General features: G+C 41.1%; 2 protein-coding genes across 5 annotated transcripts; one reads left to right on the top strand and one right to left on the bottom strand.

Annotated features, from left to right (window-relative positions):
• Positions 1–2,759: 2,759 nt before the first annotated feature.
• On the top strand, positions 2,760–41,082 carry LOC101469296 (RNA binding protein, mRNA processing factor). 4 transcript variants are annotated; one of them, XR_013096917.1, is made up of 8 exons: positions 2,760–3,307; positions 16,608–16,685; positions 17,401–17,439; positions 20,491–20,553; positions 23,686–23,836; positions 30,623–30,686; positions 38,101–38,220; positions 38,716–41,082. XR_013096917.1 is itself a non-coding variant. In XM_076881836.1 (8 exons), exons 1-7 carry the CDS (start codon positions 3,245–3,247, stop codon positions 30,683–30,685), a joined length of 585 nt encoding a protein of 194 aa, XP_076737951.1. In that variant the 5' UTR covers positions 2,766–3,244; the 3' UTR covers position 30,686; positions 38,101–38,221. The 4 variants fall into 4 exon arrangements, 2 of the variants coding, with proteins under 2 accessions (XP_076737951.1, XP_076737950.1); XR_013096916.1 differs by having other exon boundaries at positions 2,762–3,307; positions 30,623–30,692; XM_076881836.1 differs by lacking the exon at positions 38,716–41,082 and adding an exon at positions 26,904–27,031 and having other exon boundaries at positions 2,766–3,307; positions 38,101–38,221.
• A 6,276-nt stretch (positions 41,083–47,358) lies between these two features.
• Positions 47,359–49,165, bottom strand: LOC101468989 (fatty acid-binding protein, intestinal). The gene is made up of 4 exons (XM_004554477.4): positions 48,900–49,165; positions 48,398–48,570; positions 48,000–48,107; positions 47,359–47,913 (listed from the first exon to the last, which is right to left on the bottom strand). The coding sequence occupies exons 1-4, from the start codon at positions 48,964–48,966 to the stop codon at positions 47,863–47,865; spliced, it is 399 nt and encodes a 132-aa protein (XP_004554534.1). The 5' UTR covers positions 48,967–49,165; the 3' UTR covers positions 47,359–47,862.
• Positions 49,166–72,089: the final 22,924 nt, after the last annotated feature.

Here is a 72,089-nt window from a genome sequence, read left to right on the forward strand (position 1 = left end):
AGTGTCACGCAACATATAGTCAAAGTCCCCACGACGGAGCTGCTGTCAGCTCCTGAACTTTTCACGGCGGAATACAAAGTGAGGCAGTTGCTCAAAATAAATGTTTTGAAACGGTAAAAACAATTCGAGGCTGCCTTGTCACCTGATCGCCGCTTTTAAGGCTGTTCTGCAGCCCTCACCGTAGACAACAGCAGGCAACACCAGTGACATTTTTAATATTTTAACTTTTAGTATTTCTCCATTATTCCCACACCTCCAGGGTTTAGCTGTTTTGTTGTTGTTGTTTTTTACCCCTGCACCCTGAGGTTATAAGTGAGCTCACCGTGAAGTGACGCAACTAATCACGCTCCAATCTTGAGCACTTTACAGGTGTTATCTCCAGTTCCTCTTTTGTTTTCAACCTGCTCACTGTAAATCCACACGGAGACGGGCTCTAACTCTGAGAAGAACCGTTCGGGTGAAACGGCAGAAGCCCTCCGAGGCCTTGAACTGATGAACTGAGAGCCACGTGAAATTTATTAAGCAGTCAGGTTGATAATTGTCTGTAACTCCTGCTTTGCAGACAATGAATTTTGCTGACTTCTGCGTTTCAAGAGGGGAGAAATACTCCTGAGTGGGCATGCCTTTATGCTCACCATGTTTGCAGTGCAACTTGGTTAATAAGTCAACAGGTTATAGACATACAGTAAAATCAGTGACTTTGAAACTATGGTGCATAAAACTATATGGCAACATGAAGACGCATTTGAAAAATATACTACGAGTAATAGCTGCTTACTGATCAGGGTTTAACGGTTATACAAGGCTGCTCATGTGTCGAGTACCAATATATAAAGACTCAGTATAAAAGACTGTCTCACAATCTCACACGCCTCGTGTATACTTTCAGTGGCACAGCAGTGTGCTGATTTGTGCTGTTTCCCCACTGCAATAAAGTTTTGGCTTTGAGCCTTGGTGATTCATTTTTATATGAGTTTTCATCTTGCAGTCCTAAAAGCACCTGTAGGTGCGAATGTGAGTGAGACTTAAAAGTGTTGGTCACCGTGAGTGACTAGAACATCTCACATGTATAGATGTGTGTGGGGGGGAGAAAAACAATAAACATGCATGTAGTAGTACTGCTGAGTGCTGAATCATTTCAGCTGAATTTAATCCCCAACAGCAACCTTGAAGTCAAATTTTAAAGTCATAAATTGCAGTTCCTCAAATGTCCACTTGAGGCTGATTTCAAACGTGAGTCAGTCCCTGTAGACTTCTAGTCAAATGGCCCAAGTTTACTACAAAACTAAACACATAGTTTAAAAAACATATTTTCCCTACATAACAACTGTACAGATACTGAATTTTTAAATACATTTGATCAGTTTACATCGTTTTAAAGTTAAGTGTGTGGTTGACTAGGCTGCTAGGTGTCAGCCAGGCTCCATGAACTCCTTTTGACCTTTTGTCCATGTTTGTAGTGTTTAGAGCCTTTGGAGCATTTTTTATACATTTATCCAGTGATAGTGTGGATTATCTTAATTGTACAGCCTTTTGTATGTTATTTTTGGACTAATTAACAAGTACCTGTGTCCATGTGATTAATCCCTTACAACCCGTGGCTGCACCCATAAACATGAATGTAGCTTCTGTCTCTGACAAATGAAGCCAGTGCAGAAAGTTAAATCTGCTTTCTATTGAAAGAAGCCAGGTGGTGATAGCTGTAGTTGCAAAAAGACTTCCTGTCATACACACGTTTATCAGAAAACAGCTTTCTGCTCTGACCTCTGAGTTTATAGGCTAAGTCACCCGTTTCACTTCATATTGAATAATAAATTAAGACTATTTTGTAAACCTTGTTCATGTTTTGCAGTGGAGGATTATGCTTCATAACCAAAGTGTGATGTCACAGTGTTTGATGCCATCTTTTATATACAGTCTGTGATTTCCCCAGATACTTTGACTGTGTTTTTAACTGTGTCCATACTTTGTTTATGAATGTTCTCAAGAGGTCTAATAAAGGTCTGGACATTACCAAACGAAAGACTTTTGAAAAAAATATTCTTTATACACAATGTGAGGAAAATCAGTTTTTCAATTTAGATTCATTTGAAGGGAATAGTTCTACTTTTTCCTGGCTTTATGCTTAATTGGTTTCATATAAAATATCACAACTTAAACATACAGCAGATGTGTCAAACATAAAGCCCAGGGGCCAGAACAGATCCACCAAAGACTCCAATCTGGTTCAAGTTCCTATGTTTTTTCACAGTAAAAACAAACAAACAAACAAACAAATAAATACAAACATAACCACATTTCTTACGTAGCTAACAGAACCTTTTGTGTAATTTTTATTTTTTCACATATTTCTTTTTCTTTTATTAAAACAAAAGTGGGGTTAAATGTGTGGTTAAACTTCTATAGGCTGACAGGAAGAGGAGCTTTAGATCAAAGTTAGCTGTACGTGGTCCACAATGTAAAATGAGTTTGACACCTCTGACATTGAGTAAATATATAAGAAACACACACTATAAGAACATGCACGTGTAATAAAGGCCCAGAGCAGCTGATGAAAAACAAAACAAAGGATAAAACCAGGACATATAAGAATATGTGCTGTGGTGACAGATATAACATTCATGTGGTCCAAAGGGTGATTGGTACAGATTTTCCACTGAAGCTCCTGCAGCACTTGATAAATCTTGATAAAGCCGAGCAGAGGGTGCATCCCACCCAACCAACACCAAACCCCTCCCTCCCCTCCGCTCTCCGCCTCCCTTTCTTCCTCCCCTCCCCTGCCGCACGCAGGAGATGGGTAGAGAAGTTTGCTCGCGGCGCGGTCCGGTGAACATTACTGTATTTCATTTGGGGAACAGCAACAGCAAGAGGCTCTGGAAAAATAATACTAATTAAAAAAAGACGAAAAGTAAGGCTTTCCAGAGAATGCCGAGGAATATTCAACTCAACAGCAACATCAGCCGCAGCGAATTATTGTAATTATATATATGTACATATATATATATATAAAATTAATGAGGTTTATCCGTCATCATTGATGTGGCCAAATTAGTGGGAAGTTCGGGTCAGTAGGGGGACAGCGGGCTCGCGCGCGGACTGTTGGAGGGTGCTTTGAATTTGTGGGTCCTGGAGAAGAAGCGCAGCGCGAAGCAGATTCAGAGAGAGCGAGAGAAGAGGAGGAGGGGGAAACAAGGAAAGAAAAGAAGAGCCGTCCGAGTGAAAGTGAGAAAGAGTCCCGCTCAGAATGAATAACAACAAACCCGAGAAAGAAAACGAGCCGAGTGAATTCACCAACCACGAGGAGGAGGTACGTATGCGAGCCCGAGGTGCTCGAGCGTCTGTCTGTGATACTGTGGGTGGCTCCTTGACCCGTAATGACATCCTTAATAAAAACCGAGTCATGCTAACAGCGACTGCTTCTTTTCCTCCACTCCTGTATTCATTAAGGTGTAGCTCGTATGCTGGTTTGTTTGTTTTCTGTGCCGTAATCTGGTTTTACCTCATAAAAGTTTCCAGTGTTGCTGTTTACATTATTAGACCGACTGTATGGTTCGCTCATAACAGCATCTATCACCGGTTTCCTGCAGGTAATGCGCTGTTATTGCACTGAATTCTTCACCTGTCTTCACTTTTACGTCTCTCCTCTACTTTTCTTTAAATTGTATTGTAGCCTTGTTGAAGTTAGCCGTCATTTTTTTTTTTTAATTTAAAAACAGCAGCAAGAACAGGGAAGGGCACGAAGCACTGATGAATCACTAACTAGCAAGTCTCGAATAACTTTGAAGTCAGGATTGTGTTTTTCCTGGCTGTGCTACGGCATTGCTAGCTGTGTCTTACTGTACAATAAAGCCAGACTTCACACAGCACTGGAAAGCAGTAGTAAAGGGAATTCAGAGCCAGGGCGAATTAGTTTTCACTGAAGCTGAGGGAGCAATTGAAGTTGAAACAACTGCCGCTGCAACATGTAGGTAATAGCAGGCTGTAACAGAGAGCCCACTGCATTACAGTGGAGCAAGAATAGCCTCTTCTAATTACATCTAAACACAAACAGAATGGCTTTGTTTACCCCCCCCCCAAAAAAAAGAAAGAAAGAAAAACATTTGGTGGAAATCCATTTAACGTGTTCTCAAAGTATGTTTTCCTCTCTATCTCTATAATAGCCTCATTTCTTCCCTTTCTCCTCTGTAAACATTGCACAATCCGGCCCAACAATATCTCCTCTTTGGTAAATAAGCCTGTAACGGCTCTCCTTGCATGAGGCGATTTTCTTTGGCTCAGATGAATCTCTCTTCAAATGACAGACTTGTTATTTCAGAGCTCTGCACATCCGCAGTCGAGTGATGTAAGGAAGGTGTATCAGATTATATCAGATATTTCTCTTGGAGCAATTTGATTAGGTCTCAGTGTAGCGTTAGACACTTTGTAACTGAATAGTGAGATGTAGCCAGCCTGCTGTAATACCATATTTGGTCCACTGTTGAGGTTGCTATGGATGCGGGGGAACTGCTGTAGCACCACACAGATGAGGTAAAGACCAAAGAGCTGATTTCTTGAGGTTAGGGAGTTTGAGTTTAAAGCTTGTGTCACCTTCTCCTTTTACTAACAACACGTCAGTCAAGTAGGGCTCTGTAACCAGTACACGGCCCTGAGGGTATTCTTGTTATTGAATCTAATAAAAAACAACTACTCCGTGTAAAATGAACATATTCAACAAAAGAAAGATGACTACTCAGCACCAAAAGATGTCTGTGTATGACCATCTAACTGTACAAACTGCAAATATGTCCAATTAAAAGTCTCATAAGTGGCAAATACTCACATTTCAGAAGCTGACGCCAGAGAAATACTTGAGTTTTTTGTCTAAAGCACCTTCTTAAGCACCTGCCTGTTTTGAATTAAGTTGAGCACAACACAGCTATAATTAAACCAAAATAGGGCAAAACACAAGAAAAGCACTTGATCTGTTACTATCGACACAAGCTTTTTGTAGCTGAAATGTTTAGTTGCTCATTCTCATGAGCGACTGATCATATTAAAGCACGAAAGCTTTCAAAATGTGAGGATTTGCTTCTTTTCTTTTTGCTTTCGTGACACTCGGTTACAGTCACGCCGCTTACGGATCATTTTTGTAAGACCAAACAGTTAAATGAGGACGTCAGATTATTCAAAGATCTCAACTGCAGGATAGGTCTACGAGGAAATAAGCTGTGTTAGCTGCAGCTGTAGTTCGCCAAAGACACAAGGCTTCAAACTTCTACCCAGCTATTAAAAATTCTGTGATGTCCATAAGCTCAGAGATGAGGTGCAGGTTGTGTAAAAGGCAGGCAGACAGAGACCTTAAAAGGAGACTAATAGCCAGAGAGATCTAATGGTTTTGGAAATGTTTGGAAGCCATCCAGACCGGCAGGGACTTACATTTACTTGGGTGAATTAACGTTAAGGTCAGACAGCACCACTTTATCTTTTGTGGAACGGTGTGTGTTGCATGCAGAGGAGCAGGGAGTTTGTCACAAGCGCAGATACATATTCAAGCTTTTTGCAGGCCCGTGCGGATGTACTCAGACTAATTCACGCTTTGACTTAGTTTCACTTGTCTTGGGGGGGTTTGCGTGAAAGTCTGGTCTGCACAAATGTCCCTTCACTTGATGCAGAAAGCATAAAAATGCCAGCAACAGCACCACAGAGGTAACCATAAACTATAACCTCAAGAGAGCCAAAGTTTAACAGCCTTGCTGGTATGACTCTCACATGCTGAGCAGCAGCAGCTCTCCGCCCCTCCTCTTGGGCAGTGTAGTATGTGACTCAATGGATCACTGATTCGCACCGGTAAAGCACCGCAGCGAGCTCGGCTCCTCGTGCCCGCTTCATTGCTCAACCCCGCATGCCGTCGTCTGTGTACACGAAAGCTCGACGATGCTTAATGTTTGTCTTCTGCGGACCGCCGCTCACCAAACATGGTCTTGTTGCAGGCAAGGTATGCAGGTTTCGGGGGCCTGGCAGCATCTAATCTCATGAGCCGCTCTGATAAGCGACATTATCAGGTGTTCTGGATGCTTTCGCGTACTGTGGCACTTCACTTCGCCGATGCTGCCGAGGCGACACGCCGTCGCCTTATTGGTGAATGTCAAAAGATAAGAGTTTGAACGAGGTCCGGTTTCCAGACCTTGTATGGACAAGACACCTGGAGCGGGTTTTCCAAAGCTTGACTCGAAGATGCTTTTAATAGATCGGCCTAGCGTGTTTTTTCTGTAGTCTTGACCGCGGCGGCGGCAGCGATGTGGAGTGTACTCAGAAAACCCCGAGTTCAAGTGATTAATTCCAGATGTGTTATCAGGAAGGAGACGGTCCATGACAACGGGGGCACACTGAAGAAACAACCCAGTTCACCTCAAATTAATCCCATCAGTTTATAAACGATTAGCTGATTTATTGATCAGTCGGATACCTGATTGCTGGGAAAATAAATAGAAGTTGGAATCCAGTGACTGTGAAATTTTCTGGAGACGTTACTAAATCTTTATTAATTGCTGTTTTTGAGCATTTAGGCAATGCAAAAAATCTTTATACTGACAAATGGCATGTTATTTACTGAAGTGAGGCAGTTATTTGTGTGCAACCCTATTTGAAAACCACATGTAAGCACAATGAGCACATTTTAGTGATTTGCAACACTGATTATCTGTTAGTAATTAAGGCTATTAACTGAATAAAGTCTTCTGGTCTTCTGTTACTGAGAAAGGACCATGTTTGGACTTATAGACAGTTTATGAGACAAAATCCTCTCTTTGTTACACGTAACCTTTGGCTCTGGGGTCTGATGGGGATCTTTCGCCTGGATTTTCTAGCACTTGGTAGGCAGTTCACTACAGAGAGAAAAGGTGTATGTATGACTACATGGAATGCTTTGTAGCTGACCGATTCACCCAATGAAGATTGACCTTTCACCTCTTTGATGTCAGTTGCCCTCCAGCTAAAGTGTATTTACTTAAATTGAATCTCCCCACACCAAACTTGGAGGTCCACCAGCCAACCTCTTGCCTTTTGACAAATGACTGAGCACAGAACATCCCTCTTTTTATTTGTTCCTCCACAAGGTGAAACAGTCTCTTACTCGAAATCGTAGTTTACATGAAAGCGGAGCTGTCTCTCCCCCGGATGTAACACTCCAAAGGGAGCAGAAGTATGAAACTTGTCAGACATCTGTTGATTCTTGTTCCCAGCTGATCATAAACATTTAAGTGGATCTTTACAAGTGCCCGAAGAGAAACCGAATATCACTCAAGCAGAGTTCAGCAAATGTGGCGTATCTCCCTGGGGTGTAATTGGATTGTGCTTGGCCTGCTTTGGGTATCTAGCAGGTCCTCTTCAAATAGCAGGTCATGTGGCCACCGTGACCTTTTCCATGAAGAGATGTAGGTGGGGAGCTACGCTGCTGGAGAAGCACGGTGAAGCGGATGAAGGCCGGTGCCAGTCTGTAAGCGCGGTGGCGTGGGCATGTGTGTGGTCTGTACATGTGCATGTATCTATGAAAAGGGCACAAGGATATATTAACTCTCTATGACAAGAAGCATGACCAGAGGGGAGTATAGAGGGTAAAGTGGCCATGATAGGGAAAAAACATCCAAAGGATTGTCTGTGAAGTAGCCTATGTCAGACAGATATATAGACATATACACGATAAAAAATCCCTATACAGGCTCAGGCAAGCAGTAAAACCCTGCTCTATCTACCCGTCTGATAGTTTGGCGTTTATTTATAAAAGCGCCAAGGGAATTGTCATCTTATCTTAGCCGTTTGTCAGCTGCGCGACAAGAGGTATTTGAAAAGACAACAACAAGGCTCAGCGTCAGGAGCAGGCTGGCAAAAGAGCCTGAAAAACAGATGTGAGGGGAAAAGACAAAAGTCAGAGATAATAACTGTATCCAGGTGGATAATTATACATACCTCTATATGTATATTACTCCTCTTTAAAAACCTTACCTGTCACTTGCTTTGAAATAAATCACATGCTGCACAGCGGAAGGAAGCGTGCGCTTTTTTCCTAGACAGCGCCAGCCATTTTGTTCTGCTTGGTAATACTGTGTTTATGCACTTCATCTGTCACCTCTGATTAATATTGCTTACTCATGAGCTATAATTATCTGCCTTATTGTATACAGTATCCCATCTTTGTCTCTTTGCACCTGCCTTCGCTCTCCTTTTATGGTCTCCACATTGTCTCAGCTCAGGTGTTCGATAAATTAAAGGGAAACAAAAGTAATTAGGGCCGTACGATGAGGCCGTCCAGTGCTTTTTCTGCAGTAGGCTGCATTTTGCTGGAATGGTTTTGATCCAGTTTAAAAGGAAGGGTCGTTCCCAATCGATGCAAAGTTGTTCTGAGTGATCACCTTTATGCTGGGATGAAACCTTTCTATCCTGAAGGCAGTGGTCTGTTTCCTTCACAGGCCGCGAGGGGTTGCCGATGATGAAAATTAAGTCAAGAATGGCATTTGATACCCTCACTAGAGTTCCAGAGACTGGTACAACCAATGCCAAGGCTGGCAGCACATGGTGGCCCAGCGCATTACATTTTTTCTTTATTTTGTGCCCAGCCACCAGCCCCCCCACCTCCTCTCCTGCTCCCTCTCTACAGTTTTATCTCCCTTCCCCTCTGTTTCCTTCCCTCCGTCCTTTTCTGTGTCCCACCCTTTTTCTTCCCTTGCTACCTCCTTATCGTACTCTTTTCATTTCCTCCCACATTCCCTCCCTCCACCCCAGTAACTGTTTATAATTTCTCTCTTCTTCTGCACTTTCATAGCTCTCCGTTCTTTTTACCCCCCCTCCCGTGCACCCAATTTAGTCCCACCAGACAAACTCCTTATCCCTTCTCAGGGCCATGGACTCTTGACGCAGAGATCTCTGAACATAGGGACCATTTATGGACATGGAAGAGCCTTAAAGACACAATCTAGCCAGGGAGAAACGTGCCAGTCTGACTATGCAGCTGCGTGCCAGCCGCCCTTTGGCTGACCAGCAAGAATTAGCAATCCAAGGTCAGACCTGAAAAAACTAGAGAAAATGTTACCCATAGCAAACTAGCTTTTTCTCTTGTCACAGTAAAGCTGCTGACTGTAGGACTTCAGAATTTACTGTAATATAATATAATATAATATAATGTAATATAATATAATATAATATAATATAATATAATATAATGTAATATAATACATAATGACTTATCTAATAATTAATAATGGTATTTTTCTAGTTCTAGATTCTAAAATGTATTATTTGTTTTGTTGTGTATGCTAGCAAACTAATTATGTTTGGGATTTTGTGTGTTTTTACTAGATATCCCCAAGATATCAGCTAAATATCTGCATTGGCTGATAACACCGTGGCCCTGTTGGTTTGACCATCTTGGAAAATAAGATGCCATGTACAACAGCCTGACTGATTATTGGCAGGCCAATATTATTGGCCAATAGTAGTTATTTGCCAGTAATATTAGCACTGACATTTATAATAGTGATGAAAAAAGAAAAAGTAGAAACACAGTTCAACCATGTTATGAGTGCTGATGTTGCATAGTTTGTCCTTTACAGGGCGCTCTGCAACTGCCCTACTTGTGAGTAATTAGTAAATACTCATAAATAACTACACATAATATGGAAATCTGTTTGTTTAATGTACCTGAAAGAAAAAAAATCATCTATTATATTATAATTTTAAATCACTGGTATCAGTCTTAGAAAGCCTATATGAGTCTTTAACATTCTCTGTTGGTTGGTTAAAACCATTTACCGGTGTTAGTGGCCAATATCTGACACGTCCAAACCCTTTGTGTTGTCCAAATGCTTAAAAAATTGTAAAGAGTTGCTGAAAGATTTAAGAAAAGCTGCTGTGGTTTTTATTATAGGGTAATATTCTGCAATCATGCCTTCCTTTTTTGACCTTTGATTCTCAAAACAATGAATTGCACCAAAAATGCTGAAGCTGTATGGATGGACGGATGGATAAAAAGCAGTCATTATTTGCAGATGAAAATATGGGATCACTTAGTGCCATCAATGACAAACCAAAAGAAACAGCTGCAACGCATAAAGGAAACGACTTGTTAGCAGCAGGCTAGGATTTCTTCATGGTGACGCCGAGGATGACTGAGTATCCTCCTGTTGTTTTTTGTTCCTCCGCTTGCGCAAGACGCTTTAACCCTCTGCCCACCCAACCAACCACAACACTAAACAGTCTAAGGTATCCTTGTTGGGTAGGCGACAACAAAGGAAGTCCGGGAAAGGCTGATGCGGAGATTAGTTCACGTTAATGAGCACTTAGGAATTTAAAGTCCATTCAGCGAGTGTCATCAGATAACAAAGGGAAAGACGAGAATGGCGTTTGTATGAAAGACTTTTGATGAACTCTTTGAATGGGTCGTTTGTTGGGTTGATGAGAAATAAAAGACATCTGTGCATGATCAAGAGAAGAGGTTATTTTCTAAGTTAGATTAAAAGCTAGTGGAAGTGTTATGGTGGGAGGAAGAAAAGAGCAAAAGAAGGAAAAACTGAAGCGGGCGCCTGCTCGCTTTTCCTAGGCCGTTTGTTTTAAATGTCTTTTAAAGGTTAACCTGTTGGAACATTTACAGACCCTTACTGAGCAGGAACTGCTCGTCCAAAGCACTTGTGGGAGTAAGAGAGAGAGACAGAGGAAAAACAAAGCCGTTAGGAGTGTGCTCAGTCTCACAGTTGACCCCAGACGTGCACAGTAACCCCGGGCTAATCTGCGACCTCCGACCCCAAATGTGAAACTTGACCCGTTGAACCCTGGCGATTAAGAGGCAAAACCGAGTCATCCATTAATGGTTGTTTGACACCTCCCGGGCCTGCGGTCGCTCACTCCTCACATTCCCTGATAGAAGATGAAGAGGAAAAACTTGTGAGGATGATGGAGAGTGATGTCAAGCCGGAGCAGTGACAGTTCAGGGGGTGTGGGAGTCTGTCAGTCGGGCTGGGTTTTAATCACGCCGTGCTCATCTGATGCAAGAAAACTCAACCTGCCCTGTGCTCACGTGGGCTTACGGGTTCACTTTGATTTTTTTTTTAGCTCGGTCACAGAGAACAAGGACTCGGGTGGATTTGAAAGCAAGCCGCGTGGTGGACGGGCAATGAAACATTTCCTCTGAGCTTTTTTTTTTCTCTTCTTCTCCTTCTTCTTTTATTATTTCATGTGCAGGTACTCGCCTCACTGTTGCATGCACACTTGCTACGTTATGCTATTGTACCCTCTCCTCAAGGTTAGAGCCGTGTCCTGCCACTTCTGGCTCGAAGGACCTCCGTTTATTAACTTGGCTGTCGAGCGCGCACACGCGCAGGGAGGGAGAATGAAACACATAGTAATCTTCTCACATTGCACCAAGGTCGCGTCCCTCATTTCAGCCAGAACGAGCGGTCAAAAAAGCACTCAATTAAAGTCAGGGCAAATATGTGAGAGAGCCACATAGTGCAGCCGGATATAATGAGGCATTTCAGGCAATTGCTGTAACAAATTTAACAGTCTACAACGTAAGCTGAATAGAAATGACACATTAATACGTTACGGGGTTGTCCACTTAGACAAATCGGGCCTCTTCGTAACGGCTGCTGAATTGCAGCGTCTTCACTGGAGAAAATTCGACGTTCATTTGTACACATTTCGACTGGTGTTGCCTTCAGTCATGGTTATGGCTGTGAAACAGCTGTGGTGTCAGATGTGGCTTTGGTGATTAAATCTGCATAAAATTGTGGCTGTTTGGTGGAAGTACGTCTGAGGCCTTTTGTTGGTTCAGTCATACGAAAACATTCTTATTATTACTATTGATTCAAAAAACTTGTGTGCAAAGGTTTGATTATTTTTATGATTTCCTAATATTTGAAAACTCCATAAATCATCAAAAAGAACCTAGTTCATGTCTTAAAGTGTGTATTTCCATTGTTTTCCAACAGCAGTTTAACTATTAACTACTTAGTAGAGTAAAACTGTGTGTGAGATTAGACTAACAGTAGAAAAAATGCAAATGCTCCCCGAGTTTGTTACAGAGTTCTGCGTGGATCGCCACCAGAAAATAAACAAAAATGAAGTCCAGTGCAAGATCTGCCAAATGCAAGCTAGGATGCCACAAGTCTCCAATAAATTGTTATTTCAGAGTAATTTGGGGTCGGGTGAGCAGTGATCTTTTCTTGAGATGCCCATCTTTATTTTATGGAATATAAGCAAAGTGAAAATTCTTTGAGAGTAGCAAAATATAAAGTATTTATTTGGGGCTTAACCCAATGCATGGCACTGTTAACAGAAATAATAAATCTGAATAACCTGACTCGACCATCCAGATCTCCCAGTTTCATATACAAAGACACAGATACAGTATATCTTTGTTGTTTCAATAAGGGACATGCACATGTTGACGTATGATCTAGGAAATCGTGATTTCATTGTGTTACTGTTTTCTGACATCTCACAGAGATCCAGCTAGCCTTGATACTTGTCATAGATTGATGCTGAAATACTAGTGCCAGCTGAAAGACTTTCAAATCATAGTGAAATAATGATTGAACCCACAACAACAACAAAACAGATTTCCTCTTCAACACAGCACTTGAGTCTTATTATGAGCACAGGCTCCTCCCTCCATCCATAGGATGCAACAACGGCAATGATAGCATATCAATAGGGTGATGACCTCACCCGGTGCTTGTTGAGTCAAAGATCTCTGATTAGAGGTGCACAGATCCCCTAGGACTTGCTGCAGAAGTGGCCTTAATAGAATCTGATGTTTTTGGCCTGGGGCTCTGCACTCTGCTGTGCACCGCTAAGGCGTTGCCAGGGAACTGCACTGGCACGCCGGCTGGGAAGTACTCAGCTGGCTTGTGGTAGGTAGGGACTGCTGTTTTTGATCGAAACCTGCCTGCGTGATAGTGTTTGAGCACGCCATAAATGGTCAGCGATTCAAAGGCTTAAACCAGGCCACTCAGCACTATGGAAATATAGGTATGTGACTCACGGGGAACCAATAAAAACAGACCCAATAAAACAGCGGCCGAAGGTTTGTCTTTGCTTTTTTTTACAAATCTGCACAATCTGCTCAACCTCCGGCTTGACCTTCGCTTTAGTTTACTGCATCATGAAAGTTTGATGTCTCACTTTACCTGGTGGGAGCATCTTTACAGCTCCCTCCCTTTATTTATTTATTTCTTTTAAGCCAACCTGATAGAGGCATAAATATAGACTGATATTATAATCAGCAGCAGATGTCTGAAGAAGAGAGCAGCTGATAGATTTACCTGTGAATCATCCTGTATCCAGCGTGTGTGCAGCCAGCTCCACGCTGGACACACACACACCGGAAAAAATGATCATATATCATAACAGCTGACGTCAGGAAGTCTCAGGAATGAGGTTCAAGACAGCCAAGACTGTCCTTTTGTTCCGAGTGTGCACAGGAGTCATTGTGTTTGTCTTACTCGTGCATCACATCCAGCTCCTAAGTGGCTATTATCAAGGCTGAAGACAGGACTTAAATCACAGATAAGATCTTAGGAAGCTTGGCAAGGAAGGGTTAGACGACTAAGATTTTCTTAACGTGTGCAATTCTGACGTTCACTCTTGGCTTTTTTCCACCTAGAGTAAAATTACAACTCCTAAAAAGAGCGTCGTATAAATCTGTCGTCTTAACCGCGTCGGTGCGAAAGCCCGACGTCGTTCACTTGGGATGAATTTGGCATCTATTTTTGCGGTCGTGTGCAGAGTAATGCTCACTGTAACGGCAAAGCTGACAGAGAAAACAAACACCGTCCCTGATAGAGATTTCAAATCTGAAAGCTTTGGTGTCTTTCTTTTGACTTATCTGTCTTCATCTCAAAGAGTTTTTCTTATTCTTTTTAGATTTTTAGAGCTTGAGCACCGTTTCTATTTTTACAGCACTTTTTTTTTTACTACGGCATTATTAGTTTTATCAGCCTCAACAGCTGTCAGAGACTGACCTTGCTTGTGTCTGATTGATACCATCCTTTTCTGACTCTTTGTTCCCATGTAACTCCATATAAGGAGACCTTCAATTGAGTTTACTTAAACAGAACTGCCAGAGACAGAGCGCAGTGACGGCCCTGCAGGGTTCAGCTCAGCTCAGATAAGATAAGAGCAAAGGTGAGAAAGTCGCTGAGGTGAGATTTTTCTCTTTTTTTTCTTCTTCCGGATGGATGGGTGGTTTGGCACTCGCCAGCTCTCGCTCTCCTAGTTGCTAAGCTCCTTTGTTTGTGTGTTGCTCTGCCTTTGGCTTCACTGTTGCGTATCAGGTTACATGTGGGAATGAGGTGCCATGTGAGTTCAGCAGTTCCTTTGTCCCCTGAGTTGTGAATCCACTATCTAATGAATCTGGGAGCTTTGAATATACTCTGTGTAATTGCATAGCTACGGTTTTATTCTAAACTGGGCCCTGTACAGAATCAGATTACAGTATCATGCTGTGGGATGTTGTGACGTTTGCAGGGGTGTGTGTTTGCATTGTTTGATTGTATTGTCTTCTGTGCGCTGAAGCATTTGTCTTCCTGAACCAAGATCTTTGATTTGGTGAAAGTTCCAGGTATGAGTCAGGATTGATTTGTTTTCTTAGATTGCATGCTGGCACACCTATATATATATATATATATATATATATATATATATATATATATATATATATATATATATATATATATATATATATATATATATATATATATATATTAGAAAAATAACCTATACCAATACATTCACAACAGGCCAGTATTGGCCGATGATGTCATTCAATCAATTAAACAGTTTTAAAAGTACCCATTATTCCCCGTATGAGCCAGTTAATTTTGTAACATTTTATTATAATAGGGAGTTCTTTCTCTTGTTTGCTTGTTGTTTTGTAAAGCTTGATGGAGGTTAAAAGCAAAAGTACAGCTGTTGCATTAATAGGAGACAGATGTGTAACATCTCCTGGACTGACCCTTCATTAAGGGCAGATGTGTCTACAATTACATGCAACTAACAGAACTTTCACTGTTTTGCTGCTTCCAGAGTGTAACGGGATCTGCGTTCACGGGCTGTGGTGGGGCATCCCAGCATCTGCATCCTATAGTGTTGCTCTGCGTTTCATAAATGTTGCGGCTGGGGCTAATGTGTGTTACAGGGCTACTGCTGTATTCATCTGTTTTTTAGATCTGGTAGCCAGGTTGCCGATTGCATAACTGAAGGATTTGTGCTTTTACACCCCTTCTGCGTCACTAGAAATATTATTTTGAACAATAATGTGGAACAAATGCATCTGTCACCCAACCATTCGATCAATACTGTTTCCATGTCAGGGATAATTGATATGTATAGCGAGCCTGACTAATTAACTTAAGGTAACTCCTGTTATTGTTTTGCCAAACCAGGATGGTATTAATTATTCATGAATCTTGAAAGGAAGGAAATCTCTACGAAGTATTGTTTAGTTAAATGTTCTGTCAGCGAGCAAAGGCCTGTGTGACTGAGGCCTTGGTGAGGTGCTCACCTTATCATACTAAACATTTAACTTGTGAAAGGAATGCAAGGAAATCAATATTGGACTCGTTGGTATGTTTTAGCATGCTTACAAACTGAACAAGAGTCAAGCCATGCAAAGCATTTAGAAGAAACGAGATCAATATAGCGGCTTCAGAAGTATTAATAACCTAATCTGCAGACAAACACATAGTAGGTTGTACTCTGTGTTTCTAGTCTTAATGCTAAGCTAAGCTAACTTGCTGCTTAGGTTTGCTTTACATATATTATACAGATCTGACAGCAGTACCAAACTTCTTGTGTAACTTCCAGATTTATTGCTAGTCTCTGTGCAGGTGAGTTAACCCCCACTCAAGCATGTCTGGTATCTCTTTCTTTGACGTCACCTAACTATTTTTTATCATCTAAGGTTTGACACTTAGGGGGTTTATGCACTTTGTATCCTCTAAAAAAACCCTAAAAAACACTAGAGATTCCACACTTGAAATGAAAAGCTTTAAAAAGTTTTACCTTCAGCACACCTCCAGCGATCACGCTGCGTGCATTTCCTCCTCATCATCATCGCATGTAATAACATAAGAACCCCGTCCTTCCCTGAAAGCACTTTTGTAGTTATTCTTATTTTGCACCCTGGGGGTTTTGCACCTTCTCTGACTATGGGCTGTGGACCACAACAATTACATTTCCATTTAGTCTGTTGTAGCTAACATTTACATTATAATTCCCCAGCAATGTCAGCTCAAGTTTCAAGTTGAAAAGTTCAAATGTAAAACAGAGGCTAGAGCTGCGAGGGAGGGTTACCATAAAACACAGCAGGTTGTAGATTACACAGGAGAACACAATGCTCTTACTGTAGAACGCACTGTGTGTCTTAGTGTGTTTGCAGAGCTGAAAGATACCCGTATCTGGATTTAAAAAGTTTATCTTTCAGTGTAAAGCCAGCCTCGGTAGCTGTTTAACTGATGCTCATTGTTCTTTTTCCTCCTAACCTCATCTGTTATTGTCAGAAAGGCAATGTAGCTATTTATAACTGGTGGAGGTTAATGAAAAATACATGATCTTTGTCTCTCTCGTGTCTTCCTCAGGTCCGAACACTATTTGTCAGTGGGCTACCACTGGATATTAAACCGCGGGAGCTCTATCTCCTCTTCAGACCATTTAAGGTATGTTTGTATGTTTTAAATGGATGGCCTGCTGCTATTCTTAGCAGCTTACTTTCCAGCAGTCAATGGGACCTCCATTAATGGTGATGAAATAAACGGCAATGGAAACTCTCCCGCGAGGTTCAAGTGTCTGTGTTCTTAAAGCCGACGTTCAATCACATCTTGATCCATGAGAAGCTTATGTCTCATGGAAAAATGGCTCAATGCCTGCGAAACAAAAACAAAGCTGTTTGCTTCACCTCAGAAGCTCCAACTTTGTTGCAAGAACACAGACCCCCAGAGTTTAGTTCAGGTGAATACATGTAGATGTTGCAAGCTTTTTGAACTATCGACCAAGACTAACGCGCCTTAATGGTGCAGCAGCAGCAGCAGCGCTGTTTAAGTGATTAATGCATCTAATCGCTCACTTAAGCAATGTTCATGGTATGTGCTCTGAGTAAATGGTTTGCATCACGAGTGTTGAAAGCAGTAAATCTTGCTTAATCAGGTAAGACACAACAATCTAGTCCATATGGTCTTCATAAGAGCGCCGTGACCTGTGAAACTGCCAAGCTTAGTCCTCCGTGACCCCAACATGCCAACATTTTTGAGTAATTTAGCAAAAAAGCTTTTGTAAGTGTAAGCAGCCTGCGTGTTTTGCAGCTTTTTAGCCACTAAAGTTGAATTTTTGCTTTGTTATGTGTATTTCTGACATTTTGTTTTCTGTTTTTTTCAGGGCTATGAAGGCTCCTTGATAAAGCTCACTTCTAAACAGGTATGCTAACAAGTCTTGGATCTGTGTTGTGTTCAAAGAAACTCCTGAATGAAGCCGGTCAGTCTCTGGTCACACTGTTACTGTCCACATTACTTCTGTTAGGTGAGGCTGTGTGCAAGCAGGAATAGGACCCAAGGTGCAGACTCCGGAGACAGACGTGAACTCAAAAAGGCTTTAATTTAAGACTCAAAATATAACATGACTGAAAAAACTCAAAACAAACTTAAACTAGAAAAATGACAAAACACACAGCAAAGTAAACAGTAGATCGCAACACAGACACTAAGAAACACAGGGCTAAAATACACAGAGGGAGCAATCAGGGAATGGGTAACAGGAGGGAAACACAGCTGGGGCAAATCAGGCCTAACGAGACAAGAGGAAGCAAAACCAGACATATTAACATCACATATGGACTTTCAAAGTAAAACAGGAAACATAACAGACTCACGGGCAGGCACTATAACAAAGGGAACAGAGACACTGACTGGATGTGGGGATACAGCAGAAAGGGGAGACAGCAACATGGAACACAGACAGAAAACCAGAACACTAAAACTAACCAAACCCCACCCAGAGAACCTAAACTAAGAATAATCCTAAAACCCATAAAGCAAAGCTAGAATATAATGAAATAACAAAATCAAAGAACCAAAAACACAAAAACACTGGGTCAACGACCCAGGGACCCTAACAACTTCTTGCTCATCGACACCTTTGCATCTTTTTCTTCTCTCTTTGTGTGTTTAGCTTGTTGAGAAAGAAGGATTAGCAGGAAGTGCCTTTAATAGAAAAGAAAATAACAAATAACAAAGGTTTCCGGGGGGAGGGAGAACGATAGGAGGGGAAAAGTGTTGCACCAACTTGCCTTTGGCAGTCGGATGTAGTGCTTGTAGTTACAGCGAGTCGACTGGTGGGCTGTGTGAGGACGAGGAAGAGAGACGGGGAAAGAGTTTCGAGGTGTCAAAGTGAGCGTTTTGACAAGAGCAGCACTGATGGTTGAGTTTTGCCTCCAGGGTTGCGGGACTGAAAATGAGCCCAGCTGGCAGGTGTCCACGTCCAGAGTGGAGCAATTTAGCTTCATGTCAGCTTACTTGTTGCCACTTTACACTGTTTCTCATAAAGACATGACATGCTCATTAGAAGGGTTTAAAGCGATTTGGGTTGAACTTGCTGAGTGTAATACCTTAAAACTATTCCTGAAACCAAGTACAAAGGAAAGCTTTAGGCTCTCTCTTTTTGTTTCACTGCTATTGCGTGCATTCAGAAAAACTCATTCTAATGTATGTATCTATGATTGAAGTCTAATTTAGCATTAACGGTTCTTCTCACTTGTTTGGTGATTTTGTTGCCAGTTATTTTCTTACAGTCAAGGTTTATACACGTGTGGCAGTGGGCCTGAAAGTGGCCGAATTCAAAGATTAAAAGGTGTGGCTCGATACTTTTGTTGTTTTGGTGTTGTTCACAGCAGACTGTGTTGTTTGTCAGATAGTTCCACCTAAGTTAGCCAAGCTGCAGCTACCTGTTTTGGGACACCTGCCAGTCGAAGCAGCCTCTCCCCTGAGTTTCAGCCTTACCCTATCGAGACGGATCAATTATTAAAAACATCATGTATGATATAGTTGTTATGAAGGAAGAAACTATGAACCGAGACTTGAACAGCTTGCTGTAAGATGCTATTTAATGCTGTTTAGTAGGACATTTTAACATGAGAGTCTATGGGGATTGACTCGCTTTTGTTGGCAGCCTCAAGTGGTCACTAGAGAAACTGCACTAGCTTAATTTTCAGCCCCTGGAGAATATTTGGCTTTTAGACTATGATGGAATTCACAACCTGTTTTACCTTTGTGATTAAACTGTGACTCGGAGCGATGTTTCTCCAGCCTAAGTGGCATCTTCAGCGAGAGAACTGCTGTGAACTGATGCTTATGTTAAGACAAAGTGCTGCCCCCCATTTCCTCAGGGTTTGTTTGGAGCAGCTCTCCTCCTTGTTAATGTTAATGACAATGGCCACGCAAATCAATCGATCTCCGTCTCTCTCTTCCAGTCCAAGAACTCCCAGCCATGTCCATATATAGCAAAAGCCTGATCTCAGAGCCTTTCTATTTATATTCCTGTTATGCTTCCTCCTCCTGACGTCTTCACTTAGTCTTTCTTTTCTTTTTGTGTTACTTTTCGGGGGTTTTCTTTTCCTCCACATCCTCCTCCTCCTCCTCCACTGCACTTCTTCAGAATTCCCATAACCCTAGACTGCTTTTCCAGATCACACGCAGCAGTGTGACCCCATGGGAATAACATGTTTAGAGTTTTCTGCAATCTCTCCCCCACCACCACCTCCACCACCACCACCTTCTCCCAACGTCCCCATCCACATACAAGACAAAAATATGTATTTTCTGTTCATATCTGCAGTCAGAAATCCTGCAGCCGCACCTACACCCCTGTGAGTGTGTGTTTTTTTTCCTGTTTTATTTCTCCTCACCTTTACTACTGGCTTTGAAGCGATGTCGCTGGAATATAAAACAAGTGTGGGTGAAACAGATGCGAATGAGAAAATGCTGCACTGACAGGCCTGTTTGAGGAGGTCTTTAAGAAAAAAAACCCCAACTTTTTCTACCCGTTGCCCCACTTGCTTTCATTTTCACCTTTAACCCTTGAAATCCCCCCCCCCCCTCCCTTTCTATCTTCTTCTCCTTTTTCAGCTTTTACTCCCTTCTCTGCCTGTCTCACACTAAACTCTTACATGCTTGTTCTCACTCCTGCATTGCCCGTATTTGGGCAAAGGGGAGCCGAATGATGAACTCTACAATGAAAGTGCGTCCAGCCTCCAATCGCCCTCCGCCTCCCCCTCCCCGCTCTGTCGCAATGGTTTTATAAACAGGAGAGAGGGAGAGGGAGGCAGAGAGGTAGGGGGTGGGGTATGCTAAGATGTTAAAATATATATATATATATATATAAAAACATGTCTTTGTCACTCAGACAGAAATGCCGACTCAGTTTTCTGCCTTAAACCATGTTTCTTTCTTTTGTTCTGTCTCCTTGTCTCCCCAGCCAGTGGGGTTTGTCAGTTTTGACAGTCGATCAGAGGCGGAGGCTGCTAAGAATGCCTTGAACGTAAGTGTCATGCCCTCGTTGTGCTCCAGCTCAGCTCTAGTGTTTCTCATGAAATCTCATCTTTTTTTTTTTTTACTGCCTTTAGTGCAAATGTATTTGAAAGCGGGGGAAAAGCGTTTTCTATCACATGAGGAAAAAGCTGAAAAGTGAAGCAGCGAAGGCAAATATATCACAGCTGCTCTAAAATAGCGTGTGTCTGAATGTTTCTGTTTGAGTAAATAAAGTCTTTTTTTTTTTTACTTTAAGCTCTGCGAGAGATCCTGCAAGGTCAGAAGAAAATTAGCTGTTCTTCCACATAAAAATAGAAGATATTGATCTAGGGTTTAATTTTAATCTCTCGTATTTCAGAATGTGGCTCAGTAGAAAGCCTTGATGAGGCAGACTCTAACACAAAACAGAGCTCATCTTCTCACGCGGTTTTTATTCGACTCTCTTGAAACAAAGTGTAGACGGACGGTAATGAACGCCGCCTGTCTCCTACACCTTTGTTTTTCCATTGTTGTTTTTGTCTTCACCATGCACCGCCCTCCTCCGATTGCCTCTTAAGTTTTTGTTGATGTCTTTATCAAGGCAGCGGATCACTTTAACAGCCCTCCTCTTAAGTGGGACCGTGACAGCGCGAGCGGTGTGTCAGCTTTCTCAGATGTCGAGATATCGGTGCTCGTCAAAGGTAGAGCAGAGAGTTGAACAAAGGATAAAAATTATCATCTTATTATGAGCCAACAACAGCGAGACTGTTTCCGTAGAAGGGCTCAGTGGGGCTGAGAATTCAACGCTGCTCTTGTTTTTCAGGGAAAGCTACGTCCCGGGGGGTCATATGGAGATAAGCCAGATTCTGCAAACATCCATCTGCATATTGAAATATGGGCAAGACGCAGAAAACTGTGGGAGAATTTGGGGATTTGTTTCCTATCATAGTAGCTCTCTTATATTCCCTCCAAGCTGTGAGCCTCGAAAACAAAAAACTGAATTACCTCCAACAGTCAGAATCAAAGCTCTACATGGAGAAGGTGCTATAAAAAGACATTTCGAGGTAGATATTCCAACACATTTCAAGCAGAGGTGTGCTCGGGCCTCATTATTGCCATGTAGCTTATTACACCTCTGCAGCCTCTACTGGCAGAAGCCGCGAGTGCGCTGAGCCGAGGCAATCCCAGTTAATTCCCTCCCCTTCATGAGAAGAGTCATCCCTCGCTTGTTTCAGCCTTGCTTCGCCCGAGCCTGCAGGGATGAGTGCAAGTTCTCGTTTGCTGCCGAGAACTTGCACTCCTGGCTGCTTTTCTCCTCCGCTGATCTGACCTTCGTGCTTTTCTGTATCGTTTACAGGCAATCAAATGAGGTTAATTTCAGGGCGTTTATAGTTCCTGGTAAAAATGTGTCCAAGCAGAGTAAATGAATAGCAACTTTGACGATGCCACATTCCTGTTGTTTTTTTAATCCCCATATGTGGAGATGTTTGATGAAGATCTGATGGCAGGGCAGCTTTTTCCTTTGGCCTGTCGTGAGCAGTGGCATCTCAAGAATTCGCCAAAATGTTTGGCTCACTCTAAGCGGTGATGCCTGACGTATGTCAGGGTATTTGATGTCATGGTATTAAATTACACTGCATTCAGTGGGGAACAGAGTGAGGGCCTTGTGGCTTGTCTGCTTGTGTTGTAAATGACATCATGCGCCAGCCAGGTTTGTGTCATCAAGTTCTGATTTCCCATTGCATGTGTCGCTCAGAATAAGCAGCTTCAAAGGCTAAACAAATGAAAACGCTCTCGTCACGCCAAGATTTCAGCAGTAAATTGTACTGTACAAAGTGACAATTCCAGATCAAGCTAAACAACAGATAACAAGACAGGAAGTGCAGCAATGGAAACTGTACGCGTTATCTAATAAGTTCTGTGGGCTAAATTAGTCTGCTTCGTCACTACTTAAAGGCACAAGGTCAGTCGCTCCCTATTATTTATAACATCATCGCTTCACTGATGAGCAGACTTATTTATTTGGTCAGCCTCTTTAATGCACGGTTGCCAAACCAAGGTATTAGCTGTTGCATTTTTAACATCATAAAGCGTCATCATATGCTGATCATGCGCTAATTTCACTTCACTAAACCTTCCAGGAAAGCAAAAGACAGATAAGAACGTTATAAACAGCTTGTCTGTGCTTATATTTCGACTGGGAGCAGTATGTGAGGAAAAAAACATTTTAAATATGTAAACGGTCGAAATTTAAGATAAGTTGAAACCAAATGCAAGAACTGAAATATCCATGGTTCCAGTATTCTGTCTGTGCCACAACAACCTGTCTACTATTCAACAACATGCATGTAGACGTTATAGTAGCTGTGAAAATGAACTTGATTTAATCACAACAATAAATCTGATTATATGCAGTTGTGTTGAGGAAATATTATTCCTCAACACAACTGCATATAATAATGAAAACATAATTCAAGCACCCCTGAATATCAGATATGGCAGAACTCAGATTTTGATTAATGCAGCAGTCCCCGATCTTTTCTGCGCCACGGACCAGTTTAATGTCAGACAGTAGTCAGACAGTATTTTCACGGAGCGGCCTTTGAGGTGTCGTGAATAAATACAACAGAATAAAATTATACTGCCAAGACAAAAACTTTGGTATTTTATAAATATAATAATAAACGCGAATTCACTGTGTAATTGTGTAACTTTATTAGCAGCGTCCTCCTGAAATACGCCAAAAACATTGAGAGTAACATCCTCCTCTCTGCCCCTTAATGCGCTCTGGTCGCTTTGATAACGTGTAAATATTTCTTTCAAAATAAGACACACAACTACAACACCCAGGGAAACAGAGTTAACGATAAAAACCCTGAAAACCATAAATTTCACACCGGAGACTCAACTTTTGCGACGCGGTACCAAACGACTCATGGACCGGTCCGTGGCCCGGGGGTTGGGGATGAATGACTCATGACACCTGCTTTCAGTGCTAAGACATGGATACAATCTCACGGCTAAAATGCTTCATATTTCCTTTTTAAAGACTTGTCCATATGCATTACCCCTGTCAGTGTGCTCCCTCAGTTCTGACTCACCTGTCCTAAAAGCTTTCCACTAAACAATATTTGCGCTAACATATCTGTCTCATTAATCTCAGGGGGTACGATTTGACCCAGAGATTCCCCAGACTCTGCGGCTGGAGTTCGCCAAGGCCAACACCAAGATGGCCAAAAACAAGCTGGTTGGCACTCCCAACCCCCCTCCTTCCCAGCAGAGCCCCGGGCCACAGTTCATAAGCAGAGACCCATGTGAGTACGCCGACTGTTTACCCGCCTGTCGCTGAGTTTGTCTTACTCCTACATATTGTCCGTCTGCATTGCTACTTCCTCTGGCTGTACTGGACTGGACAGCTGTTTCCTTTTAGGATATTATTTTGTAATCGAGGTGCTTTTCTGTGCTGTTGTTGTAAATGTGCATGAAAAGGAGACTGTTGAGTCTGCTGCAGGTCTCTTTCATTGAATGCTGTTTTGTTTGCCCCTAAATTAAACATTTACGTATTTGTCCCTCTGTGAAACGTTAATTTTGTGCGGGCGTGTAATGCTGTTTGTCGTTGTGATGTGTTAACTGATGATGTTAGACTAGTGATTCATTAACAGAGCATGTTTCAGCTTTAACCGTTTACTCTAATAACTTGGACTCAAGGTCTTCAAGTACAATGTGTGTATAATAATTTGCTAATGCGACTTTCCACCTTTTTTTTTTTCTTTTTTCTTGTGGTTAAATATTTTTCCAAGAGTTAAGGATTTTGAAAGAATCAGCTATTGATAGTTTAAACATAGGCCAGCTGTGGTAGTACATTCTTCCTGTATGACCAAGCTGCTTTTATCTTAGATCGTTTTATTTTTTTATAGCCGGGGAAAGGGTGTGTGCATGAGGCCCCGGAGGAAAATGGAAGGAAACGATTAATGAAACCGTGACGTAATCACTAGGAGAGAAATTGCTGTCATTTCCTGATAAGAGATGTTTAAACCAGCCATCTTTGTGATCATGCTTGGATAAATGGTTACCAGGAGACATGGAGAGCACAGGGAATGCTCCTCGAGATTATCTGCTAATTATCCAATGAGCTGCTGTGTTTTTTTCCCTGCATTTTTAAATGCTCACCCGCTCTGTACGACTCAGCACCGTCTCCTAACTCATGCACCGATGCTCGTTTTTCACAGTCACTTTGCACTTGATTTAGCAAGTAAATCGTGATGTCTGACATTGTTTCCTCTCAACCTCTCCTAAAGTATGAAATCTAATCATGTAGTGTCAATGACCGTTCTCAGATACTGTCAAGGTTTTTGCATAATACATGTGCATTTTGAATTAATAAAATTTCCCCTTGAAATTTTTAATTTGTGAAACTAAAGGTCCTGCATTTCAGAAGCGACTAGATAATAACATTAGTGGCTGATGGACATCAGTTTTCCTGGCTAAAGCGATGGCAGGTCCAACTATCTATATATGAAGCTAATGAAGCTAATATTAGTTCACTGCATTGGTTAAAAGAAACATCTTTAGACCATACTGGTTCTGTAAAAGGCATTTTAAATATTTACATGATGATTTATAGTAAAGACATTTTTCTAAATACTAAGGCTAAAAATCTCTGGGTTAAAATTTCATAATCAAACAGTGTAACCCATATGGAAAAGATATATATAAATCTTATAACGTTTGTATCTGTCTTGTGTGAAACTTGTATAAAAAGCATACAAGAGTGAAAACAGATATAAGATCCCCAGAAAAATTATATAAATGAAACTTGTATTTTTTGGATACTTACCGGTACTAAAAAATATATGAAAGTGGCCACTTTTCATTAGTAAATCATATAAGCCTTATATGATTCAAGTAGGTAGGCCACATCTGATGCAAGTCTTTTATAAGTTTTTTCTGTTTCTTTTCCATATGGGAAGCTAAGGCTACGTTCACAATAATGTTGTAAGCTAAGCAAGGCTTTCATAGGTACTGTTGGCTTGGGATGATAAAGCAGAAACTTCATCAAGTTCAGCAACAAGTTCAGCAACAAGCTAATACAAATAAATACTGTATTTATTATGAACAGCTAATATTAGCTGTAGCAATTAGCTATAGCTAATAAATGCAGTATTTATTAGCTGTTAGCTTTTCTAGCTAATTGCTTGTTCACGATGCTTGAGTTAAGAGGATCATCATAGTTCTGTCTAAAACATAACTATATTTCAGAGATGAGCAGCCTCTTAACTCATGTAAATTATCCTTTTGCCTCAAGCGTCTTAACGATGTGTTTTACAATCACTGGAACCAGACTCGTTGCTATAATATGGAAACACTCGTATGTAGGAACATGTAAATGAAGTTTAGTGGTGGCTGATAGTATTGGGTTTTCTAGCTGCCTCTGATAGCCTTGAGCATTTTAAGCAATGCTGGGTTAGACATGTAGGTAGTAAAGCTAACAGCTAATTGCTGTTAGCTTTTAGCTTTCCTCAAAGCTAACGTTAGCTTTGACGAGAGAAACATTTTTTCTATTACGGAAAAATGAATGGATCATTCTTACTCCAGCCTGAAGCAAACCACAAAAACACTCAAAGTTATGTAGACAGTCTCTGTCTCGTGACAGTAGTTAAGCTGCAAGTTTAGAAAATAAATCTTTCTCGGCTGTATTGACATGAAATAAACACAGATGTTACTAATGTCAGTAATGAGGGCATTGTTCTGTTTATGTACGCAGCCTTAATTACAGTGAGTAGTAACACCTGTGTTTCTTCAGGAGGTATTAATCAAAAAGAGAAAATAAAATCATTTTGTGAAAAGCCTGACCACCTCATCATAATTAGATCATGAACAAAAAAGTAAACTATTATTCTCATGTATTTTGAGGTTATTCGATGCCTGAATGATGCTTAAACACAAAAGCTTTATGTAGCCTTTAACAGCAGCCTTTAACATACAATATTGTAGATATATGTAATGTGATTGCAGTTACGATTATTGTAACAGTATTTACCAACCATATTACATCAAAGTACCCACTGTGAAGAAGGTCTGTTGTGTAGAACGGCATTTGGGCTAGTTTTATTTGGGTAGTTATTTTAAAACTTATCTAAATGAACTCAAATTTCAGAAGTTTTACTCCTACCTCTAAAAAAACCCTTTTTTTGAGTATCTCTGTCTGTCTCCCAGTCTCTGGTTTAAACAAGAGGAAGCGACTTCAGACAACTGACATTCCCCCAGCACCCACCTTCACAATCACCACCATCACCGCCACCTCCACCCTGTCTCTCTAGCCACCCCACCCATCCACTTGCCACTCTCCTCACTCCACTCCTCCTCTTCTTCTTTCCACAGATGAGCTCACAGTGCCTGCTCTCTATCCCAGCAGCCCAGACGTGTGGGCCTCATACCCGCTGTACCCGGCGGAGCTGTCGCCGGCCCTTCCACCCGCTTTCACCTACCCCTCCTCGCTCCACGCTCAGGTAAACCCACCTCCCCTCCCCCACCGCCACCGCCGCCTCAGTCACCTAGCCCACCTCACAAAGACCTGCTGCCGTCAGCCCTGTTATCACTCTCTGCTTCATCCCACAGGTGCACCTCAGAGCACACATGACCCATTGTCACTGTTAAACACAGTCATGTTTAAATCAAATGTCTATCTATTTTTGGGGCTGGGTAGTTATTTTCCTTACAGACAAGGAAATGTATACCCAGCATCACTCAGTTTCATCAGTGTAAACAAGCTGCTTCTCTATAAAAGCATCTAAATACACATTTTCTTTGGCTGCAGGTTTTCATGTTGACTTTTATTGAAACACTTTCAAGTGCAAACATATATATAACTATTGCCGCTGATACTGATCAGTCATGTTCATCTGCTGCACCAGTAGCACAGTGAAGGCAGAATTTTGGTATAATTTAATTGTTACATTGGTGCTGAAATTAGTGAGTTTATAAATAATTGAATTGTCAGTCCATTTTCACCAACCCTTCTCAGCGGAGCTGTTACCCGATCCCAGCACCTTCCAGAAATCGAAGTAAACTTAGCTGTTCACCTCACTCTCAAACTGCATGTCACATAATGGAGCCTGTGGTTTGGGCTGAGTTTTAGGAGGTCCAAGCAGGAAAAATAACTCTTCCACAAATTCCAAATGATACTTTTTTAAATCAGTAAAAAATAAATTCCTCAAACTGAAACTGATTTGTCCTGTTTTGCTTTTTATTTTAGACTAAAATCCTGAATGTATCCATGCATGGATACATTTACATCCACATATAATTTAGAATCACCACTTAACCCACTGTGTAAGTCTTTGGACTGTGTGACAACCTCCACACAGAAAGTACATGCAAACTCCACACAGAGAGGTCACAGCTGGCTTCAAATTAGACACCTTCTTGCAATGAGATGACAGTGATACCATTGCACCACCAGGTAGTATGAAATAAAGAATTCAACACCAAGATAATGTTAAAAATGGCATCACAGGACACAGTTTTCAGATCTTGTAGCTGCTTAATCTGCACAGCTAAAATCTGCAGCTGTACAAAGGGTTTGGATCATTTTACCTCCATCTACCTCATTAATTATAGCAAATCCTTCTTTTCCAACCAGCCATGATCCAGTTTATTGAGGTCTTCTAATCTGCGCAGCTCTGCTGTGAGTTCATGTTAAAGTTCATTATCGATCTCTTGAAATTCTTCTCATGAAGAGCGTTTGATGCAGGCAGGCCCTCATGCAGTCTTAATGCCACGCATACAGTATGTACGGTTTTGAATGCAAGCTCTCACTGCTCACTTTGCAGTGTTTCAAACTCAATGTGTTATACAGTCATGTGGTGTTGCTTTTCTCTGCTCGAGGGAAAATTGAGCATTTCCACTTATAATATAGATACTAAGGTTATTTAAGTATAAAGGCCTCTGGGCGAAAACACTAGCTGAAGCTCAGATGATGTCAGCATTTGAAATGAATGCAAGAATCTGCCTAGCTGGCATTTTCCCACATGCATCGAGTATATTCACACCAGTGGCAGCTGATAACTGAAAAAACGAGGACGGACGAGAAAATCAATTCATGTTATGTTATAATAGTTAGTATATTTCCATTTTCTCGTGGTGAAGCAGTAAAACAGTGCCTGTGCTCTGGATGGGAATGATGTATGTATTCTTTGAAGCCTGCCAGCTTTGGTCATTTTGAAGAAACTGGCCCTTTAAATGGACCAGAGGGACAGACAGCAGTGCGCATTTCTGTGAAGCCCACAATAATAATACACCAAAATAATTAGTTAACTAATTACCAGCCTACATATTGCCATGTTTTCATAGTTACTGATGTTTAGAGCGGTCAAACTTGTGCACATTAGTGATACCGTGATCACTACCGCAGATACCGACCTTGAGCTAAACGGGAAAACTGGAAAAATAATAAGTACGACAAGAAAGATGTTTTTGATTTTAGTGAGTCAGTTTATTCCAAACCATTTAAGCAATGAGGGCTAAAGCTGTGCCATCACTGCAGAGCTCTCTACCCTTTGCCCAACGGGATCCAGTCACTCCAGTCCAAATCTATTTCCTATGCTAGTCCTTCATGGTTGCCTTAATGTTACCACTGGCTAGTGCAAGTAGCTAGCTACTGCTTGATTTTTAAAAAGAGAAATGAAATGGGGAAAATTCTATATGTCCTGCACTTTTTTCAAAAGACCCAAATCAAATGTCACGAAGTTAATCACGTTTGTACAATATAGTGGAAGAGATCTGACGAGTGGAAGAACACAGTGTCAGTGTTTTACTGTGGATGTTCTGGCTGAGGTTGTCCTCCTTTAGAGCATCATGCTACGTGTTCTGCTCACTAACAGAGTAGTAGGAACGAAGCCAAAGTGTATTAAATTAATGGAAGAGGACCCGCCCTGAGGACGTCAGACTCAGTGGCGAACTGAGGCTATAATTCAGGCTGGGACATCATCTCTCAGACTACTCTGTACATGCAAACCATCAGACTGCTAATTCTGCTGCCTTACCCTGGCTGCTGTTTAAGGAAAAACAATATGTGGCTATCAGAAATCACATCTAGCCAAAAGAATTCTCTTTAATCTTATTATTGTGATGTTTAATGAGATTTCGAAAATAAATAAATAAAACTACTTATGTCAATTAATTAAATGTTTTAATTGCAAGTAAATTACAGCTGAAATATGAGTGTAATGAGTGGAGATAATCAATAACCACAACAGTAAAGACGCTAGACGAAAATAACAATGAGTAGGATATTATGAGTAAGAACGAGCCATTGTAATACTTTTTAAACACAGAGGGAGATACTCTATTCAAACAATTTTAAAACTGAGGCATCAAACAAAAGTACAAAAAAACTTCACACACATTCACTGAGACTGATCTTGAGCTACAGCAGTGTAGCTTCTGCTCCCAGCTGGCAGCATTAGCCACTTTTAGCTGCATCACTTTTTTTTTATTCAATTCAATTCAGTATTATTTATATAGTGCCAAATCACAACAACAGTCACTCCAAGGCACTTTATATTGTAAACACAATAAAACAGAGAAAACCACAACAATCGGCTGACTCCCTTTGAGCAAGCACTTGGCAACAGTGGGAAGGAAAAACTCCCTTTTAACAGGAAGAAACCTTTGGCAGAACCAGCTTGCAGAGAGCGACAGAAACTGCGAATACTCATTTAAATGCATCTTTTTTGTGTGCATCTGCTTACCTGAGATGGCACACATCGAGTCGTATATTCATGTCAGGCCAGTTGACTGACCCCAACGACCCCACACTGACTGACCCTCTGCCTCTTCCCTGCAGATCTCACTTTTGAGACAATCTGTATTTGTATAATTTTAAATACTATGATCTCCCTCTTGTCTCTCAAAAGAAACAGAGGGCGAGCAGTCTCCTCTGCGGCCACGACTGAGCCGCCCTTCACGCACACATTCTGACACGTGCAAAGTGATCGTTGCCGTGTGATGTTGCGAGATGGTCAATCTACTTTCTGTTAACATGAGCTCACCTTTTAGGCTCCACAGTTTTATGTTAATATGTGATTATGTGTGTTTAGATTCGTTGGCTCCCGCCTGCAGATGGAACTCCTCAGGGATGGAAGTCCAGGCAGTTCTGCTGAAGTATGTGTGAGTAACAGCACACACATGCACACACACAAACACACACTCACACACTCGTACGCACACATAGCTCCCTGCCCTGCTGCGTCAAAGAAGTGTACATACTCTGGTGTGAAACCTCTTTTGTAAATGTTATGACACTTTGCATAAACAGGAGTAGAGTTATCTTAAACACATTCCAGGAATATCACGGGGTGTTACTTCACGCGTGTTTACCTCTTTTGGCCCTCAAACCTCACAAAACGTCCATCCTGCTAACTGCCAAACTAACCGGCTAATTAGTCACGTTTCCTCTAGTAGACGTCAAAAACATATATACTAATTGCTAACAAAAGTACAGCCTGTGGTTCGATGAAACCACACACGCTCCTCACACATGATCATAGGAGATGAAAGGTGCGATCTAAAGGGGAACTCCATTATTTTCCCCACTCTGGTCACAAGGTACAGAGGGTCGACTTTTCCCATTGATGTTATGGTTGATCTCAGGCATCAAAAGCAGCAAGTCAAACAGAATATACAATGAGTGCCAATGCCAACGTTTAATAAATCAGACCGAGAAGAGGTTTGCAAATATGACTAAAATGCTAATGCTAGCTGCTTTGAAAGGCAACACAGCTGCAGGGAAAGTCACTCAGTTCTTTCACTACTCGCACTACAGTTTTGAGACATTTAACCTGGCTATTTCTGTTCTGTGCTGCTTTTTACATCAGCTCTACTCCAGCCAAAGTTCAGAAGAAAATTTACAAGATTTAAACCGTTAATTTGAAAAGTAAAGTCAAGTGCTCAAATTGTCTCGACCAAAGCTGCTAAGCTATTTTTTCTAAGCTATTTCAAAGTTGTCCATTCACAGTGGGAATAAAGCTCTGAAAACCTTAAAATGCATTGACAGACGAATCCTTTAAAACTTTAAAGTAAAGCCCCTACAATAATATAAAGGAAATCCCAAAAATCAGACAACCCCTACGAGGAAGCGCTTTGGTGACAGTGGAGATGAAAAACTCTTTTTTTTAGCAGGAAGAAATCTTTTTTTTCTTCCCCTGGTCACTGCAGATGGCTGCACCTCCCTGAGCCAGGTTCTGCTGGAGACTTCTTCCTGTTATAAAGGAGTTTATCCTTCCCACTGTTGCCAAAGTGCTTGTTCATAGGTGGTCATATGATTGTTGGAGTTCTCTGTTTTCTCTGCATCAGTAGTATCTTTACCTTAAAATATAAAGCGCCTTGATTTGGGACTACATAAATAACACTGAATTGAGTTGAACTGGTCTCTGTCTTTGAAGCAGCCACACAGTTGGATTTTGTTTGTGTTTCATCCTTAGTTAATGAGGATCAATTTTTTTACAATTTCAGGACAAGCATCAGGTTTCTGCAGTGAAATAGTTCTAAGATATGATTACATGTGCTCAGTCGTTTTTCTATGGAGGATCAGAGGAAATTAGACCTGCCTAGCGGAAAGACGGCTGATATTTATTATACTTGTGTGTGAGGGAAAGTTTATTATTATGCACCCGCTCTTGCATTGCTATAATAAACACGGAATATTGTTGTGTAATGTTGTTAGTTATATAGCACAGATATTAGGTGCTGTTTGTCATTTTGTCAAACCCTGGCAGGATGAAATACATTTTTTAATTTAAAACCCTGTTTTTGGCATTTCTGCATTCTGACAAAGTGCACAGTGGAGAAGCATAAAAAAGATGGGGCCGAGGGAGACGGAGGACGTGATCCAAAAGGTCGTAAATGGGAAATATTCACCCAGAACCACTGAGGTACCTGGGTACTGCTGGAAGGGCCGTTTTTATGAATCTTTATTAGAAACTGATCAGCGTGGGATCTTTATTTCAAATAAATTACAGATGACTTAATTTTAGTGGAGCGGCAGACGGTACACAGGGCCGATGGCTTCTAATAAGTGCTTTGATAAGTACATGAGTCAGCTATAACCACGCATGAGCAATGCAGCACGTGCGCTTTGCTTGGGGGTTCAGACAAACTGAACGCTGTTGTGCTTGCAGAAAAACAAAACCACAAAGCAAAACAAATCCCCTGCTAGTCTGTGTATCTCTGTTGGCTCTGACTCTGTGTGTGTGCATGTGGCGCCAGTCGCACTGTCACCAGTACCCTCCCTTCAGTCTCAGGACAGGAAGAAACATGTTGCCCCAACCCCACAGGGAGTCAGCAGGGAGTGGGTGGGTGGTGGTGGAGGTGCTAGTGTGGAGCCTAACATTCATCAAGCTGTTGATTGGTGCTACTCCTCCATCACCTCCTTCGAAGCCTACATCATAGCTTACATGTCCGTTTCTTGACATGTAAACATGCTGTGTGAGGAAAACGAGCCATTTGAGTAATTTGGATGTTTCTATGACTCCTTCTCTGCCTGCGGTGGGTGGGGGGTGGGTGGGGTGTACAAAAGAGGAAGGAGGGAGGGGCTTGGAGGAAATAATTACTTCTCTATCAAACCAGAAGGAAGTCGTTTGGCTGGTCAGGCTGCCCCAGTGGATATTAGGCCCTGAGTGAAACAACAACGACCCCACATCCGGCTCACGGTGGAGGGCAAAGTGCAGCCGAGACATCCAGTCAGAATATTGTTATAATTACAGGTGACTGGTGCAGGAGCACACAAATTATGCAGTGTGCAGCATTACTACATGTTCAAACATAAAGCTTCAGACAGACGAGCACACACGGTATGCAAACAAAAGAAAAGCTTCGGTTCATCAACATTACAGAAGACAGCTCACGCTTACTTGCATCTATTCACGCCGATACTTTTTTGATTTACTTGCCTCGGCTTTAAGGGGATTTGTTTTTGTTTCTTTCACTCCAATTATATTGCTTCCAATATTGCCTGAATGCTTCTAAATAAACACTTTAACATCCTCCTAGAATCACTAAACACAAATTTTTACGTGGGACCTCTAAAGGTTTCTTTCCCTCGATCCTCAATCTGGTTTCTAGAAAGACAAGCTTTCCTAAACACAATCCTAAACCATAGGTGGGGAAGCAAGAATATATATTATATACAGGTGTATTGCAGCATAATGCAAGCTACAGTATTAATTAAAATGATAGAAGAGATGATTTTACAGTGGACAAAAGCAGTCTCATAAATAAATCTATTAAGAGTAGCTTATGTTACACATGTGCTACTTGTGTTCAAAGTAGAGCTGCAGGGATATTACTGATGCTCTAAAACACATCTCCCCAGTAACCATGTTGCCATAGTAAAACTGAATGACACTTATGTAGCTCAGTGTCTGCCTTGTTGAGTTAACCTTACTACTGAAGGCTGCCCCTGACATTTTGCATCTTAGCAAACAAACAGTTAATCCATACAAGTGTCTTTAGGCCTTCGTCGCATTTCAAATAAATGCAGTCGACTTGCACTCGATGTCTCGAAGCTGGCTGTGATGAGGGTATAACTGATTTGTGCAATGTAATCTGCTGGGCAGAATACTTGTGAAATATTTTTAGCTGCATGACTACAAGAATAAACTTGAACAGAGGTTAGGGAAAGAAGGCGTCTGTGTTGCACCACTGTTGTGCAATCTGTCTGATATTGTCTTTACAAAAACAGCAGAAAGGACAAGATTTGTGAATTTGTTGCTAAAGCTAACTGGGTAAACTTGAGAGATGCACGCTCACAAAAGCCCGCAGCTCTGCGGTTCAGAGAGGCCTGTGGTCGGTCGCTACTTGTCGACGAACGGAGACCACTCACTGTCTGAGTATGCGACTTAGGAAGCGTAACTGCAGGCCTGAATGTGCATGTGTGAACAGCTGGAAGTGAGGTAGCATTCAGGCGTGACTGGTAATGAGTTGTCCCAATCACCTGGCTTCCTGCCTCTTTAGGAAAGTGCTGTTTAACAAAACAACAACTTTATTTACAGCACCTCATGCAAGTTTAAGCAGCTACTGGTTTTTATTAGAGGCTTTAAGTTTTTGTTCTTGTGATCCCCCCAGGAGGCTTTGTCTGGTCAGTCGTCTGGCTGTTTGAGAACCTGAACTATATTTGACATTCGTGCTCTGGTCTTAGGTTCCAAAGACAACCTAATAGTGGACATTAATGCCCAGTGAACTGGAGGGAAAGGTAATCCGGATTTTCCATCTGACAAGACATGGTGAGGAAGTGTAGGGGGGTGTAAAACCCCTATCATGCATGCCTGTGTGTGACCCTGAAAGAGACAAATGTGCGTGTGTATGCAGCCTGGCTGCCTGCCTTCAGGAGCTTTTTTGGCCAATAGCCTGACAAAACCCATGGTTCCTGCACAATGTTGCACTAACTCCCACTGGAGGAGAGCTGAGGGCCAGCTGGGGCCCTTTCTAATAAGGAAGTGGGACTTTATTCTTCCACCCCCTGCTGACAGATGCACACACGCACACACACAAACACACACAGTGTATAGTACAGTGTAGCTGCACTGTGGCACCAGCTTGTAGGAGCTGGATACATGTCAGCAGCTGCATTCATCACCACCCAGCTCCAGCAGTTATTGCTGGTATGTGAGAAACACAGCCAGGGCCTAAAGGCTTTTCCCCGGATTAAAGGGGTTTCAGACGGCGATCTTTTTCATGGCCACGCTGCGCAGGTAGAGATCTTAAAGGACCACAGGGGTGTGTTTGAAGTTTTAGCTCGATATTAGATATATTTTACAGTTTTTTGTTGTTGCTGTTGCTTTTTCATCATTTTTTCACAAAAACTGACATCAAGCCTGAGTTCATTTTGTAAACTGTAGATTTTTTTGACCCCTTTAAAGGCAGATTAGGAATCCGAGGGACATTTTTGGGAGGTTTTTTTCATCTGAAACCCAAAGTTTACAAAGACATGTTGAAAGAGAAATTTTACAGACATAAAAAGAAAGAACAAAAAGGTCCTCTCTTCTTCATTTGCAGCACCGTGTCAGTGATAACACCGGGACGAACATTTGCGACACGAAACCTGGTTGAAAATTTTGGAAAAAAAAGGAAACAACCCACACATTCACGAGAAACCGAGTCACCTCCCACACTCAGAACTGCTTGTTTACTTATCTCACATCATGCGCCCAGGCCGAGTTATTGGATGTAACACATTAAGCCGACAAATCACTAAACCTTTCCCTAATCCGCACAGACATGTTCAATGATCAACCCAATCTTTAACCTTGGTGTCTCAGCCAGAACAAATAGGGTGCTCTGGAAGTATGCGTCGCATCAGTTTAGCCAAGCGGCTGTATAACGCATCGATTGCCTCATCCCTGATTGAACACGCAATGGGGCATTAGCTAGGCCAGCCATCCCCCTTCAAAAACGCACTGTTCTCTGAACAGGGAACACTTCCTAAGCCACCTCTCTTCTTTCCCTGCAACAGTCTATCCAGCTCCTTCTTTCTCTTAAGGTCATATTTGGATTAGTAATTGTTTATTGTTCCACTGAGTCCCCCCAAACTCAAATTCCTATTTTTGGTGATCCATCTGGTGTGGGAGCTTGCATGGTTGACCTTTCTCTTTGAAGTGTGGAGGTTGGGGGTTTGTGGAAGATCATGTCAGGAAGACATCCTGTGACAATGCAAAACTTTGAGCTTGAAAGACTTCTGAATGGACATGATATTACAATAATAGTTCACAAATAAAACTGTGTAATACACGTCCTGACAAAACTGCTGGACAATGGGCTTCTGTATGTGGCTCGAGTCTTGACTTAAGATGTCTTCTGCTGCTTGGTTTCGTCTCTTTTGAGCTACTGATTTTAAAGAAACAAGATACACTATTGATTTTTCCTCTGTAACAAAGAAATTAGTTACACTGCTGCTTAGATCACTGTCGTGTTACTCCACAACATTGCCTAGGATACATTTCCACATAAGTGCCAGGTTATGACACAGCATTAAGCCTTTCATGTGCACACATACCGGCATAAATCCCTGATTTAATGTGTAGAGCAGACATATGATAGTGGGGTTTTTTTGTGTTGTTATTTTAGCGTCAACACAGGAAAACCAGCCAGAAAGGATGTTACACAGAAGTCACTATAGTAGTATAACATAGGCAAGATTTCCTTTACTATGTCTGAACCAGTGCATATCTCTGTATTTGTTTAAAATCAGTCTTTCAGATTGATATACATATATAAGTCTTGAGTCACCCCTCACTTCTTTATATTTTGCCAGGATAATTGAAAACAGGCACAGAAATTTGCACAAATATGTGCAAAAATACATGGAAATACAGTATATAAGGAAAAAACAGTGACAAGCTTGAAATTCAATAATTGGTATGACCACCTTTATTCTTCAACACAGTCTGAACTATCTTAGAAAAGCTTTTTAAAATTTTCTTTAAGTAGTCTTCAGGAATAGTTCTCCAGGCTTCTTGAAGAACATTCAAAGCTCTTCTTTAGACGTCGGCTACCTTTTGTTCTGTTTCCTATCACGATGATCCCACACTGCTTCGAGGCCAGTCCTTGACTGATACTGTGTCATTGTGTGTTTTTCCATCTAGGTATGTTTCTGTAAAAGTGTGTTTGAGATGCTGAAAAATGAAGAAATAACTATTTTATACCCTTCAAAATTATTATCTTTGACATTTTTGTAGATTTATTTAAATAAACGAGAACAAGTTATGTAGACAAAACTCTAGTTCATCCCTTGATTTTTGTGCCTTTTCTATGTTTGATAGGTCAGTGTTACATGGATATGCAAATAAACGAAATGGTCAAGAACTGGACTAAATGAGTGAAACAGCAGCCAGTGTTCAAAGAAAAACTTTGAAATACTTTCAGAAAGCTTGGAGAACTATTGCACAAGACCACTTTAAAAATGACTAGAAAGTCTTGTTCCTCAGACGTAAAATATAGAGAAATTATGGGAGGCTCAAGACTTTTGCACCACACTGTACAATCAGCTTAATTATCGCTCTGGATCCAGGGGTCTTTTGATACCTGCTCTGTAATATTGTGTATTGTGTTGCCTTTACAGGCAATCGGAAAGAATGGATCTCATTCCTGGGCATGGGTCCCTTTACTGTCAGAAATGATTTCCCCTTTGTGCAACAAATTCTAAGTAATGTCCACCACGTAATCACCACCATTCGAAAGTTGTTGACCTCTCTGCCATTTTTGTCTTCGCTCCATGAGGTTAGACAGTTGTGTTTATCTTTTTTCTCTCTTTTGCAAATAAATAGAGAATTTGTGTAGTGAAAGTAACAAAATCATGCGATTAACAACTTTGTAACTTTGTAAAACTGACACTAATAAGCTGCTGCGTTGCCCTTCAAACATATACCAGTGTGTTCAATGCAGCTGAACTTTGTCATACCAGTAATCGAAGAGCTTGAGAACATTTAAAAATCATACATTTTTGTTGAAATAAAACCAAAATTCACTCCTCTGAAACATCATCAAAAGGATTTATTCCAACTGTCTCCTTTTGTGTGCTCAGGTTCCTGATGTGTGATGGTGGCCGTGGCCGGCTGTGACGGGCGTTGCCGATTGCCTCTCGTGTCCTATTAGAAACCAGGAGGACCGACCTAACTCCAGCTGCTGGAGCAGCGCACCGTCGGTGAGTTCTACGTCTCGGAACGTCACAACCGTTGATCCCAACAGGCGAGGACAAAAGGTGTAGATCGCACCTCGTCGCCCGTGTAGCGGGCCCCTGCAGGGGAGAGGGGGGATTTTGAAAGTGTAGATTTGCAGGAAAAGGTGTGAAAGTCCTTTTTAAAAAAATAAAAAATACAAATTTGAGAGACAGCATCAGTCAAAAACATCCACTTGAATGAAGGAAGCAGCGCCAAACTGTACTGACACCGTGTCGACTTTCATCTGTGCATGTTTGAGATTTGCGAAATGTTTTGAACAAATACACCAGAATTTAAGCGCGAGATAGAGCGCGCGTGCATTGAATGTGGGTGTGGTCTTGGCACTGGATCGGGTGGGGATTTAAAAAAATCTGTGTGACTTTTACGGCTGTTAGTGTTTCCACGTAATCCCCGGTGTTCCCATTATACATTTGCGAACTTCAGCCTCACCCCGCTGTCGTTCTGTCTTTCTCTTTCAGGCAGCAGCAGCCTCATGGGCCTCAGGACATACTAGACCCCAGCCTCCATCACACATCGAGTCCCCCCCCTCCCCGAAAGTCCCTCCAAATCTTTTTTATACTGTTACGTAAATTTACAGGCAGCGCTTGGCTACACCTCCTCTGACACCTCCGTGAAAGGTACCAGGCATGCACAACAAAGGCGTCCGCGCTCTTTGTTTACCGACTGACTGCATCGCCCGCCTAGCTGGTCTCTGCATCCTCTACGTGCGGGTGTAAAGCCGGCCACCTAAAAGGAGTGCAAACGTTGTTTTATGCAGCCACTTTGCAGACGCCCGGAAGTGTGGCTAAAGTGCTACTGAGTAATGTTATTATATGACTATAATTATTACTATTCTGTATATCATTCATATTAATGTTATTATGATTATGAAATTACATGTTGACGCATGACTTTGCAAAAAAAACAAAAAAAATAGAGCGTGAGAGAGAAAACAACGAAAAAACAATGCTGTACATTTTTAGATATTTTAAAGAAATACAAAAAGGTATTTTTGTAATCAAGACGATGTTTGAAACGGTTTTGTTTGGGTTGATTTATGTTGTGCTAAATCTTGTGAGGACGTTTTATACCTTTTCTTTTTTTGTTCCCTTTCTGTTCGGTGCCATTTTAAAACAACAAGTCGCCCTGCTATACCAAAGCAGTCCTGCCAGTTTGCTCTTGTCTCTGCTCCAAAAGGAATTTTGATTCGCTCATATGTGTTGTGTTTTTTGTTTTTTTTGGGGGGGGTTTTTTGTCCCTCTGTGGCGTCTTTACCCGACGAAACGAAACACAGAAGTCTTTTGTCTGAAGCGATTTTAACGTTGAGTGACAAAACGCACCTGATCCAGCTCGTAGTTTGGCTGTTTGAGGTAATCAGATGTGTGAAAAGAGGCACTGACAGGAAAAAGCCATCGCCGGTGGAAGGTAGCGTGACCCCAATGTCACGTATAGCGTGATGGCAATACGCGGCAAACTGAGCTCTGCTATAATTAGGAAATCGCTCCTTCGCTGTGGAGGACAGCAGCACAGTATAGAGAAACAAGACCAAAGCTTTTTCTTCTTTTTTCTTTTTTTACACTGGAGAGCTATCTAGGCTAGTGGTTATTCCATTTTTGACTACTTTTGTAGTCCTCAGTCTGATTTCTTATGAAGTATGACATTATTTTTGCAGCATGTCCCTTTTGGTGTCACTCCAAAGAGCCACTCTGCATCTGAAAGGATATTCACTTTAAGCGATTTGTGTCTTTTGTCTATTTTTAGGGAGCCGCTGTGATTCAACCTGCTTTTGTAAAGTTTGAATTTACATAATAATGATTGGAGTGAGATGTATAAAAAAAGGAAAAGATAAAACAGTCTTTTGTAATCTTGCAATAACGTCTTTGCTGTATGACATATCATCGAGTGATCATATTTCTGTGACATCTTGACGCCAAAATCTTCATTCGCTAATACGAAACCAGTCTCCGAAGGCCAAGTCGCATTTCACGCTGATGTGACAATCAAACGCCGTAAGGAGACAAGTGTCCCCTGTGATGTTTAGCCCCTCTGTGTACACTTATATCGGACTGGTTGAATCATACAGTAGCCAAGTGTTTGTAATTAATGATAATATGCATCATATCTATTAAATCAGCTGAAGGGTTTTTTTGTTTTGGTTTTTATTTTTGCTTTTACAGACATTTTTAAGCCAAGTGTGGCACTCAGATTTATTAGAACAAGTATTTATACAATGTGCGTGAATGTTATGTGTGTTTTTTAATGGGTGTTGTCTTTTTAAGGTTCATAGAAAACGCCCATCATATAATTCATTGTAAGTATTATTGTAAGTTTAATTGTATTTTCATTTGGTAAGAATTACTAGAGCTTTTTCCTTCGTTTGTATCGGTCTGATTGGAGCATACTGTATGTAACATGTGAATACTGTTTTACCTGCATCATTCACTGTGAAATCCAGAGAAGAAGAAGATATACTCCTCGAACGAATGGGTCTTTTGTGTTTCGCCAGCGGTACCGTACAAAAGTTCCTGAAAAAACGAATAAGACGACTCCTCCCCCTCCTTTTGTCAGTGACAAATCATTTCTTTACTTGTTTTAGTATACCGCGTGTGTAGCTGTGTGTTCAGTGCATGTTCACGGCATGTGTGTGTGCGTGTTCTTTTTCCTAATGCATACAGTACTGTTGATATTTATGTACTTTAGCCGCTGTAAGGAGAAACTGTATTTCAGTGAATTGCAGAGGTTTGTTTGTTTGAAACAAAAAAAAAGGAGATGATCAAAATGAGACGTTTTTATGAAAATGTTAAATGAAGACATTTCAGGCCATCTGCCATTAAAGATTGACATTATCTGTGCTGTCATGATTACCTTATTTGTTCAGAGTGTGCAAGTTTTCTGAAATGTGAAGACACTGATAAAACTCTGATATATATATATATATATATATATATATATATATATATATATATATATATATATATATATATATATATATACATATATATATCACTTTGCTAGTACTGGGTTGGACAGATGGGGGTGGCACAGATCGATCAGTGTGCTGGAAACATTCCTCAGAGATTTTTGTCTTTATTCATCCAAGGGGATGAAAGCATCGCACAGTTGCTGCACATCCATGATGAGAATCTCTTGTTCCTCCACATCACAAAGGTGCTCTGTTGGATTGAGATCTGGTGACTGTGGAGGACATTTGAGTGTCATGTTCAAGAAACAAGTTTGAGATGATTTGAGTTTTGTGACATAGTGCGTCATCCTGCTGGAAGGACCCATCAGAAGATGGGTTTGCTGTGGTTATAAAGGGGCAGATCTGGTCAACAACAATACTCAGGCTGGCTGTAGTGTTTCAATGATGCTCAGATGTTACTAAGAGGAAATGCCCCTCAAACCATTGCACCGCTAGCCTGATACAAGACAGAATAGATCCATGCTTTCATGTTTACACCAAATGTGGACCCTACTCTCTGAATGTGGTTCTGAATGTTCATCAATGAGGTATTTTCACCCAGAAAACTGCTAAGTGAGCAGATGGTAGTGTCCGAAAATCCCAGCAGATCTGCTGTTCCTGGATTCAAATTCAGACTAGCATGTCTAGCATCAACAAATCACCTCTCTTCCTCATTCTACTTGGTTTGAACTTCAGGAGGTTGTTTCAACCATGTCTACATCAGTCACTGATTAGCTGATTAGACAGTAGCATTAATGAGCAGTAGAACATTATACCTAATGAAATGGCACAAGAGTATTTTTGATGAGAAAATATGAAATCAAAATTTTTTTGTTTGATTGTTTGGTTTTTGGTCACAGGATAATTATAGCAAACCTAATAACCATTAAGCTAACTGGTTCCTCTTACGTGCTAACAATCTGAGCAGGCTCACTGAAGCGCAGTATCCTGTGAACTTGCCAATGTTTAGTCTTTTAATAACTATGTAAATAACTGGTACTACCTGGGCCTTTATATTACAGGCCATGGTTTACATCATAGGATATTTTTAGACTTCAAGACTGCATTTGGTAATTTTGGCTCCTCTTAGAAGTGGCCTTGTACCCACAGAGAAATCCACCTTCGTATAGTTCCATTTCCTCTTCCATTCTTACACTTTTCATTGGATAATACCTCCCTCGTAATCCCAGTAGACCATCAAAACATGATGTGGGATTCTATAAAATGGTTTGTGTATCAGGAGAGCTGGAAACCTCTCACTGCCCTCTATAAGAATAGCCCGCCTAACCCAGGGGCTGGCTACTCCTGAGACAGAGGCCACAGCCAATTTAGTTTCTCTCTTCACTGTCTCCACTCTCCTGTCAGCTCAGTCACACCAGGTGGCACACAACAGCTTCTCACACGACACACACTCGTCCGTGCCCAGTGGCGTTCACGCAGGGTGTCGGTGCAGAGCAAAGTGAAGGACGAAAATGCTTGTGCAAAGGTACGTAATCATCTTGGTGCATGCATGCATACGCCCAACCGGCAACACTTTGTAATGGTGTTAGTCCATTTGACAAGCCCATTAAAGAGGTGTTTCTGTCTCATGCTGTTCTGGCTGCAGGATGTCAGACAAATGGACTTGCTGACAAGCATTTTTATTTTATTTCACTGAAGTGAACAGTCAAAATTCAGGTAAATTAAAAATCTTCTCCTTGGTTTAATACATTACCTGAATATGTATGTTTTTGTAAACTTGAATTCGTTTTTGGGATCGTGCCTGTAAAATACAGACCAAACATTAGCATTGCTTAACAAACATTCAGCTAAAAACTGATGTTTAACACATTTAATACTTTCCTAGCTGGTTTCTAATGGGTTTTATTTGTGCCCCTTTTATTAGTTGTAGACACACAAAGAGAATAAGCCAATCAGCTACCGCAGAAAACAGCGAAAAAGCTTCCACTGCCATGTTAGCATACATGCTAGCAACTGAGCTTACAGCTAATAAGTACATGCTAACACGCTCATGCTGATAATACTAGGATGTTGATTTTATTGTTACTAATTATTTTTTATATATATATGGTTTTTTTAAATCATATTGACAATAATTGTGTGTGTTATGCTAATGACTATGACTACTGAAAATGAATGGAAAAATAAATAGAAATGTAAAAACAAAATAAAAATAAATAAAATGAAAATAAAAATTTACATAAGGCAGCGCTAACTAGCAAGTTCGAATAATTATTTCAAAATTTCAACTGACTTCTGAGTAACTCAAGATTTTGAGATACTAATACTACTAATAATGATACTAATAATACTAATAGAAATTCTGATTTATGGATGAAAAATTATAAAGGCTTGATGATATATTTCCTATTAATGTCTCATCTCATAAAGGCCAGCCAATGGCCAGCTGTCTCAGCTCCATCATCATCATCATACTTTTCACACAATAATGTTTTCAAATGAACATGTTTGGCACAAGTCTCCCCATCCGGTCCAGCAGATGGCCCCGCCCCTCCCTGAGCCTGGTTCTGCCAGAGGTTTCTTCCTGTTAAAAGGGAGTTTTTCCTTCCCACTGTCACCAAAGTGCTTGCTCATAGGGGGTCATATGGTTGTTGAAGTTTTCTCTGTTTTTATTATTATAGGATCTACTTTACAATATAAAGCACCTTGAGGTGATTTTGTGATTTGGCGCGGTATAAATAAAACTGAATTGAAGTCACATCTGAGCATGTATGCTGGCATCAATTGTTTATAGTAAGACTGGAATCTGTGCTGACTGTCTACTGACTCATCATCCAGCAGTCTGCATGCGTCTCTACAAAGGCCTGCAGAGTCACTGTCCAAACAGTGATTGGCTAAAGCTGGGCCGTGTCTTCTTGGAAGCATTGGCCAACTAATAGCCCCGATGCTCACCAGCACGCCGTCAGTGTCTTTGTGATCGTTAGTCTTTCACATGAGCTGACGACTTCAGAGTGAGTCAGTGAATTTGATTTCACTGCGGTAGAGGGGCTGAGCTGGGCGAGGAGTGGCTTCTCCCTGTGTTGTCCTTTCTTTCTCCTCTTCTTCACACACACACACACACACACACACACACACACACACACACACACACACACACACACACACTTCTTCTTGTCCTCCTATTATTTTTCCTTCCCCACCTCCTCCTCCTCCCCTCTCATCCACAGCTTCCACCTCCCTCGGGTGGGCCCCTTGCGCCCACAGTCTCACAGCAATCAAAACACTAAAGGCTAACTCTCCCACGACTTTCCTGTTTCCCACTGATTTCACTCTAACTCTACTGGATGCCAGATAAGTACCAGAGATATTATTCCAATAATTTGAGTTGAGATCCAATAATTATGTAGTGGGGCTTTGTGTGTGCATGCACGTGGGTGTGTGCGTCTGTGTAAACAGGGTGTGTTTCATATGGTAACTTGGCTTAGGATGACATCATAGAGCAGCTGAGGACCTTCTTCTCAGACAATAAAGAGCTCCACAGTGCTACCTAGTGGTACAGATATTACAAAGCATTTATGATTCACACATAACCAGTGGCAGATAAAGAGTACACATCTTCGTTATGGTAAAAATAATCCTCTCTCTCTCTCTATGTGTATACATAGCAATAGGACAAAATGAAAGCCTTCATTTGCTAATACAGGTCAAAAAATATTTTAACTTGTAATACTGCCACAGCTGTAAAATCTGAACTTTACACTTTATAAGGTGATCCTATCCATTGCATGGAAGTCTTGTATCAGGCTAATCAGTGATGGAGATGCATCCCATAATGTTGCTGATTTAAACGTCAAAAACATAAAATGAGTGTGGACTGCACATCTTGACAGAGAAAAGAAGCCCTGGCGGCCCACTTTTTCCCTGCACTGAAATCTGTTCAGCCCTCCAGCATCTGACAGGTCTCCGGGGACTTTCCTCCCTAAGGAGGGTTCAGCGGAAAACTGGTGTTCAAAGCAGCCCAGCCCCTGCCAGATTAGCCTTGTTCGTGGAGGGCTTTTACCTCTGTGAAAAAGGGTGCCACTCAGGACTCAGTGGGAAGTTGCCATCGATCGATATTAGACTCTTTCTTTCTCAGTCTATCATTGTAGAGCCAATAAGACTTTAACACTTTATTGGTTTTACTTTATTTGGACTTATGGTTTATATCTAAAGACATCACCTACCACGTCCATACAAACCTCAGAACTATACAGTACAGAGTCCTGAGACCATGATGATGTACTGTTGGTATTATGTTTTGGCTTTTCATATACTTCATTCAGCCCAATAAAACATTTATTGCTTTGCTTTGCAATGCAAATAATACGGAGCCCCGCAGGGGACATGGGAGAAAAAAAAATTAAGACGGACTTTTGCGAGATCTCGCAAAACTAACTCGGGATCTCGCAAAACTTTTGCAAGATTTCGCAAAAGTTTCATACAATATCCGAAAACATCGGAGCACTTTTGCAAATATGTGATATCTTGTAAACCGAGCAGATATCTGACGTTTACACAACTGCATTCACGCCTCAAAATATCTTAAAAATGTATTTTGTGACCCAGAAAGAGTAATATTACAACTAAGTAGCTGCCGCCATTGTTGGAATTCAACTTTTGCGAGATCTCGCAAAACTTTTGCGAGATCCCGCAAAATTCCGTCTTAATTTTTTATTTCTCCCATGTCCCCTGTGGGGCTCCGTAAAATAAAGCTATTGTAACTCATAGGAGTTCTTCTTTTTAAGCATGTAACATCTGATGACTCCCTGTTCAAAAGCAGTTTAGTTTCTATACTTATCGGGTCTCAAAACAAGAGTTTGGGTTTCAGTAGGATAATTATTAGCCAAGATGCCCATGTAAGGAAATCTGTGTCATGTTGATGCCTGCTCTGCCAAAGACTGGAAAACTCAAGCACTTTGAGCAGTGGAAGTTCTAAATACTGGAAACCTGTTGCTTAATTTTGCTTAAATTGCACATGATGAACATCACAAAAGTTAAACTACGCAGGCGTGAAGACTTACCGAACCTGTCCATCAGGCACTGTCTCTGCAGAGTGCAAAAGTCCTGAGCCACCATTTGTTATATTTTACTATGAAAATGGGAATGGGTGCTGAGATTTATAGAAACAAAAACAGAGTTTGTACTTTGTCAAGCTTTCTTGTAATTTCTTTAAGTTATCTTGAGGAATATCTTCAGGCATCTTGAAGGACATTCAAAGCGCTTCTTTGGATGTTGGCTGCCTTGTGCAGCACACTCTGTAAAATGATCCCACACTGCTTCAATGTTCAGGTCCAGGCTCTGGGGAGGCCAATGCATGACTGAAAGTGTGTCGTTGTGTTTTTCTTTCTAGGTTTGCATTTACTTCTTTAGGAGTGTGTTTAGGATCATCGTCATACTGTAAAATGGAGCAGTTACCAATGAGCTTTCCAAACTGTATAGTGGTTCAAAATCTCATGATACTTTTCATCTTCTGTAAACAGTTTTTTTTAGGCTTGCCACTTTTTTTGCTTTTTTTATACCCCTCTTGTTCAATACTGCGCACATGCCGAGAATGATCAAATAATTATCTTTGCCATTTCTTGTGTTTTTGTACAAATAATGAAAAAACCCATAAAAAACATTTTTATCTAGCATTTTCTGAAGCTGGCAGGTCCTAGAATTCGTATTGTGCTGCTGTATCTACAGCAGTAAAATTAAAGGAGGCACGCGTTTCCCTCTTGTGGTCAGACAGCCTCATTACATACATGCTCTTACTCTTTACACCCTTCGTGGCTAAAAACAGCCATGAGCTTTTTGTCCCTGAATGAAAATCATTGTTCACTTTCTAGAAAACCACCATGTGATGAACCATTAGTTCTCCACATAGCACATAAGGGCCGCCACATGACAGCAGAAGGTCACACTCCAATCATGCGCTATAAGAGTGACTGGAAAGCAGTCTGAAATGGTAACGTGGTATTTCACTTAAATCCCTGATGAAGAACTTTTGATGCTCGTAAAAAATGATATCGTAGAGGCGTGAGCTTTGTGCTTGTGTCATGGAAGCAATATGACTAAGATTATAGACTTTTATCACATCTGTTAAGACAATCTTGACTGATTATATTTATCGGACTTAATTCACATGCAATTCAGTCATTTAATAACACCAACACTAAACTCAAGTGACATAATAAACATGCTTTATTGTAGAGGACAATCTGATACATGAGAACCATTAGTGCAATTTGATTTTTTCCCCCTGTTTGAACACACACAATAACATTTCATGTATTTCATGTTGCTGTGGAGCTTTACCTGAAAACAGCCATTACTGTGGATAACCTACACCATACCAATGAATGAGTCCTGTGAAATTTGTTGAAACTATGATGTGCGGATAATCCCGAACCCCTCCAAGACAAATAAAACTAAACCCATTTGAATGTTTAGCTACTGCTACAGATAGATATCCACTGCCAGGATGCTGTTTAGTGTTTGTTTTCTCCTTTCACAGGAAAAGGGATGCAAATTTAACTGCGCTGTGTGACCATTTCAGTGTTTCATGAACATGGTGACCATAATTCTTCTTGTAAAATAAGCTAAATGCCAACAATAACTTCAGATACAGTTCACTGGGCTGTGTGATTTATATAAAAATAAAATTTGAACTTCAATATCCAGGTTACTGCTTCTTGAAAATCCTCTTGGCATCCACCCCTTCATAGTTGTAGCTCTGCAAAGACAAAAAGTGTCAATGGTTTGTGGAGACGTTTATTTATTGGGACTGAATTCGGGATCGACACCTTTGGACCTACTGACCTGCACGAGCTCTCCGCCCACCAGAGTTCTAGTAGTGGTCAGGAGCTTGTTGTTGTCTTTCCTGGTGAATTTGCCTTTCATCATGTCCCCCTCCATCTCCCATGCACCCTGGTTAAAAATATACAGTCAAAGCACTCTTTAACACTCTCCCTTACTGTTTTACATTTGCATAAAAGCGACTTTTAATTCACCGCAGAGTGAATTATTCACTGGAAACTGTTCCTTTGCTTTTAACTGCAGCTGGTTTCCACTATTTCCATTAGCAGAGAATCCATCATTCTTAAAAACAAGCTAGATTTGCCTAAAACAAACCATTTCTGGTTGCCTTTGTGCAATTATGGAACAGCACCTTGACCAAGTGCCTGTGCTTCAGTAATGTTTCTCTTTAGCGCACTCACTGAGACTTCAGTGCCATCAGCCAGGGTGTAGTCGAACGGAACGCCCAGAGTGAAGTCAACCTCTTTGGTGCGTAAAGTGCTGGACTCTTTGACGTGAAACTTGTCCCCGTTCTGCTCGATGGTGATCTTCAGGTTGTCGTGCTCTGCCACCTTGCGTTTCACAAGATTAACACCTTGTAAAACACAAAAAAGCATAGAAATATGAAACTGGATTGTTGAATGAATAGTTATTGGTCATTAACCCCTTGAGGTGATTTTATAGCCACATGATAGTGATTAGTGTTATAATCAGTCCTAAGATGAATGCTGTTACAACAACTACATTAAAACCTAACATCTCACTGCTCTGTGCAGCACCTGCACAACCATACTGAACTCTATGGAAACACAGTTACACACATTATCCTCATAAATTCACACGGCCAGGCTCAGAAAAAACAGAGTTTAAGTGCATGGCTTGACAGTGAACTAAACACTGTCAAGTGCTCTCACACACACTCACCCATTTGCTCCATGAACTTGACATAGTTCTCACTGCGGTCGATCTTCCAGGTTCCATTAAAGGACATGGCTGCAGGCTCGTCGGGTTGAAGGCAGCTGATGATGAAGCGCTACAGCAGACCGTGAGATTGTGATTCCCCAAAGGCCTCAATTTATACACATCCACCCCTCCTTGAGCTGGCATGGAAGATGCTGTTCTTTATCTCACTGATTATCTGTCTGCTGATGTGGCCATTTAAAGACGGTGTCAAATGTAGGCCGATAGCTGCATGACCTCAAGGATACGCTGATAAATGACAGGAGGGCAACTCCCCTCTGCGAATCTGGCACAGTTAAACACTGTTGCATTGTTCTGCAGGGGGAAAAGAAAGGAGGGAGTTGTTTGAATGGGTGCCCCTTTCTACTGCTCAATCTTTTCATTGTCACACAGTTTGTGCCTAGCATGAAAATGATGGTCCATTTAACAATGCATCCTTAGTGTGGCCTCATAGAGGACCCCAAACTTTCTATTTAGGACAGTTTGAGGACAATGTTAGTGTCAGCAAAGTTTCAGAACTGTAAAACTTTATTAACTTTATTTATATTTTCAAACAACATTAGGTTTATGAGTATTAAAAAAACCAAAACTTGCATAGGCATGCATGCAATCCACCAGAATGAGTTTTTGTCACTGTTAAGTATTGTTGACTAAAAATATAATCCGTCTGTTTTAGGTCTCCATCAACTGACTTGTGGGATAACATTAAAAACAAACTGGATGTATGTTTTTATGAGCTTTAGAGATGAAAATAATGTTACCTTTACCAAAAGTGTTTCCAAAACTATCACCATCTGTAGCCCCACAACCCTGTCAGATGGACCCAAGCCCAAAAACCACCTCACAAGACTTCTCGAGGTAAAATGTGTTCATTTAAACATATTTTAAGCTTTATTTAGACTTTTTATTTTTATGTTTTTACCATTCATTGTTGTTTCATGTTCACCTTTAACAGTTTAGCTTGCATTGTTTCAATTGTTCGTCCAAAACTGCTAGCTAAACGTTTAACTGCTAGCCATAGCATTAGCGAAACAAATCAAGCTTTCATCAGTAATGTTTAGCTAATAAGTTAAATGGTTTACCTAGAATAATTATCAAACACGTTCTGTTGTCTTAGCACTCTCTCGTTTGTCTATTTCCTGCATTTTATCCGTTACCCTTGCTTAACTTTTAACATTTTTTCATCCAACCTGTTCAGAGTTGCTACAGATCTTTATGTTACTTGTTTTCAGTCACTTGTGATAGTTTTATTGTATGGCATCTGCCTAATGTGAACGTACCTGCTGCAGTAAACTACATGTGTGTTTTATGGCTGGTGACTGTAGTTTTAAACTGTAGTTTAGTTTTTACTGTACATGTGAGGCTGTCACAAGTCCCCAGTCTGCTAGGGGAGACCAAGTTAGTTTCTAAATGATTTTTTTGACAACATGAATAACCGACATAACTTACTCCACCAAGAAAACATTTTCATGCAATAAATATTATGAAAAATGATAAATATGAATGGATTTTCAAACATAATAGCACTGTTAGCACAATGTTTAAGATGCATTCTTAGGGAGAGCAGACGAGAGCAGACGAGATAGAGGACAAAACACTGCGGGTATTGTCCTTAATTGTCATTAAGCTTGTGTCCATGGACAATGGGGCACTATAGCTGCATTCTTGAGCGGTAAAGCTGCACTCGGAGCTGCACAGCTCACTACATGAATACTGAATACTCTCTGTATACCTCTAGAGTTCCTCTCAGTCACCAAGAGATGCCACTTCCATTTAACAATGAAGCGGGTAAATCCAAACCGAAAGACACAGATGATGAAATAACACAGATCATATTTTAGATCTTGTTCACCAGTCAGTGTCAGTATCAGTGACATTTCCATATTCACTGCACACTCCTTGGCCCAAAATACAGCTGGGGTTGAAGCTACAGGATTCACATAAAAATGTGAGCAGTAGCAGCTGCAAAGGCCAAATGTTAGCGGTATGTGCGTCAGCTCAAAAACTCCTCACACTTTAAGCCCTGCTCGCTGCTGTTGTGTTTAATTGTGGTAATAATCTACCAACTGCGGTGCCAGTGTTGTAAATTTGCTGCTAAATTGTAATTTACAACAAAGCATGTATATATAATCCTAGTAATTTATATTTTACAAGGCACTCATTAGCACTAGCTTTGTTAACTTTGACAAAGCTACCTTTTGTCCCTGTTTCAAGTCTTTATTTGGCCTAACTGGCTGCTATAGTTTCATAACATGAACAGCAATTAAATAGTTTTGCAATTTATCTTACTAACCTTCAAATATTACTAAGAGGTAATTACAGCATTGTTACTTGATTACTTCCACACCACCTTTACTGCAGTCAATAAAAGACAGTTTGTACTTTGACTTTTGATTGTAATGACCTGATACGATGCCTCTGGTAAAATGAAGTGATAACTAGTGAGAATGTGACAGATAACAAATTTTTCTTTCCAACTTGTAATGCATTCAGTGTTTAATGATCTTTCTGTGAAGATATCTCTGCATCTACTGTGTGAGTTTGTACTATCACTCCTTTATAAAATTAGTAAAAGGGTATTGTATTCCATTCTTTTTTAAATATATATATTTTGGTCATGATTTTTCATAATGATTTTCCTCAGTTATTCTTAATAATCCTACATCATACTAGTAGATGAATATAATAACACCTCAGTGTGTGTGCGTGTGCGTGTGTGTGTGTGTGTGTGTGTGTGTGTGTGTGTGTGTGTGTGTGTTCTTATCAGATTTGATTCACAGTGCTGGGACAAAAAAAACTCTTTATTTTGATTGGTGTCAGTGCATCTATGACATCATCTTGGTCGTTATCAAGAGAAAAAAATTAAAATTTTGGGGGTTTTTACAAAAACATCAAGGTTTTTTCATTTATATTTTTCTTATTAGTGCTTAAGAGTTCGGGGTCACTTTTTAAAGTGCAGCACATAAATTGATTAGAATGGTGATTTGTGATGATTTATTAGGCTTTAAACAGGAGGCATGAACTTTGGAACCAGTTGCTGAACTCTGGCCTCTGTAAGTAGATAGCAGTGCAATAGGGTAAGCCTAAATGTACTCATCTGCCACTTTGTTAGGTACAACTGTTCACTCAATCTGTTCAGCCAGTCATACGGCAACAACTTCACTGGACATATAGATGTCAAGGTCAAGGTCAAGGTAGGTCAAGGTAACTTTATTTATACCCAAAGGCAAGGTAAATTTGCTTTACAGAAAAATGACAGCATTTGGCATCCCTTTAAAAACACAAACAAAAAGATGTGGTAAAGATGACCTGCTGAAGGTAAAACTGAGCATCTGTATGGGGAAGAAAGTGATTTAAGTGACTCTGAAAGTGCCTGATGGGTTGGTCTAAGTATTCAGTATCTGCTGATCTACTGGGTAAAAATGCCTCGTTGATGTCAGAGCTCAGAGGAGAAAGGCCAGGCTGCTTTGAGCTGATAAGAAGGCAAAACTAAACTAAATAACTGCTCATTATAACCAAGGTATGCAACTCTGAAAACACACTAAAGCAGCAGAAAACCTTCCTGTCAGCTATGGGCAGGAAACCAAGGTTTAGAAATGCTCGACAAAAGTGGACAATGCAAGACTGGACAACATCTGATGAGTCGCAATTTTTCATGCGTGTAAAATTTGGTACAAGATGAAAGCATGGATCCATCCTGCCTTGTATCAACAAGGTGGTGTAATGTGTGGGGGATAATTACTTGCCACACTTTGAGCTGCTTAGTATCAACTGAGCATTATTTAAACACCACAGCTTTCCTAAATATTGTTGTCGGCCATGTCCATCCCTTTATAACCACAGTGCACTCTTCTTCTGATTACACCATGTCATCTTAAACTGGATTCTTGAACATAATGAGTTCACAATCCAATAAAGCGCCTTTGGGTTGTGGAGGAACAGGAGATCCTCATCATGGATGTGCGGCCAACAAGTCCGCAGCAACTGTGTGATGCTATCATGTCAACATGAACCAAACTCTCTGAGAATGTGCCATGAAGAGTTAATACATTTCTGAAGGATAAAGATGGTGTCCAACCCAGTACTATAGCAAGGTGCACCTGATTCAGTAAAGGACTAGATGTTACAATCCCTGAAATTCCATTGCTTTAAATGGCGAAAATCTCGAGGGATGGCTGTTATGAGGCAGCCCAGAAACTTTACCAGTGGTGCACATTGTTGTGTGCCTCAACTTTCGGTCTTTTACTTGAGCTAATCTGCCATTTTTTTCCTTGGTTAAGTTTAGGGATTAGAGATCTGATCTAGATTATCATATTCAAATTTGGGACACATCGTCAGTAGTGGACCTTGGATTCACCAGGTGTTTCGGCCATTATCACTAGAAACCCTCATCCAAGGAGGCCCTGCCAGGGTTGATCAGGCCCTGGAGAGTTATTTGTTTTCTACAGTTTATTTTCTTTGATCTATTCACTGCAACTGAGAAATAATATTTACCTCTTTAACATTTATGGAGCCTCACTTCTTCAAAGGGATTGAAAAGGTGATAGAGACAAGTAAGACAAAGGGGACAAGAGAGGAGAGAACAGAGAGGAGAACTGGAAGGGGGGCACTTAATCTGGCTTCCCACACCTCCCCGCCGGATCGGGCTGTACAAAGCTGTTTGCTCGATGTAAATTGATTTATTGGCAGACATGTACAGATAAAGAAATTTTTTTAGTAAAAAGGGAGGAAGAGAAAAACCTAGAAATGATACTATGTATATGTTGAAAATGTTACAATTTTACTAGAAAATGTATTTAGTTTTATTTAGAGGTGAAATTTTTTATTTGCTGGAACGTCGGATTTTAGTTCCCTGCCCTCATGCTTGCCTTTAAGGATCAAACTTGATGGACTTGCCGCCGGTGCGTCGAGCTACCTGGGGGGCTCTTCAACTGGTGGGGGAGGTCGTCACATCTTGCAGGAGCTTTCCTCTCTTCAGGAACTCTCTCTGCAGGAGGGGGAGATACAGGAGAGGTGGAGGAAGATCTCAGCCTGGGCGTCTATTGTCTTATGTAGTCTGGAAGATGAGTGGATGGTGGGGTGGGTGCAGTTTTCTCTGTGGTGGGGTTGGGTGGACTGTCCCGGGCTCTGTGGGGCCGGGCGGCGCTGCTGCACTGGGCCCCGGTCTGGATGGGCCTGGGCCCCCTTTCCCTGGCGGGTCGCGGAGTATGGGGGTGCCTACTGGGGTCAGCGGGGGAGCTGGCCCCAGGGAGGGGTCACTTCCCCCTCCCTTCCTTCCCTCCCCATCTCCAGCTGCCTCCCTCTTCCCGCTCCACCACAACCACCCACACATGCAGGGCCTTGGAGTAGGGGTGTGTCACCAGGGTGCAGACGAGGCTAGCTCCATGCCCTCCTGGGTTTTAAATGCACCTTAGAACACACATGCATCAACACTACAATGAGCGGGTTGAGGGAGGTTTGGAGTCTTCTCTCACCCCCGTTCTCTGCGGCCTGCTGGAGCGGGGGGGCTAGGAGGAGGAGTTGGCCGTCCGACTGCGGTCTGGAGTGTGGGGCCTCCCTGCTGCTGTGGAGTTGGGGCGGTCTGCCTCCCCCCACACACACCGCAGGGAAAAGGGTAACACCACCTGGGTCTGGGTGCAGTTCCCCCCTCCAGGGGCAAGGGTACCTAGACCCGGTTCGTAGAGTACGCTTGGGGAGTGTGATCATGTGTACAGCGTCTCTTTATGTCTGTCTCCACGTTGGTTGAGTGTGGAGTAAGTGCATATGAGAGCATGAGGGTGGGAATGGATGTTTGTATATGTGTGTGCCTGTATGTCTGTGTCTATATGTCAGGTTGGGTCTCAGACGCCACCTCTCTGGGGACATCTCAGGCCCTCCAAGGTTTGGAGGCCTATGTCCCCCCACCACCACTTCCCCTGCCAGTGGCGGATTCCCTCAGACATCGGTGCGTTGGCGGTTCTTTGTGTCCGGGGATGGGCGTCCAGGTACACACCGGCTCACTCCTTGGTGGCTGCTTGTTGGGGCCTGGAGCCTGGGGCTCGCTCGGGCCACTTCGGAGGTGGGGTGCCCCCGGCCTCTCGGCCTGGGGCTCGGTCACTCAGGCACGGCTGGCTGCCGGCGGAGCTCACGGGCGCGTCACTGCAACTCCCCCTGGCTTCTGCTTCGCGGCTGCTGAGTGAGCCCTCATCTGGGACTCTCCTCAGCTCTTTCCGGGACAGTGGCGCGGCTGCCCCTCTGTTGGTCTTCCTTGATCTCTTGTGTTCTGGGGGCCTCTGAATGTCTGGAGTTTTGATCTCCTCCATACCTGCTTCATGCCCTGGAGGACGGGGCAGTGGCCCCCCCACACCCTCTAGCAGATCATTACATGAAGGAACCTTTTAAAAAAAACAAGCGCGTCCATGCTCACAGGTGTACACACGGGTGATCACACCCACAAACTACACCCTTTTTGGCTCCTACCTCAAAGCACACTGTGTTCTGTTGATCTTATGTGCTGCACAATAATGTTTAATATTTAGTATTTACTGTCATATTCCCATATATCATTGTGATGTTGTTTATTCTATTACTCTTGTTCTCTTCTGCTGGTTTTCTTTTTTCTTTCTCAGCAGGTGATCCAGGTGATTGATATATGCATTTTTTTCTTTCTTTTTTTTTTCTCTGCCCGTTCTGTTGGTTTTTGTCTTTTGCCCTTCTCCCCCGTCCCTCTTCTCAGCTGTTTCTCTTTCCCTCTTTCTTTCTCCCCTTCTTTCCCCCAGTCAAATCTGTCCCGTATTCAGCAAGTGAAAATAAAATAAACAATAAAAGGTGAATCAAATGGACCATTACGGCAAGGCTGGGATGGTCAATTTGGTAAAGTAAATCCGTTGGGTATCTTTCTTCGCCTTTAGACAATAATTCTGATGGCAAAAGAGCCAAACGGGACAGGCAAAAAGAAAAAAAAAAAGAAAAAGAAAAAAAGATCAAACTTGATAAGAAAGATCTGTGATGCAGTGCTCCATCTAGTGGACCACTGATAGAGCTGCTGTGTCACTTTACTGTAGGCAGACTGCTCACGCCGAGACTGATCAACAAGTCAAATGCGCTTCTAAACATTTCTGAAGTTGCTCTTTCAGACTGAATTTCAAAATAAAAAACTAATAATTGGCATTTTTTTAGTCTGTAGATGTCAGGTTTGCATATTTACAGAGCAGTCCCATAAGAAATAGTTTCTCCATTAATTATAACAACAGGTAAATGTTAAATTTCAGTCAGGTTTGGCTGGCATTTCGCCTGAGCTGTTGAAAGCCAACCACTGCTGTGCCAAATCTCCTGATGTCTGCATACATAGTGTAAGCACAATCCCTGGCCTAAAAATATACCCAGAACCTCTGGAGAGTAACTGAAAGTCAATATTATTGAGGCTTAGCAATGAGGCAATATTTGAATTTCAAATGAGTCTCAGACAGTAGAGAAAGGAAGCATTCAGTCACACAGACAGGAGTGCACACAGATGATGAAAAAGCGGGCACGTGACCCAGCGCTGTCAAATAGCCAGCGCATTATGCGTAAAGAGAAACACTGTTTCTGTGAGAGGAAATGGGATAATTGATCCAAATTAGGAGAGAGTGACCTAAAGCGAGGGCCAGTGAAAGGCAGAACGTAAGCAGTGTTAATACGTCTCCAGGTCCATACAACGCTGTGACAGGAGCGAATGAATTTAAATTCAGCACCACCTCTTGAAGACACTTAATTTTTATGGTTTCCCAGTTATTTCAGTGTTTTAGTGCATCTTAAATCAGACCTATAATCAAATCAAAGTCCTCAAAATCACGAAACAAAATTGTAATCTTAATTGCTGGCTGTCTTCTCAGTGCATCCCCTATCCAACGCTTCACCCTTCCATATTTATTTTCCCTCGCTGACGGTGCGTTCCAACTCTGAGTGAGGGATTACACGCACGGCTTGGCCTACATCCTACAGCCTCTGCTGAGACTAGTGCTGCCACCCACCACAGGACTTCGGCTGCTCCGGGGGGCTACCAGCATGGCTGGGGTGTGGGTTCGCAAATGATCCAGGACGAGGCGCCATGCAGTGCCACCCTTTAAGCAGGCTCCTTAAAGAAAAGACCTCCGATAGGCTTGTAAAGAGTGCACATGTTGACACCAGCTGGATGACAGAGTTGCATAACTTAAACACACACACACACACACACAGATTAGCTGCAACATGTGTATTCTGTTATACACAGTTATTTTCTGTCAGTCTCCTTTTGAACGTGAGCTGACTGCTGGTACACGGGCCAACCAGTTCATTCTTTCAAAAATTTAAACGTTCTCTATGAAATGTAAGTTTTTTAGGTCAAATTAGAATATGTGATGAAATCTTTCAAGGAATTTTACACATTCAGTCAACAAGCAACAAAAAACAAGAATAACCCATTATCATTTATTCGTTTTAGTTTCAAATGAGAGAAAAAACAAAATCAGATATCGAGTGAGTTGCAACATCTAAATGAACAAGCAGGTTGGGATAGGGGGTCAGTGGTTAGCACGGTCGACTCACAGAAAAAAGGTTCTGGGTTTGAACCCACTGACCTTTCTCTATGGAGTTTACATATCTGTGTGTGTGGGTTACCTCAGGGTGCTCTCTGACTTCCTCCCACAGACCAAAAACGTGCATGCTGTGTGACTGTGAGAGTGTGTGGTTGTCTGTCTCTCTGTGTTGGCCCCGTATTCCATCCTACGTCAACCCCCTCCCTCGTTACAACGTTAAACTGGAGGAACAGAAGAAAGCGAATCGCTGGAACAGATGAAATAACCTTTAATTTGTTGCTGATGAAAACAAGAAAAAAGAAAGTAACACAAAAACTATGATGAAATATATTGCCACTTTCGCCAACGAATAAAAATGAGATGAAAATGTTCTGCAGAGATGAGATCCAATCAGAAGTCGTCTCCATGTGCAGTAAAGTTGATCTGCCCCCGAGACACGGTACATAATGTCAAAATGTCAACGCTTGGAAGCAAGAGAAAAGCAGCCATATGGACACGTTTCACATTTTATGTCAATAAATAAGACACTTTATTAACCACGTGGAGCAACTCTCACCAGTAAAAACAAGACAAACTTTTACTCTAGTCAATGAACCAACTTTAGAAATAGTTCGCTACAATCTCATGATATTTATAATCCGGGGCAGTAGTATGAGAAGACCTAGCGCCGGGTTTTGAATTAGCATATCGCAGAAATCGTCCGCAATGGTTCTTTGTTGTACACGACTGAATTCGCCATTGCAGCCAGGTCTCCATGACACTACATTCATTAGTCATACTGATAAGGATCTCAATCAGCATCTGTGTACCTCCTTCCTTGTTATTGTTTAATCACAATAACAAGGAAGGAGGCCAAGTTCTGCAGCCGCACTTTGGAATTATTTTTAGAGATGATCTCTAAAGGGCCCCAAAATGAGCAAAATAAAATGCCAAAATCCATAAAAATCCATGCAGCTGATCAAATAAACTTTAGATTCAAATTCTAATTCAAAAGACAGGGGTAGGTGAACACCGCTGGAAATCAACATGAAGCTTTACAGCTATTTTTTCTCCATTACTTCCTGTACAGGATGCCTGAAGCCTCGGCTAATTAATAGTGAGTTCAATATAATAAGAAGTGTAAGAGCAGCAAAAATAAAGTGTAAGATTTTTCAGTATGAGGGTTGCAGATAAGTACAGGGAGTGCAGAATTATTAGGCAAATGAGTATTTTGTCCACATCATCCTCTTCATGCATGTTGTCTTACTCCAAGCTGTATAGGCTCGAAAGCCTACTACCAATTAAGCATATTAGGTGATGTGCATCTCTGTAATGAGAAGGGGTGTGGTCTAATGACATCAACACCCTATATCAGGTGTGCATAATTATTAGGCAACGTCCTTTCCTTTGGCAAAATGGGTCAAAAGAAGGACTTGGCAGGCTCAGAAAAGTCAAAAATAGTGAGATATCTTGCAGAGGGATGCAGCAGTCTCAAAATTGCAAAGCTTCTGAAGCGTGATCATCGAACAATCAAGCATTTCATTCAAAATAGTCAACAGGGTCGCAAGAAGCGTGTGGAAAAACCAAGGTGCAAAATAACTGCCCATGAACTGAGAGAAGTCAAGCGTGTAGCTGCCAAGATGCCACTTGCCACCAGTTTGGCCATATTTCAGAGCTGCAACATCACTGGAGTGCCCAAAAGCGCAAGGTGTGCAATACTCAGAGACATGGCCAAGGTAAGAAAGGCTGAAAGACGACCACCACTGAACAAGACACACAAGCTGAAATGTCAAGACTGGGCCAAGAAATATCTCAAGACTGGTTTTTCTAAGGTTTTATGGACTGATGAAATGAGAGTGAGTCTTGATGGGCCAGATGGATGGGCCCGTGGCTGGATTGGTAAAGGGCAGAGAGCTCCAGTCCGACTCAGACGCCAGCAAGGTGGAGGTGGAGTACTGGTTTGGGCTGGTATCATCAAAGATGAGCTTGTGGGGCCTTTTCGGGTTGAGGATGGAGTCAAGCTCAACTCCCAGTCCTACTGCCAGTTTCTGGAAGACCACAGCAAATTCAAAAGTGTTAAATGTTTTGGTGTTAATAGTCTTCTTGCAAAAGTAGAGTTAATTTTACTCTAAGCAGAGTCACATTCTTTTAATGTAACTCTGAGGTGTAAAATGATAGTAGTTAAAATCGAGTGTTAAAAATGAGTGTTTCTCTGTCAACTCTGGAGGTGTTACAATGGAAACATTAACTCTTGACCTCTTAACTCTGAACTCCTACAGGGGCTATGACACCAACAGAGTAAATTCACAGACTCCGCCCCCAGCACGGCTCCAATCGAAGCTGAAGTGAAGCCGTTTCAGAACATTTTGCTCTACATATTTGAGTTGTTTGCCATGCTTGGTAAGTCATTTTTTCAAAGATTGTTTCAATTATTATTATGAGCTTTTACTTCTGTGGCTCTTTGGAGTTGAGACAAAGCTGTGTGAAAGGCATTAGCCATGTTGCTCGCTGATAGCATAATATTCTGTTTTAGCTAGCTGAAAGGTATTGTTTGCGGGCAAATACCACAGCATTGAAAAAAGCTTGCATGTGAATTTTCAGTCAAACTTTTGGTCAAATACACCTAAAACAATGTCTAGAATGTGAAATGTTGGTATAATGGTGCTACTTGAAGCCTGAAAACGATCGCCCATAAAAAAAAAAAAATAAAATAAAAACGAGCAAACAGCAGTAGCAGACGTCCTGACTGGATTCTACGGTAGCATTTAGATCCCTCCAGAGTTTGGTGCACACGGTTTAGGTAAAAATGAAAAAGGTTGAGGTTTTACATTTAGTTCAGTATTACCTGTTGCCTGTGTCCTTGTCTTTTGGGAAAATACTTTACACAAGTAATGGCTCAAAGAGGATTCCTTTTTTTTTTCTTTTTTTTTTTACTGTGCTGCAATTGTTTACTGGATTATTTGTGCCATTTAATTAATGTCAACAAATTTTTATTCAATCTCCGCACAGGATATGCTTGTGCAGATGGAATATGGGGGAGAGCAGAAGTGCGCTGAAGTTCCACAAAGGGATGAATGAAGGACATGCATATTGTATTGAAGAAATAAGTGATGAGAATGCTGTTATTTGCATTTACCAGCTCAGACCTTTTGATAAACAAAATTCTAATGAAAGTGAGAACATGTATACTGTTACATCTTTCAGAAAATGTTTTGAAATTGTGGTGCACAGTTCAGAATAAATGTTTTTCAAAAACCATTGCGTCTTTTTAGTAAATGTTTATTTCCAAAAATTTCTAGAAGTTCAGAACAGTAAAATTCCCACTTTTTAGAATGAATTGGAAGATAACTCTTACGTAGTTAAACTAAAATACTCTTTGAGAGTTAATATATAAACTCTTAACACTAAGTGTTAAATTATCAACTCCAGACAGATTTGGTGTTTAACACTAAATCAGAGTTAACGTACCAACTCTCCAAAAAGAGTTAAATTAACACTCTCTGGTGTGGACCCATATAGACACTTTAATAGTGTTGAAATAAAATCCGACAGTGTTAATTTGGACATGCTGGATTTGCTGTGCACCTTCTTCAAGCAGTGGTACAGGAAGAAGTCTGCATCCTTCAAGAAAAACATGGTTTTCATGCAGGACAATGCTCCATCACACGCGTCCAAGTGCTCCACAGCGTGGCTGGCAAGAAAGGGTATAAAAGAAGAAAAACTAATGACATGGCCTCCTTGTTCACCTGATCTGAACCCCATTGAGAACCTGTGGTCCATCATCAAATGTGAGATTTACAAGGAGGGAAAACAGTACACCTCTCTGAACAGTGTCTGGGAGGCTGTGGTTGCTGCTGCACGCAATGTTGATGGTGAACAGATCAAAACACTGACAGAATCCATGGATGGCAGGCTTTTGAGTGTCCTTGCAAAGAAAGGTGGCTATATTGGTCGCTGATTAGTTTTTGTTTTGTTTTTGAATGTCAGAAATGTATATTTGTGAATGTGGAGATGTTATATTGGTTTCACTGGTAAAAATAAATAATTGAAATGGGTATATATTTGTTTTTTGTTAAGTTGCCTAATAATTATGCACAGTAATAGTCACCTGCACACACAGATATCCCCCTAAAATAGCTAAAACTAAAAACTACTTCCAAAAACATTCAGCTTTGATATTAATGAGTTTTTTGGGTTCATTGAGAACATGGTTGTTGTTCAATAATAAAATTATTCCTCAAAAATACAACTTGCCTAATAATCCTGCACTCCCTGTACAGTAAACACTGCTGGTTATTGGATATCTCTGTGGGGGAGGACTAACTGACCTTATTATATAAGATGCAGTGGTGAGTGTTGTAATTATCTCCAGTAATGAAGCTGTAAAAGTCTATGAGTATGGACTGTGGAGATAGGAGCGTGTCTATAAATGGCATCCGCTTGATGCCGAACTCTTTCTGTACAGCAGAGTCGTTGCAGAGCAGCAGATTCTGCATAAACCACTAAATTTACTCTTTTTTTGTGTGTTTTATTTGATTTTTTTCCTAGCAAGTGGCTGAATCCTCACCAGAAATTATTTTTGATGAGAAGTGCTGAAACTGTGCACCCAGACAAGTGTGTCCTAATTAAAAAGTTTGCAAAGTTGTGAAGCTTTTTTTTTCTTCTTTTTTTCCAAAACGTCCATGAGTGCGGCCGTATTTCAAACTAGCTTTTTTTTTTTTTTTTTTAAAGGGCACAAGTCTTATTGTACTACCAGAGAAGGTCCTCGGAGTTCAGCTGTAAATGTAAAACACGGCGCTATGATTCCCACACTCCTGCTTGATTGAAGAGATGTTGATTACAATCATCTCATCTCCTCTGGTTGATTTTAATTTGCACTCGGTGCATTTGACCCAATTTTGTTCTAATGAAGTTGGCATTTTCAGCAAAGTTCACATGCCTGAAATGCTTTGGCAGGGACAACTTTCTGGTTTGTGTCGGGAGGTTTTGTAGCTTTTTTTAAAAAGATTTTTACCACAAATTAACTGCTCAAACTTTCTAAATATCACCACTGTGCTTGTGCTTCTCATGACAACTTAACACCTCTCCCTCCTCAGCTGACGTCCACGTAATAACGACTTGATCCAGCATATGGGCACACAAACAGGGGCTTGTTCACGTTTTGTGTGACTGTGGTGCAAACCTCTAACCCACGCTGTTTGAGCGCTTTTTTTGTCATCAATAACCCCTATTTAGCAGATTTTCCACAATTACTCTTCCACGGGGTATAAGGTGACTGTCATCCAACATTGTGTAAGTAATATTCTGTCACAAGCATTCTCACAAGTTGTTTATAATGCTCTCTTAGTTCTTCCCACCTAATCTTGACGTTTCCTCTTCTCTCTTTGACCGCTGAGGCGTTTATTTTTTTCTTTTTATTGTGCCGAGAGGATGAAGTCTAAGCTCTTAATTGCAGGTGGTTGTGTGGGTACGATGTTCCCAATCCCAACCCCTTTTGTTCCCATCGCTGTGGGAGAAACAAAGGTTCCTATTTTTTCTTCTTTTTACTCCCTGCCTTGACTCTCAGAAGTAGTGTGGGGATGAAGAAAGGATTAAGTTAACATTTCTCATGACCTCTGAGGCCTGGGGTTGAAGAGGAAGCCGGCATAGCACTTACAATAAAATAAATAAAAAAACTGTGTGTGTACGTGAGAGTATACGCACACACACATCTGTCAAAATTGGCTGAAAAATTACCCAAAGATGGATACCTACAAATCTAACTCCCTTTAACATCATTTTATCTTTCACAACCTATTAGCGCGCTAAATGCTCACACATTCCCTCAAAACAGTAATCAAGTGCTAATATAATTCGGAGCAGTGCTGCTCTGGAAATCTCTCCCACTGAGACTGAATGAGTCATACCGCATGGCGAAGGCTGCTACAGTTAACTGTTGTTGTTCATTTGTTTCCCATTACAGAAGCTCCATTTTAGCTAATTAGTCTTGACAGTAACTTTTCCCTGCGGTGTTGATTAGATCTAATTAATGACTGCAGGCAAGATGGAGGACCGGTGCCCTGAAGGAGCCATTTTCGCACATCAATGGATAATTAAGGCTATTTTTTTTCTGAAACAAAGAAAAATTATTCTTATTTTTTTCTCATTGGCATCTAAAACTTTTAATCAATACTCTCTCGATAATCTACATATATTCTCAAATTACAGCATCATTTTTGAGCATTTTAAAAGGGTGCACAGCAGCACTATTGATTTTATGCAGTGTTGTGTCCCTGCAGTTGCACCTGTTTGCAAAGCACCGATTCCCCAACTTTGCTTCAAGAGGATGAATATGAAGCAGGCTGCAGAGGGACAAAGAAGAGCAAACACAAGCAAACTTCCTTTGGATTGAATTTAAATGAGCAAATGAATTTAAATCAGCTGCTGCAAGGTTACAGTGTTGTGACATGACTTTTTAAGGAAACCAAAGCTTCTTTGGACGTTTTGCTGTCAGGCTTTCTTTGACCTCAGCCCCTTTCTTTGACATTGCGTCACATGATCATAATCTTTCAGTTGTAGCTCATCCACAGCTGCCTTCCACCTCCCATCAGTTCAGTGAACATGGAGTGGAGAGCTGAAGGGGATTAGATCTGAGGCAAATGTCTCATAGGAAAACACCATGGCAAAGTATGCATGTTGCATGGGAGCAGATCGCCTGGACGATCTGATTAACAGTGTGAAAATGTTCCTTATCTGTGATTAAAACCTCCATACAAATGCAGCAACACCCAGGGAGAGAAGAACATGAGATTAGATGATTGCGGAGGATATGGATTTTGTCACGTATGTACAGCATCTGCCAACAATGTACAGCAACAATTTTTCAGATTTTCAGTTCTGATCACAACGTGATGTAAAAGGTTATCTTTGTGTGTGTGAAACCAAAGGAGAAGATGGAAAACCTATTTTACTATGTATAAAATAGGACACTTTCCTGACAGATTCTCTCAACTTTTTCTAAAGCAGCCTTTCCAAAGTCAAGAGCGCCGCAGTCCACTTGAAAAGCAGAAAATCTCATCGGGCCCACGCAATCTTAAATCTTCACTCTAACCAAAATACAAGCGATAGTGATGCACTTCCTTGAACATTTTATTCAAAAACCATAAACAACATGCTATAACCTGTGACCCACCTGCCACTGGGACATAAACTGCGTTTGCGTGGGTTTTCTCTGAGTACTCCGGCTTCCTCCCACAGTCCAAAGACATGCAATTAGTGGGGTTAATTTAATTGGGGTTTAATTGGTGAATCTAAAATTGCCCATAGATGTGAGTGTGTGTAAAATGGTTGCCCATCTCTCTGTATTATCTCTGTTACAGATTCCCAGTGGGGTACTGGATGGGTGGCCTAGTAGCTAGGCCACAGCCTCCCCACCCCGCAACCCTGATTAGGATAAGTGAAGAAAAACGGATATCTGGAATTATGTAATGTAGCTGGGAAATTTCAAACGGAATTTCTGTTATCTCTGTGACCCACCTGCAGTACCTCAGTACCCTTACTTTGGGAATCATTATCCTAAAGAATTGAATTCATGTTCATCAGTTAAATAAATCAGTTAAAGAAAATCATGTTGACTTATTTTTTAACCTAATCATAACCAGTACTTGCTAACTCTAGCATGAGACCAAATGTTCACCATAGTCTTCATACTGTATAAAAAAAAATAGACATAGTCACTGCAACAATACCTGTTGTGTTGTTGACAAGTATTTTGAAGCATCAAATTTTTTCAATGTTTGTTTTTTATAAGCCTGACATGACCATAGTGAGAGACCAGGAAGTTGTTAGTTAGCTAGTGCTGGCTAGCTAGTTAGCAAGGTATATTTGCAATCTACTATGATAGCAAACTGAATTCCTGCCTCTTAGCTAGCAAGAGACAGGCCTAAAACAAAATGTACTTATTCCACTTCTAGTCGAAGTTGTACAGTGAAAAAATACATATTGTTGTTAGAAAGCTAAAAATGTGACAAAATCACCTGCATACAATGATCACAAACAAAGAGATTCTTATGATAAAACATTTCTGTCCAGCTGGTAATGATGTTTAAAATTTCCCAATTGTTTGGGGACTCTGTAGAGGCCAACAGTGAGATTCTGCATGTAGAAACCCAGTAAATAGTTTCACAGGGTTTTCGATTATGAGCAATGATGATCTAACTATGGAAAGTAACATCAGGTGAGCGACAACATTGTGAAACAATGGTATATGTTCCATTAGAAACTACAAGTCTGTATGATATGAACCTCTGTGATATCAGTCCTATATCAAAAAACTGTAATCTTTGAATGTTGGAAGTCGCTGTTAGTATGGAAATGTTTAAACCTGCAAAAATCAGGTTGTTTAATGAGCACTAGATATCAGAAAATACCATGTGGGACACTGGTGTAGCTCACTGGGTTGAACAGGCAATCCATATGTTGTAAATCTAGCACAGAGGCCTGAGTTTGAATCTGCCCTCAGGTTATTTTTTATATTTTTCCCCAGTCTTTCTTCCAGCTTTCCTATCTTCTCTCCACTCCCCTATTTCAACACACAAAAAATATTACAAACACGCCTTTGTATTGATTACAATCGAGAACAAATGTTTTACTACACAACATGAACAGCAAATTATATATGAGCGCAATTATGGAACGCTGGTATTAAACAAATAAACACAACTGTAATGAAACTGATTACATTTGAGAATGGTAGAAGTCATTCGCTGCAGAGTCTAGGATTTGCTGTGTGTTATGGAACAGTAGTTATTCCACCTTAAAATAAAGTATGTACACAGTATTGAGTGTTTGCCTTTTTTTTATAGTTATTTTTTTAATCAAAATATGAATGACTGTGAAAAAAAAGGTTCTGGTCCCCACAACGCAAGCAATACAAGTAGACACACACGTATATCTGGGGTTACATGTGAGTACATTGATTGAAATAACCCGTTCCAAGCCTCTTTCAATGACCACCTGATTTAAGTGTTAACCTCTGGAGGCCCATTTCCACCACTAAAAAAAGAAAATGTATCCATAACTTGAAATTTTGAGTTATGTTTCTCAAAATTTCGACTTATTAACTTGAAATTTCAAGTCAGCGCTGCCAATCAGTAATCTACATGAATTACATCATTTCCTTGTTACCCAGAAGCTGAAGCCCTCAGCTATAAATGCTACAGCTAAGCTACCAGCATTACAGCCAGTCATGAATGCACAAATTACTAAGTATTTTCAGCGTGGCTTCACAAATGATAAAATCTTTGTGTTATTAGATGAATCACGTGGCGTTACTATCAGCAAAGGTACTCTTGGAAGTGCCAGTTTGTTGCCATACATTGGTAGCTCACGATCCGGTTTTGATTCCTCTGCGCTATATCCTTCCAGGTAACAAGAAAATGATGTCATTCACATAGATGACTGATTGACAGCGCTAACTTGAAATTTTGAGTTACTTTTCAAAATTTCGAGAAAGATAAGTATCCATAACTCTAACTAAATTTTAAATTATGGATACTTTTTTTTCATTTTAGCGGCGTAAACAGGATTACATATTAACAAAAGATTAAGCCCAGAGTTAACTTTAAAACAAGACGGTGGTGTGGAAAGTAAGGGTTAACCAAAAGGTCTTCACTTCTCCACAATGACCTCACTCTGATCATCTAAAAGTCAAGCTGGTCCTCACTATGATATTTGGACTCTCATGTTTTTCACAGTAAAGACGAACTATAGCTATCATATTACATAATATTTCAAAAGACACTGATGAATAATTTCACATTAATTTTCATACTGACAGTGATTGAGATGACTATGCTTGATCTGATGCTAATAGAGAGAGGTCCTCATTTACAAATATTTTAGCATCTTTCATTGGCATAAATATCATAAACATATATATCAAACTAAAGAACATAGTGGAAAGCTTAGGAAGTAAAGAGACAAAGGTGTCCATCTGTCAGATGCCTCCATGCCAGACAGAAACATTGCTTTATAGAGGGTAATACCATCTAGTATGACCAAGTGGTAGCAGTGGTATAAGACTACTGTGCATTATGTGCTTTTGGGATAGTCCAGTTTCTTGTGTGGGGAAATGGCATTTCCTACTTTCAGCTTTGGGGCCAAGACAGGGCCAATGCCAACTGTTATAAGGTCAGGAGGTAAGAGGCAGTGTAAACCGTGGATAGGTCACCAATCTATCACAGGGCTAATAAAGAGAGAAAAATAACAAAAACAGCCAGTTTGGAATCACCAGTCAACCTAATGTTCTCTATGTCTTTGGGAGGAGGCCAGACTACCTGGAGGGGACCCATGCAGACAGTAGAAGAACATGCAATCAAACCCAACAACTTCTTTCTGCCAGGTGACAGAGCTAACCACCATACCAGTCAACTGATGCTAAATTTTGTCAAATAAGAGAAACGTTTTGAATCCATAATCCAAGTTCTTTTTGTTTATGAATGAAAAATTAACTTGCATCTGCCATCATTTTATAGATATGACATTAATAACCCGGCAAGTCGTGCACCAACATTTTTGCAAACCTTCTAAGCTGTTGTTCAGACTTGAGCTAGTGTGATTTTTTTCTTTTTAACAGACACCAGTTTTACTGTTACAGAATAAACTTACCCTTTCACTCCACTAATGCTTCCAATTTGAAAGAAAACCTCTATTTTCCTATGCTGGTGTAAGTCATAACCCAGAGCAGAGTACACTATTTCGCCAGCTCCATGTAGTGTATAATTGCATGGTTGAGGAGAGACATGGTGGTTCCTGATGAGCGTTGTACAGACTGGTGTAGGTGTGTCCCTGATGATTATCTCGAGGTACTCTGGAGTCTGATCACGGACTCCCCTACTTCCATCACCACCTGCTTGCAGAAATCCAAATAATTACTAGCGTGTTAATGTGGGTGGTGGTCCTTATCTGCAACCAATCGCACCGAAGCATGATGGAACTGCTGCTATTGCTCATGGCATTGCTCATTTCTTCCAAGAAGACGAGCAGAGCGAATCTCATTAAGGAGAGAGATTTCATGAAACGAATGTAAAAGCTTTGTTCAGTGACCATTAGTTGTTATTTTAAAGCTGAAGTTGTAGATTCATTTATGTGATTTTTAAAAATCCATTTCCTTTTTGTTGCATCAAATATTGACAAAAAGATTAAACCTACTCAGGCCTGACATGACAAGCTGATGATTCAGATCTTGAAGATGTGAAATAGTGACAGACGGAACAGATTCAATCATGAGCAATAGCCTTTAAATGACTCTTTCAGTATGATTCAAAGAGACGAAGACTTTTTCAGACCATTTCTAAAATGGTTTGAAGATAGTTGTTAATGTGTATGTCTTGTTTATTCTTATAGGTTTATTCGTTTCATGCAGAATAGTGTTGCATGTAGTCTATTGAGTCTTGTTCAGCTTTCTCACTAAATACGACTTTGAACTGAGATGATTGAAATGATTTTTAGGGAACTATTTTATTTGGGTATCCTGGAGCGAGAGAGAGTTTCTCAGCAATAATCATATAATTAAAGAATCTGTAGATCCTTTAGGGGAACTATGTGGCCTTGGTTTGACTGACAGAAGGCTAGCTCAGTTTTCCCTTTTGGCAGATCTGGTCAATCCTGCTTCAGCGGTATCTCTCCACCTGTTTAAACCCTGCTCCTCCCACCACTTTAAATGCACAGCATGACACACATACAACTGTGAACCTTCCTCAAACACAGAGGAAACACTTGGGGATTACAACGTTAGTTTTTCAGAGTCAATCACCTAGAAAATAGAGCCCTGAATGGGTGCCCGAACCAATATACGGTCACTTAGGCACAGAGGGCTGACCAAAGAACACAGCCAAGTGGAAGGAATACAGGCATGCTGGGAGTTGAGAATGTAAATTAAAACATGCCCGAGGATTAAAAAAAGTGGAACAACCGTTCTCACGTTTCCAGATCCCCTCACAATAGCTGGCAAACTGACATAAGTTAATTGTTGCTCAGATATGCAGGGCAAGAAAGGAAAGTAGTAGTGAATAACTTGCCTATTATTCTTATTGTGCTGTGGTGTAATTTCACATTTCTTTAGCCAGAAATGATACGATACCCTCCACACATACGCACACACACAAATTCTCATTGTCGATGACTCTGCTTTACAATTCCTCTGAGCTGTGGATTATTCATGAGATTGGAATCTCTCGAGCATGTGTCACTTAGAAACTCACATTGCATACATACACTTCGTGACATTGCACATACTGACATGAATGGCAATTATTGTTCATCTGTGTTGAGCAGAATTTAGTCAAACATGGTCAAGGAACCCTCAGTACATAGATGCTTACATTTCCCAAGGGCCTAAACAAAAAATCCCACCTCGTTATGCAGTGTGTGCTGGAAAATCTGACCATGATTAAACTAATGTGGATGTCTAATTGAGATTAGCATTGTTTTACTGTTGTTATCACATGCCTGTATTGACACTCCTATACACTGCTAAATTTGGGGAATGTACTGCAGTATGACTCCCACACTTCACTGCAGCCCATTAATAAGCATTCATGTGCATGGCAAAATCTGATTACCCGAGGCACTTAACTCCTTCTGTAAGTCTCTGGAATTTCACTGTGAGATCACGTTTGAATTCCTTCCAGTATAGGATTAAGTGCAATCTATTTTCTGCGCTGTCTACTTTTTTTTTGGCACTATTAACCTCTACAGATTTGCTAGCATTGTGTATTTTTACAATAATTACTGTCTTTTAGCATATTTTTCAGTAGTGACTTGGTTCGCAAACTATATATTTATATTAAAGTGTCATTTCACTGTTTGTTGTTTGGTATTTTTACATGTTTGTTTTACTTAATACGTTGTAATGCATTTGATCTTGTCTTAGGATGTCGTCTTCCTATATTCATGTGCAAAAAAGGAGCCCCGTTTACTCAAACAATCCTTGTTTGGGAAATGTCTTTATTGCCTTATTAACAGAAGCTCGTCATTTAAAGTTTCACGTGGACTAAGGAGCGATCAGATTTCACAGTCAGGTAAATCCACCTGTGAAAAGTGAACAAAAGCTCTGCAACAACCTAGAAATTGTTAAACAATCTGGTTTGACAGGAGATTTTGGCAAGGACGATTATTTAGCTCTCGTTTAATGACTTTTAGTAGTTGTAAAACAATCTTTTTAAAAATCTTATAATATGTACTTTATTCACCTTGTTAAATTAGGCAGATACTTTTTTCATTACACTTTGCTGACGGTGGGTTATCCTCCTTTTGCCTTCAGAACACTTGTCGGCTACACATCCATGATGTAAATCTCCAGTTCCACCACATCCCAGAGCTGCTTTATTGGACTGAGATCTGTTTGAGTCCAGTGAAATCCACCCCAATACTTGTGGTCTGTGTTTAAGAGACAGGAAGCTTCCAGGGAGGTGCACGTCAGGTTATGCGCACGTAATAGGGTTTTGTGGTTACGACGTACCTTCACCACAGAGTTAACACAGAAGCATAAATCTCCTGTTGATGTTGCATTTCTATCAGCTGAAATCAGCCTGGCCGTTCTCCTCTGACCTCCGGCATGAGCAAGGCATCTTGACCCAGAGAACAGCTGCTCACTGGATTTTTTTCTCTGTTTTCTGATCATCTGTTAACCCTGGGAATGGTTGTGCAGGACAATCCCAGCAGTTTAGCAGTTTCTGAAATACTCAGACACGTCTGTCTGACCCCAAAAGCCATGCCACGTTTAAAGTCACCTTTCTTTTGGGGTGCCAGTTTAGCTCAGTTGGATGAGCAGGCAACCATATGCTGCGTGGCTGAGAGCGGCCGGCCCCGGTTTGAGTACCGCATGTGTTTTCCTGTCAGTCTTCACTGTATTTGCCTAATAAAACCAGTAAAAAGCAACAAAAATAACTGAAATTTCTGTTTGAAGAAACAGTAAAGATGGCAGGTCATCTTTACTGTGTCTACATGCCTAAATACACTGAGTTGCTGCCATGTCATTGCCTGGTTAGATATTTGTATATGTATACTTGCATATCCGTGTATAAATATCTAATTCGATAGTATCAGCTATCAACGTTGAGATGTACAAAATTTATGTAGGAACAAAATGTAATTTTACTTTATTAGGAAACACAAGCAGCAGTGTGGAGCAGATTTTACTTTAAACCAATGAAAAAGTTGCTGAAAGTGGGACCAAAGCACTGCAAACGGTGTAATAGGTGAGAGTGCACTCAGCTCACTGTTGTGAATAGTATCACACTCTGCATTCAGGAGTTAGAGACAACTGTAGCGCTTACCAGCTATGTGGTATTTACCTGAAAATTCACCTGCATTTTTCTCTGTGGGCACAAATTGGCGTCTCCCTCCCTCGACGAAAATCCCACTTTGATGTTTTTCCCTGTTGTGTTTGGCCTTTGTTGCATGTGGACTGCCCATCTTTATTCTGTGCTAGCAGGGTAGCTGGGCTTCAGAAGCCTTTCAAACCACTATTTTCATGGTTTAAAGCTTTCATCTCATTTGCTGGTTGAGGAAATGTCACGCTGCTGTTGAGTAGGGTGTTGTTTTGTTGTGTGGGGGCAGGCTTGGCTTGTTTCCCTCACTGGGGGGTGAAAAGCGCCTG

The sequence above is a fragment of the Maylandia zebra genome, linkage group LG3 (assembly GCF_041146795.1).
Source record: "Maylandia zebra isolate NMK-2024a linkage group LG3, Mzebra_GT3a, whole genome shotgun sequence".
NCBI classification, from domain to species: domain Eukaryota; kingdom Metazoa; phylum Chordata; class Actinopteri; order Cichliformes; family Cichlidae; genus Maylandia; species Maylandia zebra.

Coding starts and splice junctions, on each gene's coding strand:
- LOC101469296 (XM_076881836.1), top strand. CDS start 3,245: ATGAATAACAACAAACCCGAGAAAGAAAACGAGCCGAGTGAATTCACC. Junction 16,686..17,400: donor TCCTCTTCAGACCATTTAAG/GTATGTTTGTAT, acceptor TGTTTTTTTCAG/GGCTATGAAGGCTCCTTGAT. Junction 20,554..23,685: donor CTGCTAAGAATGCCTTGAAC/GTAAGTGTCATG, acceptor CATTAATCTCAG/GGGGTACGATTTGACCCAGA.
- LOC101468989 (XM_004554477.4), bottom strand. CDS start 48,966: ATGTCCTTTAATGGAACCTGGAAGATCGACCGCAGTGAGAACTATGTC. Junction 48,571..48,899: donor CAAGTTCATGGAGCAAATGG/GTGAGTGTGTGT, acceptor GTGTTTTACAAG/GTGTTAATCTTGTGAAACGC. Junction 48,108..48,397: donor CTGATGGCACTGAAGTCTCA/GTGAGTGCGCTA, acceptor ATTTTTAACCAG/GGTGCATGGGAGATGGAGGG.